Here is a 62437-nt window from a genome sequence, read left to right as displayed (position 1 = left end):
AAGTATAACGTTCATTGTTATATCATATCGTAGATTCAGAGTGTCTCTACTATTTCCTCTGAGAATGCAAAAAAAAGAAAAAAAAATTGCCAACAATATGTTTTCTGTAGATACAGCGCCTAAAGCAAACGAGAAAGCATAAACAGGAACATAAATATTGAGTATTCAATTGTTGTAAAGAACTGTGCAGAAGAAAAGTGAAAACAAAAATGTTTGCTAATTGGTTTCCCTTTAAAAAGCTCTTCTTTACAACCAAATGTGGCAAGCGAATTGTTTTCTCTGTCGCTTCACCAAACTAGTATAATGCCTAACTTACAAGATAGTGGAAGTTTATGCATGAGTTAATTCCCAGTATTCTAATAGTCCTCTCTCCGCCAGCACCGTTAGGCTCCATGTAAAAATAAAAATGCATAGTACCATAACGTTTTAATTTAGAATCAGTCCGCACGCACATTATCCACGAACGCAGAAAGGCAGCAAGAAGCTGGTGATACGTCGCGAAGATAAATTAAACAAATACTTACAAACAAATGCGAGGAATTTAAATGTTCTTAAAAATTTTTTAATAAAACGTTATTTACTTATCAATTTTGTAACGGTGGCTGCAGAAGAGAGGAAGAACTGGAAAAAACTACATGATTATGCCTACTTAGTATCAATTTACTAAAGTTGGTGAGGATCCCAAAATCACAATTCGCTCTACACTCTTGGGAGTAAAAAAAAAAGGTCCTTTAAAGGAAACCTCCATAGCCAAAACATTCTGTTTATTACTTACACTGACTTCAGCCACAGGGTGTTTAACAAAACAATTGAAAACTTACACAATATTTTGGTTCCGCTTTTCTTTCTCCGTTGCTTAGGCCTGTCAACAAGAAAACATGATAATATATAAATTTCTTTACATTTTTGTACAGTTGAGAGACTGAAAGAGAAGGCAGGAGGGAGACAATCTAAAGGGCTAACTATTTCTAATTTGTTGTATATTGATTTTCTGAGAAGGCATTAACTTCATCAAAAGCTGCTCGAGTGCTTTAGTTCTGAAACAGATCTTCTACCTGCCAAAGGAAAAATAAACAAATGCCATGTGCTGACTGATCACGAGCGAGAAGGCAAAAAACTGATCTCTGTGAACTGTGAGAAAAACTATAAAGCTGTGATACTTCATAGCTACTATACAGCTTAGATTTGGTCAATTTGCTGTGGGCAGTTGAAAGATTAGACTACATATCAGTGTTGAATTATATTCTTCCAATGCCAGCACTGAAAATGTCATCTGATAGCCACTAGCATTATACAAAATTATTTACATTATTAAGCGATTCCATGTAATAAAGATCACATAATGCAGCACTGCTTTCTCTTAAGAAAGGCCCATTAGATCAACAAATGTGGCTCGGCTTAGTCATTGCTGCTTTGTACAGGAGTAACTGCAAAAGGCAGCACACAAACAAACAAAGAGATTTCCAATATTCACTGATCTTACCACAGCTTGTAGCTGAGACAGTGCTCTGCGTCATAAAGGATTTCACACAGCAGTGTATACAGCTCTAGACACTGGACATCAGGAATCTGCTCTCATGCAAAAATGTTTCTATATGTCGCAATCCCTTTTTGGGAATAAATAAAAATCAAACTGCTTTGAAGAGAACAATGAAAAATTCACATATAAACTTTATATCAACAGTTCACAGCACAACAAAAAGTCATTTATCTGGTGGAACATTGTTGGATGGATATCTGGGAGATAGCAATGTTTTGACACACCCAAACAGTAGCGGTTTCTCTTTTACCAGCAATAGGTTATATGTCCAGCTATAACAAGGTTATTCTTTCAGGAGCACAAACATGTAATAGTGTTATGTAAATCCTTATGGTGACTGGAAGAGCAAACAATCTCTCCTCCCTGGCATACAATATGAACTGCTTATATAGTATGAATTTATTCTATATTTTCAGTGATTAGATAGATCAAAATCTAAAGTACTCAGCACTGCAGCATACTCAGGGCATCAGAAGTCACATCAGGAAGTATGATCATCAGAATTAAAATGTCACGAAGGCACCATAGAACCCTTTCCATCAGCAAGTCAATGTAAGACAGCTGTGCCAGGAGGCATATTTACTTCAGTAGATTTATTCTGCAGTAAGGCAGGTAATTTTCAATGTGGCTACAGGACCCCAACATCTATCTTTTTAATGGCAGTATAGTAAAGGTTCCTGTTTCCCATGATAATGCAGCTATGTAGGGATTTAAAACCCTGCCTGCTTGAGTGAGCATTTGCATGGCATTTGTGCCAAAGATTTAAAAGAGAACTAAAACTTAACTAAAGAAGTAGCTAGAAATGTTGTACATTATGTTTTGTGCTTCTGTACCAGCCCAAGGCAACCACAGCCCTTTATCAGGAAAATCTGTGCCACCAAAGATGCCCCAGTAGCTCCTTCATCTTCTTTTCTGCTGATTCACTGAACTTGACTGTGCTGCTGTCACTTACTAATCTTAGGGGCTGACTCACAATATGCAGTGCACATAGAATATGTGTGAATATAAATGCCACAGGATGTCATAGGATGATACGCTGAGGATGGGTACATATGAGTGAATTCCACAATATACATACAATATGCATGTATGTGCCCAGCCCCAGCCATATCCATAATAATGCAGTCTGCAAACCCCCACCTCCACCTGTAATTTAGATAAACTTGTCCACAAGCTTTCAGCAGACTTATCTACATGGACTGGCAAACTGATAATATGGCTCGGCAGTAAACTTTGTAAAGATGAATTCCTATCTAGATTACTCTATGGGGCAAATTCACTAAGCGCCGAACGCTAGCGTTAATTTTCGTACTTCGCAAATTCACTAACGAACGCTGGCGTAATTTCGCTAGTGTAACTTTCGCACCCTTACGCCTGGCGAATTTGCACAACGAACGAAACTACGCAAATTCACTAACATGCGCATTGTTCTTTACGCACCTTTTACGCTAGACTTCCTTCGCCACCTCAGACCAGGCGAAGCATAATAGAGTAGATAGGGATTGCTTCTAAAAAAGTCAACATTTTTTCTAAGCCCCAAAAATCGCTGGCGTGTTTTCTACATTATGGTGATAGGCTGAAAAAGATCGAAATTTTTTTTAGGGCTCCCCTCCTTCCCCCCCTACATTTCCTGACTCATGGCACCTTACCTATACAGTGGGCACATGTGTAGGGCAAAATAAAATTTTTATTTGATGTTTTGAAGGTTTTCTAGGCATTTGTAGTGCTGATACGTATTCCTCCATTGAAATTTGAATTTGGCGCCGTATGCAAATGAACCATCGCTAGCGCAACTTCGCTTCGCTTGGCGAATTAACGCTAGCGCAACTTCGCAAACTTACGCTACCCCTGTGCGCAACTTCGGATTTTAGTGAATTTGCGGAGCGCTGGCGAAAATACGCCTGGCGAAGTGCGGCAAAGTTGCGCCTGTCGCAACTTCGAATCTTAGTGAATTTGCCCCTATGTGTTTCAAGCTTTACCACTGCAGATCCCTTCAAACTATTTTCTCAAACTCACAACTTGAGTTATCAGGAGGTTTGTCTGGAATGACAATACACCCGTGGATTAAACTTGTGATACTGACAAGGGACAAGGACCTTGAAAAGATTATCATGCCATTCTAAACAGAATAGTAGATTGGCTCCATCACACCGATACCAAGAAATAGCACGTTATTCATATATCTGCCCTGGTCTCATACAATCCATAGACAAGTACAATTTAAGAGGATCACCCTGTTCTTACTGGTACACTGAAAATATGGGACATCTAGTTTTTCCAAGGAGATCGGTAAATCAATTTGGCAAGTAGCTACTACAAGACAACCTACTCCACCCCTCTACCCTTTTCACCCAGACAGACCATCTTGTATTCTTTCAGGTCTAGCATTTCTACAGTTTGAGAGGACTTTTTGTAACCCCCTTTGAGTCCATCTGCTCTAAAGAACAACCCCCTCATGTTCGCTCTCTGTTATATAAAAGAAACTCTACACACAAACCCAGAAATCGCTTGATTGCAATACATTCAGGCATGGAATAAAGACCTAGAATTTGAAAGTGGTGAGGTACAGGCAGGCCAATTGACCCTGAACTTAATGAAGAGTTCTTGCTACTGCAGAACAAAAGAAACAAATTTACAAACATATGATCCTTTACCCAGAAAGCTGCGAATTAAAGGAAGGTTGTCTCCTATAAACTCCATTTCTATCAAAATAATTCAAATACTTACAAATTATTTCCTTTTTCTCTGTAATAACTAAACAATACCTTGTACTTGATCTCAACTAAGATATAATTAAGCCTTATTAGATTAAAAATATTTCTATTGGGTTTATTTAATGTTTGAGAATTTTTTTAGTAGACAAAATATGGAAATTCAAATTTACGGAAAGACCCCTTATCCAGAAATCCCCAGGTCCCGAGCATCCTGGATAGCAGGTCTCATACCTGTATTACCAACGTGGTACTACACATTAAAAAGTTATGGTGAACTGCCTCAGACTTGTGCTGACACTGCAAGGAGATGGTGGTCTCATTATTCCATATTTTCTGGGATTGCCCTAAAATCAGAAGCCTCTCTGAAGAAATACTTAATATCTGTAAACCTCACAACCAGTTTACCTCTTACTTTTCCACTTGAATAAACCACTTTCCACTTTTTTCTTCCACTTTGAGCTGCACTTACTGAATGCTGCCAATCAATTAATTCCTTTACACTGGAAATCACGCCCCTGCCATAAAGGAATGAATAATCAAAATGAACAATATAAAATACTTTTCAGGAACTTTCTTTTCGTGATGTCATTTTGTTACTTTGCCGATTTACTAACGGGCGCTGGTGTGAATTCACTAGCGAAGTGGACCTACTCTAGCACTAACTTAGTACCCTTACGCCAGGCAAAGTTGCGCTATGGTGAAGGGACGAACTACGCGAATTCACTAGCTTGCGCATTTTAACTGAATGTTACCTCTTGCACCAGACTTGGCCTTCGCCACCTGAGAACCCAGGCGAAGTGCAATAGAGTAGATAGGACTTGCTTCAAAAAAAAGTTGAAATTTTTTTTCTAAGTCCAAAAAAATGCTGGCGTCTTTACTTTTTTTAAGGGTGATCAGCTGAAAAAGATCGTAAAACTTTTTTTGGGGGTACCCTCCTTCTCCCCTACATTTCCTAACATATAGCACCTAAACTTATACACTGGGCACATGTATAGGGCAAAATAACAACTCTATTTTAATTTTATGGAGCTTTCCCAGGCTTGTGTCAGTGTAATGTATTTGGTGCTACATATACGTCCATTGTACTTTAACTTGGCGCGTATGCAATTAGGCATCGCTAGTGGTAACTTTGCTTTGCTTGACGAATTAACGCTTACCTGGCTTGCAACTTCGAAGGTAAGTAACTTGCCCCTCTGGGTTTCCTCCTTTTTAATGCTCTGCCAGGACTTTACTGCAGCGGCTTTCAGTTGCTGTTGTTTATGGGTGTTTCTGTCTTAAGTTTAGTCTTCAACAAGTGAAATGCATGCTCAATTGGATTCAGATCAGGTGACTGACTTGGCCATTCAAGAATAATCCACTTCTTTGCTCTAATAAACTCCTGAGTTGCTTTGGCCTGTATGTGTTGGATCATTATGAAACACCTCCCAATCAATTTGACTGCCATTGAGCTGGATTTGAGCAGACAGTGTCTCTGAAACATCACAGAATTCATTTGGCTGCTTCTGTCCTGTGTCACATCATGGATAAACACTAGTGTCCCAGTGCCACTGGCAGCCATTGCACGCCCAAGCCATCACACTGCCTCCCATGTTTTAATAGAGATGTGGTATGCTTTTGGATCATGGGCTGTTCTACACCTTCTCCATACTATTTTCTTGTCATCATACTGGTAGAGGTTGATCTTGGTTTCATCTGTCCAAAGAATGTTATTAGCAAAGTCCAATCTATCTTTTCTATTCTTGATGCTTATGAGTTTGCTTGCACCTTGCAGTGCATCCTCTGTATTATTTTCATGCAGTCTTCTCTTTATGGTAGACTTGGATATCGACACGCTTCCTCCTGAGAGTGTTTGTTGAACTTGTTTGGCTGTTGTGAAGGGGTTCTATTCACCATGGAAATGATTCTGCAATCATCCACCACTGTTGTCTTCCGTGGACGTCCAGGTCTTTTTGCGTTGTGGCGTTCACCGGTGCTTTTCTTTCTTTTCTCCAGATGAACCAAACCGTAGATCTTGCCACTCCTAATATTGTAGCAATCGGATGGGTTTTTTCTGGTTTTTGCAGCTTAAGGATGCTTGTTTCACCTGCATGGAGAGCTCCTTTGACCACATGTTGTCTGTTTCACAGCAAAATCTTCCACATACAAGCACCCCCCTCAATCAACTCCAGGGCTTTTATCTGCTTTAAGGAATTGCCCACACCGGCCCATGAAATAGCCTTTGAGTCAATGGTCCAATAACTGTTGAGCCCCTGAAATGAAGTGATTGTTTAAAAAAAAAAAAAGGCTTTTAGTTCCTCACATTCGCAATCTTTTATCTTTTTATTCAACCACTGAACTAAAGTCTGCAGTTCAACCACATCGGAGTTGTTTCCATTTAAAATTCATTGCGGTAATGTACCGAACCAAAATTAGAAAAACAGTTGTCTGTCCAAATATTTATGGACTTAACTGTATGTATTTATGCAGTGCCCATTTAGGTGATTTGCTATCCTTTACATGGCAGTTCCTATAGGAGCCATTTTTTTCTGGGATGTGCTTGTTTTGGGTGGTCCAGGTGAAAGTCATCATTGGTAATGCTTCCTGCATACAACCACTAAGCAAGATGGGCAATTGATAAAGAGAAATATTCTGTTTAAGAGTACATAGAGGTTAGGAATAAAGCAGAGTAGTGATCAGGCAAAATTTCAGCTGAATACATTGCAGTCAAGGGCTCCTTTGTTGCCAATTTCTTACAAAGAAAGTTCTTTAAATGTTCTTATATGGACAGAGAGGAGAGGGTCAGATATGACTGGTTGATGTGGAAGGCAAGGGGTACATTAAAATTATGTCATTTTTCTTTGCATTTTGTTTTCTATCAACAGAAGACTGCATGGTGAAATTTGTAAAAAAAAAAAAACTCATGGAGAAATTGTAGCACGTACTCAACATTTTTTGGTGCTGGCAAAAAAGCAATTTCACCACAAATATGTATAAAGTTCTGGTGGTTCCTCTATTGAATCATACATACATCTATTAACCGTGCACCCACAAAAAAGTAAGGATGGGACCCTTTTCATTTTATATAAAAAAAAAAAAATTATTATATTATATATATTATATATATATATATATATATTATATTATATATATATATATATATATATATATATTTTTTTTTTTATTTTTTTCTTAAATGGACCCGCACTCCTTCATTTTGGTGAAATAAATCAATGTGCTTTATTCACAAATTCATCTCCAACGTTTCGTCCCAGAGAGGACCAAAACGTTGGAGATGAATTTGTGAATAAAGCACATTGATTTATTTCACCAAAATGAAGGAGTGCGGGTCCATTTACTGAAATGTATTACGAAGTCTTGACCAATGCATCCACCATCTATACTTTAAATCCGGAAAGAGTGCGCTCACTGTACTGACATTATATATATAATTTTTTTCAGGGCCCTAAGGTGGGCGAATGTTGATATATAATATGTACAAATAAAAGAAATGTGATTCTTTTCATGGCATTGGAGTGTGGGTTCTTGTGAATATTTTAAATGTTTGTTGACCCTGCAACCACATTAGTTTTGAAAATTCTGGACCAGGGTGCAGCTGTTCCAGCTGTTCCTGGGTTCAGTGCACCCAGGAACTTCTTCACGAAGTACATATTCAAGAGTTCCCGTCTTTGCAAAATCAAAAAAAAAATTGCAAAGAAGAGCCATGACTTTGTCACATCTGCTTGCTGAATAAGACAAATAATAGAATAAATAAAATACACTTTGGCTTTAGATAATGATCATTATTTACTTTTATTGCCTGTGAGCAAAAAAAATGCTATATACCAAGGACATCAGTCATCATAAGGCACAACAAAGATTACTCTTACCAACAGATAAACTGGTTGGCCAATATTAGGACACAGAACAAACAGCGGTTGTTATCGGAATGGCACAAAGAGTCAAACAGCACAATAGAATTAGAATAACATTTTCAGTTTTAAAAGAGTTTGATCATTTAAACAATGTTACATTATGTATTATAGGAAAAGGACAGAACATTGTTCAACAGTGGTTAGATGGATATGAAATTCCACCATCCTCTATAAAGCAACTGCTGTTGCAATACAGCTCCCACGAATCCCCAGCTAACAGAAGTACTTCTGTGTGTTGTAGTTCAGCTGTTCACTTCAGACCACTCCTATTGTACATGCCTAATTCATGCTTGTCACCTAATCATTGTAAGGTGAATGTTGAACATGTGCACTGACTGGTATGGATCAAACCCCATGCTGGCTATACGCACTTCTAATACAGTATATCAATTTAAGACTTTTGCCACTCCCACCTAAATATAAACTACAACTTCCAACTAAACCTCTTGCCATGGCTCATGATGATGAAAGGGCTGTGCTAAAAGGGGTGGTTCACCATTTCAATGTTAACTTTTAGTATGTTATTGAATGGGCAGTTCTAAGCAACTTTTTAATTGGTCTATTTTTTTAATTATTTGCCTTTTTCCAACTTTCTCTTTCCAGCTTTCAAATGGAGGTCACCGACCCCATCAGAAAAAAACAAATGCTCTGTAAGGCTACAAATGTATTGTCATTGTTACTTTTTATTACTCATCTTTCTATTTAAGCCTCTCCTATTCATTATTCAAGTCTCTTATTCCAATCAATACATGGTTGTGAAAGTAATTTGGACCATAGCAACCAGATTGCTGAAACAGCAAACTGGAGAGCTGCTGAATAAAAAAGCTAACTAACTAAAAAAACACAAATAATAAAAAATTAAAACCAATTATAACTTGTCTCAGAATGTCACTACTACATCTACATCATACTAAAAGTTAATTCAAAGGTGAACATCCCCATTAAAGATGGAGGGTCTTGTGTGACATCCCTGGCCTAGAAGACATGGATGAAGTTAACATGAAGCCCAAGCAATATTATTTCAGTGTGTGTGTGATGGTATAAAAAAAAAAAACAAAAAAAAAAACACTGCAAACATTGCTTATGGGAAGAATCCACACACCTTTTTAAAATCATACTGGCCTTCATGTGCTTATAAAAAGGGCAGAAAAATATGTGTTAAAACTGACCCCTGCAGTACCACTATTTCTACTGGAAGTATATGTCACAGATATGTATCCATCAGCATGACTTTTCATTGTTGTATGTAACATGGAGGTTTGTCAGAGATTTCACATATATGTGGGAAGGTGGACATTTTTGAAAATCAATGGGCCATTAGAGATCGCTGTTGCTTTACTAGAGGGGGCTCTGAACTAGAGGGGACCCAGTGGGTTTCCTGACTGAAATGTGAGCAACTACAGGCTGCCGGTGATTCCTACAAACTACAACAAGGAAAGGTATGTGGGAATTACAGGTATTTTGTTTGCAGCAAAGAAACGGAAACCTTGGTGTTCATCCTTTCAACAACTGCAATCAAATTTTAATATTTTAACCAAGATTGGAAATACATTTTTTTTTTTTAAAAAACTGTCTTTTTTTAAATTTTAAAGGAGAAGGAAAGCTATGGAGGCATTTTATTGCCAATAGATTAGCTGCAATAGTGCAAGCTAGAATGCTATATTTATTCTGTAGAATGTTTTACCATACCTGAGTAAAAAGCTCTAGAAACTCTCTGTTTTTGTTTAGGATAGGAGCTGCAGTATTAACATGGTGTGACATCACTTCCTGCCTGAGTCTCTCCCTGCTCTGGGCTCAGATTACAGCAGAGAAGGGTGGGGGCGGGGAAAGGAGCAAACTGAGCAGCATGCTCTGCCCGGGCAATGAGGTTTAAGCTGAAGGCAGGAAGTCTGATACAGAAGCCCATGTGTACACAATAGAAGTAAAGAAATGCAGTGTTTCTTTTGACAGGGACTCAGAGCAGCACTACTTTGGGGTTTACTGGTATATTTAGATGGACCTTTCTGATAAGGCTTACTTAGTTTTAACCTTTCCTTCTCCTTTAAATTACATTTTAAATACATTTTATAATTTGACAGCCCATAATGTTCGTCATATCCGACTACTAGAACAATGGAAATGGCAAAATTTAGATGGCAATAGGAGAGGGACAGTCTGCAACAAGCTACAACAAAAACATAGACTGCAGGCTGCCATGGCTTTGCCAGCTTGTTGTTCAGTATCACCTCTCATTCCTAGCAAAATGATGGTAGTGACCAGTCATTTAGGGTGGTCTCCAGAGATTTTTTATTTCCCAGTAGTGCCACGTGGGAAGTAGGAACTACATATTGGGTACCACCTTATACCACAGGTAGAATTTATTTGCCAATGTTTCTAGTTCTAGTAGACGTCAGAAAATTCTTGCATAAGATTTTGTCTTTTGTCTGAGAACAGTGGAGGATGAACTGCCCCTCTTCACCTGTTATCACTTTGAATAAGGGAGCAACTCCACAGTGCGTCTCAAGCCGACATGTCGCCATGCGGCGAAACGCATGCAACGTTTCTGATGTTCTGAAGATACAGGAAGTGAAAGAGAAATTGCAGGTAAGAACGACATTTATCAGACAGTCGCAAGCCGACAATTATGCGTTTCGTCGCATGCCGACGTGTCGGCTCAAAAACGTACCATGAAGTTCCTCCCTAATGGAAAGCACCCATCTGTGTCATGCAGCAATGGGGTCACCCTTAACTCGAAATGCTGAGGACCCTCCATATGCTTTCAATAATGCACTTGTGGATCGATGGCAGACACATGAAGCAGATAAGCAGATAAGTTGCCTCGTGTGCCACAGGCCTAACTACCGCCTGATGGTATTCATCCCAGGGTAATTAGCGAGCTTAGTTCTGTGATTGCCAAACCTCTTTACTTAATTTTTCAGGATTCATTGAGATCTGGCATAATGCCGAGAGACTGGCGAATTGCTAATGTGGTGCCTCTATTCAAAAAAGGATCCCGTTCTCAGCCTCAAAAACTATAGGCCAGTTAGTCTGACGTCAGTATTAGGAAAGCTTTTCGAAGGGTTAATAAAGGATAAGATACTGGACTTCATAGCAAATCATAATACTATGAGTTTGTGCCAGCATGGTTTTTTATGCGTAATAGATCTTGCCAGACTAACTTAATTTCTTTTTACGAGAATGTAAGTAGAGACCTCGATTCTGGGATGGCAGTGGATGTGATTTACTTAGACTTTGCTAAAGCATTTGATACAGTGCCACACAAAAGGTTACTGGTTAAATTAAGGAATGTTGGCCTGGAACATAGTATTTGTACCTGGATAGAGAACTGGCTAAAAGATAGACTACAAAGAGTGGTGGTAAATGGAACATTTTCTAATTGGACCAAGTGTTGTTAGTGGAGTACCGCAGGGCTCTGTACTAGGTCCCTTGCTTTTCAACTTGTTTATTAATGACCTGGAGGTGGGCATTGAAAGTACTGTTTCTATTTTTGCAGATGATACTAAATTGTGCAGAAACTATAGGTTCCATTGCAGGATGCTGCCAGCTTTGGCAAAAGTGATCTGTCTAAGACTGCAAAACTGGGCAGACAAAACTGCAAAATGAGGTTCAACATTGATAAATGCAAGGTTATGCACTTTGGCAAAAATCATATAAATTGCAAGTTATACACTAAATGGCAATGTGTTAGGGAGTTTCCCTTAAATGAAAAGGATTACTAGGGGTCCTTGTAGATAACACGTTGGTCTAATTCTGGGGCAGTGTCCATTCTTGGACTACTAAGTAAATAAAGGTTCTGTCTGCATAAAAAGGGCATTACTCAAGGCCAGGTGAAACATAATTATGCCCCTCTTTATAGGTCTCTGGTAAGGCCTCATCTGGAGTATGCCAGTTCAGTTTTGGACTCCAGTCCTTAAGAGGATATAAAATGAGCTGGAGAGAGTGCAGAGACTAAGTGCAACTAAATTGGTTAGAGGGACGGAAGACTTAAATTATGAGGTAGACTGTCAAGGTTGGGGTTGTTTTCTCTGGAAAAAAGGCGCTTGCGAGGGGACAATGATTACCTTTACAAGTACATTAGAGGACATTATAGACAAATGGCAGGGGACCTTTTTACCCATAAAGTGGATCACCGTACCAGAGGCCACCCCTTAGACTAGAAGAAAAGAACTTTGTGAAGAACCCCCTACGTTGCTTCAAATGAGTTCAGGACAGTGAGGTTGTGGAATGCACTGCCGGGTGATGTTGTGATGGCTGATTCAGTTAAATGCCTTTAAGAATGGCTTGGATGATTTTTGGACAGACATAATATCAAAGGCTATTGTGATACTAAACTCTATAGTTAGTATAGGTATGGGTATATAGAAGTTTAATTAAAAGTAGGGAGGGGTGTGTGTATGGATGCTGGGTTTTCATTTGGAGGGGTTGAACTTGATGGACTTTCTTTTTTCAACCCAATTTAACTATGTAACATATGAAACAAGAGAAAATCATCATACCACTGTCTTACTGCTACACCAGAGCTGAAAGACTAGTTTATACAAGTGCCTAGCCCCTACTAGTTACACAAGCAAGTATTATTATCTTATGTATGCCCTCACACAATGGATAGTGTTTTTCCAGATGCACAGCCTATTGGTTGCTATGCTTTTTCCGCCACCATATCTGAATAAGACAGGTTACATTGAAATATGCCTGTGCACAGAAAATGCAGCACCCATCTTTTCTGCCCAAAAAATTTCCACCGTGGTGGATGCAGGTGACAGGCAGCATTGCTTCACCTGTTGATGCACACATTGCATTGGTTTCAGCCATATCTGCCTTTTGTCTGCCAGCATTTTTCTAGTGTAGAGGAAAAACAACAGCATAGCTTGCCACAGCTCTTAAGTGAAGATGTGATTGTTTAAAAGATGAACCGTGATAAGACTCCATTGCCCATGTAAAAAAAGGCACTATGTTTGCCCAGGAGCAGTAACCCATGCACCAATAAGATGATTGCTTTTAAACAGTGACCAGTAAATGCTACCTGCTGATTGGTTGCTATGGTTACTGCTACTGGCAAACTTAGTGCCTTTATTACATAACCCCCATAGTTTAGGAACGAGAACAATAGCGCATCCTTGGAGATGAGATTGTTTATAAGGAAAAGGAATCAATCGGCTAACGACTAGCGAATGTACAAATGCCAATCAGGAATTTTATCATCTGCCACAGTTGTTCTATCTCAGTTTTGACTATTTATGACCATGAGTTTTTAAAGGGCCAGAGTATGATAAATCTAGAAATTTTAATTAAAAACAATGAATCGAGTTTGGAAAATTCACCATTCCAATTTGAGAGATTTGACCATAAAAAAATATATAATTATAATTTTCAATTCAACCCTTAATACATCTGCCCTAAGTGTTTCCCAAGTACAATTTCTGTACATGGAAGGCCAACACAACTGCCTCAGGAAATCTGTCGATCTATCACTTAGGGAGGGAAATAAATTTCTCTTTCACAACAACTTCTTCAATTCAAGTAGGTTTTTGTTTCCATAAAAACTGCAAACTTTTCCTATAAGGACTTAAATCATAGAAACTATACACAGAACTGAGGGTGATTTTCTTGTATGTTTTTGAGGTTTCAAATAATATCCTCAAACCCAGCAATAACCATTGGAATAATTGTAGTATGTTATGTTTTTTGTCAAGCGTCTGCATAAATAATCTTATTTACAGCAATGAATATACAGTCTTACTAACAAATAGTGCAAATAAATACATTCTTTGGGTCAAACCTCCAGCTCAAAACATAAATTTTTCGATGTTGCCAAAATATAATATTCTAGTATATTATTATATTATAGGTTTTTGTTTTTAATTTAGAGTACTAAGGTATATAATCTCTAGGACAATGCTTCCAAACTCACTTCTAGAAAACTTACTTTAAAGATAAGGGGAAAAATAAATCTATTATAAACTTAAAATGGCCGATATTCTCTGCGTTCTTATAGTGCCGCCGATAAAACAGTTGAGTATTGCATTATATGCTATAGCTGCTTACTTGGCAAACCAAAATAAAGCACAGATCTAGCCAGAAATGCCAATTTCGTAGCACGTAAGATGTACTCAGCCTGATGAAATAACCAGAATGGCACTCTCTTGCTATCTCTTATTTGCGGACGTATTCACACGTTTACTTGTAGTTAGTGGGACAGGATTTCCACCTGTGCTATTGGTGCTATTATTGGATGATCCGTTCACTACAAAGTAGTCCAATTTGGTTCTCTAGCTTTCCAAGCCGCTGTAGAATATCATCCAAAAGGACAGCAATTGTTCTCTTCAAGTCAGCTATGAAGAAAAAGAAGCGAAATAAGGCATTAGAAGAACAGACAAGTACGATATATATTATTCTTTACAATATTCAGTATTTTTTTTTTTCAAAACGCATCAGTTAATAGTGCTGCTCCAGCAGAATTCTGCACTGAAATCCGTTTCTCAAAAGAGCAAACAGATTTCAAAATTAAATATAAAAAATCTGACACCGGGCTAGACATATTGGCAGTTTCCCAGCTGCCCAGTCATGTGACTTGTGGTCTGATAAACTTCCAGTGACTTGTTACTGCTGTAATGCAAGTTGGAGTGATATTACCCCCCTCCCTTTCCCCCAGCAGCCGAACAAGAGAACATGGGGAAGGTAACCAGATAGCAGCTCCCTAACACAAGATAACACCTGCCTGGTAGATCTAAGAACAGCACTCAATAGTAAAATCCAGGTCCCACTGCGACATATTCAGTTACATTGAGTAGGTAAAATAACAGCCTGCCAGAAAGCAGTTCCATCCTAAAGTGACCAGGCTAAAAAACCTGAGATGGCTGCTTAAACAACGATATTACAACTAAAAAAAGAAAAAATACACTTGCTGGTTCAGTAATCAACTTTTATATTGTAGAGTTAATTATTTGAAGTGTACAATATTTGTATAATGCTTTATCAGTTGGGCAGGTCGTCTGCATACTTTACTTTAACCTGGCACTCAAGTTGTGTGTGAGGGTGAGTTTCTGCAAACACTTCACTGCATGCAAGCCAGACCGTAGTTAAGAGCGCAGATTAAATAAAAGATGTGTTCTAACAGCTTAGTTATGAGAACACTTTCTTTTAATCCTAAGAGGATAAAAACAGAAATAGCAAAGGCACTGTGGGCTCCAGCAAACATACTTTGGCTATGATGCAAGACTTATTTAAAGAAAGAACTAGTATCTAATCACATTTATATCCTTGTAAAGAAGCAATAGCCTCAGGGTACTAAGAATATGTTATACTAGGCCTCGAGCAAATAGTGAATATATTACAGTTGTAAAGTAGCCCTATAAATGTATGAAAAGGAAACAAGCCGTCAAAATCATCACTGCATAATGTTAAATAAGAAAATATACGCTGACCTACAGCAGTGGTACCCAAACTGCGTGGTTGGCACTCCTTGGAGGTCCCAGCTTGAAGGTCAGGTAAAATTCGGGTACGGTAGTATTCCTAGATACTGCCAGATACTTAGCTTGGCTGAATTTAGGGATGTAGGCTTGTGTGCTGATCTAGTCATTCTTGTTAACTATGGATGAATGGCTCACAGAATGTTTTCTTATATCTGTATTTTGTCATGGGAAAATAAATGGGAATGCACCAAATCCACTATTATAAGATTCAGTCGAATCCTGAACCCCTTGTGAAAGATTCTGCCGAATCCTGAATTGAATCCTAACCCTAATTTGCATATGTAAATTAGGGGGGAAAGAGAAACCACATGTGCAGTGAGTGGGTGAAGAATTTTTGAAAAGTCACAATTTTTTGGGTTCAGATTTGGTTTGGCCAGGCACTTGGATTCAGCCAAATTCTGCTGAAAAGGGCCAAATCTTGGCCGAATCCCAAACTGAAACCTGGATAAGAAGGGTCCAGACCAACTGTTGAACCGCAAAGGGGGGTTTACACCAAAACAGACTGAAAACCGAAGACTTAAAGGGCAAAATACCAATTTTTTTTTAGCATTTAGCGATTAGCGTTTAAACATAATTAAACAATAAAACAAAAAGTAAGTACCAGACAGTGAAAAGTAAAGTACTTTAGTTTCCACTTTCCTGGTTCTTTGGAGAAACTGTGGGATGAAGAGAGTTAAAAGACTAGTAACCAATTTTTTTTTTTTTTTTTTTAAAAAATTCATTAGTATGGAACGAAAAATGAAACCACATGGACAAATTAAATTGCTACAGGTAGGACTACACGAACGATTTTGGCACGATCCGACGCGCTGCGACAAAACTCGTGACAAAAATAAGGTAAGAGATAGAATTGTTGCATGGTGTCGCAACGCTGATACGAAGCGACACGACTGTTGGATCTCTTAATGACCTCTACCCTATCCAGTAGTTGTGTGACACATATAACAGCTGTGATTACACAGAGCTCATTATCTCTTAATTAAACAAACTCGCCTGATTACAGAGGCAACAATGGAAGGTAGAACGGGTAACACATCAATGACCTTTTGCGCGTTAAAATAGAAAATATGAATTATTTAACTAAATCCACCCATGTTTTTGTTTGCATAATGATACAAAATGTAATTAAAAGCATTTTGTCAATATACAATAATTGATTTTAAGGCTATTTGTAATTGCATTAGAAAGAAATATGTTTATCCTTTTCTCTTCTTTAGTTCTATCTCTTGAAACAATATAGCAGAGGTAAGTTCTCCTCCAGGTCTTATAACAGATACTACTTCCAAGAACCATTACGTTTGCAAACAGCTGGAAAAGAGATGAAATGTTTTCAATAAATATACAAGTATATTGGAACTTTGCTTAGATTTGCAGTTTCTAAACACTAACAATTTAATAACTATAATAATTACATCACTGTATACATGAGAAATACGAATAGGTTTGCTTTATAGCTTACCATATCCTGCCATGGAGCCTCCATTTCCACCATTCATTAGATCTTTGTTCTCCTCAGCCAAAGCTTTGACATATCTTCTGCTCAAGTCTAATATTTCATCTCTGAGCTCCTCGCTGCTCTGGTGTCTCGGATACTGGAACGTGTAGCGCAGCAACATCAGTCCCCAGACGAATCCAAAAGCAAGGAGTAAAATACTCAGTTTCTGTGAGACAGACTTTCTTGAAAACGTTAAAAATCATGATTTCAGCAGATGTCAGGAATCAGGTGTGTCCCCAGGATTCACAAAAAGCGGTGACAGTCAAATCTGTCTGTGCAGATCATCCTGGAAATGACTCTCGTGGTGCCTGATGCTTATCTGTAGATACCTAACAATAACAGGTAGGCAATGCATTAAAGTATAATATAGCATTATAGTGTATATTACATTAAAAGTGTTTCTCATACTGTCAGTGTGTAAAAAGCCTACGCATTCCATTGATTCCCGGTCGTGACAAAGTGCAAATCCACCTGTATTCAAACAACTTATCAGGTTCTCTGCAGGTAATATGATACCTCCCAACTGTCCTGCTTTTCATGGGAGAATTCTCAGTCCTATCTGTAAAGGGGTGGAACCTACCAGATATGAGAAAACATTTTGTCAGACTGGAAAATGATCTGGATACTATTAAAGGGGGAACCATTGAAAATGAAAATTTAATATAAGCTTCCTCATACTGATGTTTGATACTTTCTAAATACATTGCTTCTGAAATAATCAAGTTTATCTTCACTATTCCTCTCTCAGCATCTGTTTCTCTTCATTCTGTCTTCATGCAGCAGTTAGGTGTCAGATGAATGATCCAATATATCTTATAGGGGGCTCCCTTTCCTAGCAGATGAATTAGAGCTCACTCAAATAACGGATTGCAGTACAAACAAAATAACTGTCTTTTTGCACAAATTCTGCATGTAGCGAGCCCCCCCCCATTAAGATATATAAGATCATTCATCTGACACCCAACTCCTGCATGAAGACAGAATTTAGAGAAAGCTTATACTATCGCGGCTACTTATCTCCCTGTGTGTTTTGCAATCTTAGATTTTAATACTTCTGAATGGGCTTGCAATTTCTAATAAATTGGTCAAAAAAAGGTCTCTGTGCGTTTTGGGATGACAGGCGTTTCAAGTAGCATTGTGTATGAAGTAGCTGGCAATTTACATTGTTCTCAATGAGAAGACATAAAGATCGACTGAAACTTGTTGGACTTCCCCATCTCCCGACCTGCCACTAACCATTCCGATCACATAAAGTAGTAAAAGATCAGCCGACGTTCTGCCCCTGAAAGCAATCGTACGAAAGTTATGTCCGACAAAGCTGGTGACAGTCTCCCACTGAAAATCGTCCGATCGGCAATACATGCAGAGATATTATCGGCAGCCGAAAGAAATATTTTAACCTGTCCAATCACCAAACGACCGATCTCCGTGGTACCAAAAATGATGGGACTCTCCACACATGCTCCAACAATCGTACGAACCGAGGATTCGTACGTTCGGATCTTTGCATCTATGGCCAGCTTAAATGTTATGAGGGTACAGACAGATCCAAATGCTTTAGTTCTGATGCATATATAGTCCAACCTATGGTCTTTTAGTTGGTAGGTAAAAACTACAGCTTCTAAACACCCAACAGTCTTGTCCTAATGTTGCCATACAATACCTGATACTGCTCAATAATTCTATTGATACAGCGGAACGTTCTCATGCTGCATATTTATTAATACAAATAGCGGTTCTCAACAGAAATGTTGCAAATTCTCTTCTAAGGAAAGACACACGTGGAGATTCGGGGGGAGATTAGTTGCCCGGCAACATATCCCCTTTTATTCGGACGACTAATCTCCCTGAACTGCCTTCCCATCGTCTAGAATCTAAATCGCCGGCGGGATGGCACTCTGAGCGCTTCGTTTTCCGGAGTCACCTGAAGTTGTCTCACAAGGAAAACGAAGTCGCCCTAAACGAAATCTCTGCCCCAACTGTATGGGGCCTTGGACAAATTACCTTCCTGTACCCAGGCACCGAATGTTTACTCTACGTGCAGATACTTGTTCTGACTCATATGTTTAGTGCTGTATAAAAAAAATAATAGCCCTAATAAAATAATAATAATGGAGTAAAATTAAAATATGTATACCAGGCATGTCCAAAAGTCGATTGCGGCCCATTTTCAAATTTACACCGGCTCTCAGCCTCCATCATGAAATTAATAATAATGCGGTCAGCCAGCACAGTGCGATCAGGAATCGCGTAGCAGTAATATTTTGGCACATCAGTGAAATGATCTGCCACTTGGTCTATACTGCTGTCTGTGTGCTGAAGGTGTTAGCAATAGACACGTACTGGCACGTAGTGATGCGCCGCTCTTGCGGCTCTTCTAGGCAGATCATTTCACTAATGTGCACAAATATTACTGTTACGGCTACACGATCCCTTGTTTAAATGATGTTAATAGCTCAAAGAATGTCAGGCTGAATGATCTGGCCCCCACACATTTTCACCCAGTAACGTAACTAGAGGGGAGCGGACCCTGGCACGGGACGTGCAACCACTGTTTTCACCTCACTAAATCTGGCCCTCGTTGCGAAAAGTTTGGACACCCTGATGTATACCCACAAGCAAGACCGCCATCAGAAATCGCAGGGCCCCATACGACTAAATTTCCTGGGCCCCTGGGCTGCCCCCAACGCAAGCCCATCTACAGGTCCGACCTCCCCACCCCACAGTAAAAAAAATTATTGGTGGCTACGGTTCCCACATGTTAATAAAAAATAAAAAGATATTGGTGGTCAGGGCCCCCCATAAAAAAAAACATTTGTGGCCAGGGGCCCCCCCATTATAAAATATTGGTGGCTAGAACCCCACATGTGGGAAAAAAAATTGGTGCCCCCCCCCACATTATAAGAAAATTGGTGGCCAGGGTCCCTTAAACGTCCATGCCTTCCCAAAGTTAGCAGCTCTCAGAAAGATGGGGGCACAGCTAATCAAGTAAGTGTGGCGTGGCCGGGCCCCACTTACCCTCGGGGCCCCCTACAACTCTCCCCCATCCCCCCCTGATGGCGACCCTGCCCACAAGTCAGTGCCAGTCAAGTTCCTTAGAATGGCTACAAAGATGGCGAGCAGAATGGCTGAATCTGGAGGGGGGGCAACCTGTTTGTTGTGTTGCAGCCAGAAACAAAATGACTGCAGCTATCAGCAGATGTGAGAGGCTCTGTGACTGGGTAATGCCCAATAGTAGGGTTAGCGGATCCTCATAGGAAACATATCGTATTGGTCACAGTGGCTAGTTTAATAGCTAGCCAAGCTTGTCGCGTGATCACAGTATGTTCACTGAGCAGCACAGGAGACTGATAGATGTAATGGAGTGCATGTAGCCAGCCCTCGTTATTGATATGGTGTAGGTACCACTAGGCTCCGTCTCCAAGTACAAGAGCAACATGGTTTAGCTCCCAGTGGGTGGCTTACCCGGTCCCGCCAGTGCAGAGTCCGCTTCATCAGTTTGGGTGTTGCCCTCAGACAGCGCCGTCCTGACATCTCTGTGCGACACTTCCAAACCCCTCGTACATTATAGCAGCTCACTGACTACAGGCTGAACAATGAAAAGTGCACACAAGCGACGGCCGACATTCTGGGGTAAAAATAAGAGCTTATCAGCGATTGGGTCCGCTGAACTACTAGCTACAGTTACTTTGCAAGGGAAGCTTTGATTGGCCAACGCATGCCCACCCCCTACTCTCCACAGAGCGCGACTCTTCCTGCAGCCAACTGAGAGGGAGGGGGGAGTTTTATTTGCGCAGGGCAGCGATTCACTATGGGTAGCGGCTAGATAGGAACTAGTCGCTACCATTCCCTATGTCCCTTCCTATATTAGCTAATCAGGAAATCAAAAAGGGCAAGTTTGCAGTATGATGTAAACTACTTAAAACTAAATCTGTTATTTTTACGAACCCTCTCCAATTTACACAGCTCAGTCAAACCACTGTGGTTGCTAGGGCCACAGAGACCCTAGTAACCAGAAAACAGTTTAAATTCTAAACTGGAAAGGAATTTGACAAAAGCTGAAACTAATTCTAAAAAAACAAACAAATGGATAATTGTCTATTGTAATACAGAGTGCCAGGGGGTTTCGGGATAAAGGATCTTTCCGTAATTTTGATCTTATTACCTCAAGTTTAATAGAAAATCATGTAAACCCAATAGGCTGGTTTTGCTTCCAATAAAGATTAATTAAACCTTAGTTGGGATCACGTACAGGGTACTGTTTTATTATTACTGAGAAAAAGGAAAACATTTTTTAAAAATTGGATTATTTGGATAAAATGGAGTCTATGGGAGACGGCCTTTCCGGCTTTCTGGATAACGGGTTACTGGATAATGGATTCCATAACTGTATCACAAAATAAAAAAAATGTAATAGGACCACTGTAGAATGCAAATATCTCACTTTTTTAGAATAAGTTGATTTGAATCATGTGATTGTAGCTATAACATTTCTAACTGAAGGAGTTGGCTACAAACTTGGAAATGGAGTACACTAAGTGTATAATCAATTAAAAATGGATCCAATTTAAAAATTACATTTAATTAATTAAACCAATCTTTCAGACGTCATCTAGGTCCCATGAGAAAAAGAATGCTGAGAAACATATCTATTGCAAAAGGTAAAATCAACTTGCTGGTTTTTTTTCTCTTGAAGTTGTTTCGCTAGTCATCCAACTGGCTTTCTCAATTTTTGGGAATTTTTGTTATTCCACTGTTGAAAGGTTCATGTAGGAGATGCTCATATAATTCAGATCCAAATATAAACAACTGATGTTACAATAAGTAGTTCTTATTAATATTCTAATAATAATGAACTCATAAGTCAGTTGACTAGGGTCAGTATATGTAGCCCTAGGTTTAACTTCTACTCATCTGCCCATCCTGCTACATTGCTATGCCTCATCATTGCTTGATATCAAATTTACATAAGTTTATACAAGAGTAACTTAAGTTTTTCCATAAATTATGCAAATTTGTGGATATTTAGGGGGCCCAATAACTAGTTATTCCGCTGCTGAAAACTTTGTGTAGGAGATAACTCTCAGTTCATTAAACAGATCCCAATATGCAATTTATGTAACTTTCTTTACACGGTGGGACCCCCCTTACAATCAAGATTTTACCAGGTCTGGGACAATATACACACCTTTCCGCCTCTGAAGGTGACCCAGTCTTATAAAAAGGAAGTATATTGTTATCACTAAACCAGTTTTTGGTAGTGTAGATGACAGATTGATCTGTGCCACCCAGGTCCGGATTAGGCCCGGGCCTAGGGCGGCAAAAAATAGGGTCGGCATTCCGCCCAGCCGCATTATGGGGACGTGTGCGTTTTTTCGCCGGCGCGCTGGGAAGGGGAGGTGTAGGCGGGCGCTAGGACCGCATGGCCGTCTGGTCGGCCCCTTAAGAAATACGGTTAGATAAGTGGTTGTTAAAATCTTGGACCTGCTCGAAAGGCACCCAGCTCATTGCAGCCACAGGTGTTTTATATAGTGGTTGCTCACATTTATAATGGCTGCCAAGGGCTTGTTAACACATTGCAGCATGGAGGATCACTGGCTAGACTGGTGAGTCCTACACAAATACATTTTACCAGTACTGTTACCGATACTGGCCAGTAAATATGAAATAGCCAGCTCAACTATGTCCCTGCTATGTGACATCATCAACCCACTCCCAAGTGATGTCAGCACCCACCGAAAGGCCAGTATGATGCCACAAAAAAAAGGTGTCAACCCTAGTGTGAGAATAAGTTAGGAAACATATTCTTTCATTTAAATTGGCAAACTTGAACTAACTAAAATTGTTTAAACATGATCCTAAAAATAGTTCTTGTAAAATCGAGAAAATGAAAGTGATTACAATCGATCACCTAATAAATATCCAGAATGTGAGCACTTCCTGCTTGCTCCCGTCAGGAATTGATAACTCCTGGTGGCCATATGTATGCACTTGTTTTTTTAAGTAAAGCTGGCCACACATTTAATTATCTATTTGTTGTGGTGAGGTCAACAAACGGCATGTAATACACAAAGCCAAATTGGCCTTGGACCGAACAATCAGATCATTCTGTAAGCATATGTGGACCTATGGGCGAGGACTATACCAACTCTCTGATGAGAAACTCGTCTGATGTTATGTAAACCTGCACAGCCTATTTTAGACCAGATGTCAGAAGGCAATCGTGTGCACACCATACACAGGCAACAAGACTGATGCTTTTTTAATAGATGTTTGCAAACAATACTAGCTCTTACATTATATTTTTATTTTTAAAGCAAGGCCCTTATACGCAGGCCAAAATGCTACTGACTCAATCTGGAAGGGCAGTCTTATATCAGCCAATGTATGGCCACTATTGCTCAGGACATAATGCACTTAATCCACTATTTTGGGATTTGGCAGAATCACAGATCTTTCATAAAAGATCATCCGGATCTTTTATGAAAGAAGGTAACCAGATAGTAGCTCCCTAACACAAGATAAAAGCTCCCTGGTAGATCTAAGAACAGCACTCAATAGTAAAATCCAGGTCCCACTGCAACACATTCAGTTACATTGAGTAGGAGGAAGTTTTTGCTCTTTCTGAAAGCACATGACCAGGCAAATTGACCTGAGATGTCTGCCTACAGTCCACACCATATTACAACTAAAGAAATACACTTGCTGGTTCAGAAATTAAATTTTACATGGTAGAGTGAATTATTTGCAGTGTAAGCAGTGTTATTTAGAAATAAAATCTACACCATAAAAATCATGACAGATTCCCTTTGAGGGTTTCTATTTGGTTCGGCCAGACACACTTGGATTTGTCCAAATCCTCTGAAATTTGGCCTAATCCCGAGCTGAATCCAGGGTTCAGTGCATCCCTAATAAAAATATTTAATAAATAGCAAATATATGTAGCATATGCAGATAGACTTAAATGTAAGAATAGGTAACACTCTGAAAATCCTTCCCCCTCAAATTTTATTACAGGCTGGTTTTACTTAATCTGCAATACAATACTAAACAAAGAATTCCCTATCTGTTTATTTATAACCTTTCTCTCAACCCCTAATGTTTCTTTATTTATCCACTCACAGCTCTTGCACTTCCCGCCCTTCAGCCAGCTTATTTATCTACATGTTCCCCAATTCTCCTTCCAGACTCTCCTTTGTATATGTGTAATGGAACCGCCTAGCAACAAGCACTGTGCTACAATTGCTATAGCTCACTGCATGCATTTCTATTCAGCGACCCCCCCCCACACACACACTTTCATAAGTAAATGCAGAATGGCCCCAAACTTTGGCTCAACTAAACAGCCCCTTTTTTCTCTTTCTGTAACATGTTGCCAAAATGTCACCCCGCAGCCTATAGCACTACATACTGTTGACTAGTGAAAGCACCAGCCAACTTCACGGGGGATGGTGGGAGGGACGTGGGAGTTGTAGGTCTGCAGCGTCATGCTGGTAGCCAAGCAGAAATGTATAAACAAATACTGCTTAATAAAAACTGAATTTCTTGAAAGGAATTTGATAAATAGTTTGATACCAAAATTGTACAAACTGTAAAAGCAGAAACTGCTCCAGCTCTAGAATTGAAACTGTCTGTTCCAACACAATGAAAACATACTATGTAACGTGTGTTAGAAGGGCCATATTTATATATAAACCCTCCGCCACAGATTTCCATAGTAAATACGGTGACGGAGCTGAGGGGGTGAGGGTTCAAGGAACAATGCGGTAGTGACGTAACACGCAAGGCGCACTGACGTCACTTCCTCTGGATACGTCGTGTGACCCAAATACAGCCCTGTGTGTTAGCTGTAACACCAAAAAATTAAAGTGTTTTAAAATAATGAAAATATCATGTAGTGTTTCCCTGCACTGGTAAAACTGATGTGTTTGCTTCAGAAACACTACTATAGTTCATATAAACAAGCTGCTGTGTAGCAATGGCAGAAATTGAAAAATGGCTTCATGGCACAGGTTAAATAGCGGATAACGCATAACACTATGTTCTACAGAGCCTATCTTATGTGTAACCTGAGTTTTTTTTCCTTTGAATGGCTACCCCCACTGCTACACCAGGGGTGCTTCGCCAATGAGGCGAGTTGAGGCCCACTAGGTACCAGGGGCGGCAAAAATGCTGCTCCTGGTACTTTAAGAGCGAATTGCCGGGGGAGGGGGCAGCAGCACAGGCGGCGGAGGGGCCAGGATCGCCCCTGTGCTACTCAGCAGCTTATTTATATAAACAATTGTAGCTTTTCTGAAGCAAACACAGCAGTTTTAACAGTGCAGGACAACCCTGCATTATATTCCTATTACTTTAAAGCACTTTCATTTTTTGATGGTACTGTTTCTTTAATGAAGCCAACTAGCGCTTTGTGCTGTATAACGCCGTCCTCTCCAGTCTTTTTGTCTTAATTCTTTTGTGAGGAGACGCAATCTTCGGCTCCAGTTACATCACGCTCCTCCCCTTTGCTCTGCCTTATGAGCCGCGAGAAAGTGCAGCGGCCGCCATTTTGAGTGGTCGCTTAGAGCAGAGAGTTGTCTGGAGCTTTGCGGAGCCGAAGGGCGACTTAAGCGCTCGCTGGGAAGTGGACGCATCGGGCGCTGCACCTACACCAGTCTATTCCGTATCGACGTTTGCTCTTGAAGTCAATCACCATGAGCGAAGTGGAGGGACGAGTAAGTATTTTGTCTCTAGGGCTCACGAGTTAAGTATTTTAAGGATGGGTTTCCTCCCGTCCACCTACTTGCTCCGGTTTTGTGTAATCCGCATGCATCTTCTAATACTTTTGGTGGGGTAATCGTGGAGTTGTTGAACAGTGAGGTTATTGGGCTTATTATCATGTGTTTAATGGAGGCTGTGTGTGAGCCAAACCAAACGCTACAATCGGCAGGTCTGTCTGGCACAAAATGGCTGCCGTGACTGCGAGACAGGCGGGGAAGGAGCGAGTGTCTGGCGCATAGACAAGTGTCTTATACCCTCCCTTAACACTTTAATTACCACATATGACGTTTTAGCACGTAAGGTGAACGAACATTTCTCTACACCCATCTATAGGCTTAATCAGTGCACATGTCCTTGTGCTGCAGCCGCTTCTGCTGTGTCTGGGAACACTTTATAGCCTCCCTCTCTCTCAGGACTCCATGCATGTGCTACTGGCTGCTAATGTTTAAGGGTCAGGGCACACAGGCAGATTCAGGGAGATTAGTCGCCGGCGACAAATCTCCCTTTCTTCGAGGTGACTAATGTCCCCGAACTGCCTTCCTGACGGCTTAAATGTAAATCGCTGGCGGGATGGCACCCGGACTGATATGTTTCCCCGAAGTTGCCTGACTAGGAAACTTCGGACAACTTTGGAAAATGAATCTGAGTCCCATCCTGCAGGGGATTTACATTTTAGCAGGCAGGGAAGGCAGTTCGGGGACATTAGTTGCCCCGAAGAAGTGGAGATTTGTCACTGGGCGACTTATATGCCTGAATCTGCCTGTGTGCCCTAACTCTAAAATTACATTTAATAAAACATGGCCTTACAACTCCCTTAATTTTGGGTTTTATAGCAATTGATTAGTGTTAAAAATAAAAACTGTGCAAAATAAAAATATAATAGTTAGCCAAAAATGTAATGTATAAGACTGGAGTGACTGGATGTGTAACATAATAGCCAGAACACTACTTCCTGCTTTTGAGTTTTCTTGGTTTCCACTGATTGGTTGCCAGGCAGTAACTAACCAGAGACTTGGGGGGGGGCACATGGGTCATAATTGTTTTTGACTCTGAGCTGAATGCTGAGAATCAATTGCAAACTCATTGAACGGTTATGTACCATGTGGCCCCCCTTATTGTCACTGGCTAATTCCGTTAGAGAGCTGAAAAGCAGGTTCTGTTAAATAGTGTTCTGTTATGTTAGACATCCAGTCACTCCAGTCTTTATGCATTACATTTTTGCCTAACTAACATTTAGAAACATTTTATTTTGCACATGCTATTCTATCTATTTAGCCAATTTGTATTTTTACACTCAACTCTTCCTTTAAAGCCTGCATAGGCATATTTGCTGAGGAAACAGACAGAGCAGTTACCTGGCCATATAAATTGTGTAAGAAGCCAGAGATGTGGTGCTATATTGTTCCTAGCAACCCAAGCCCTGGGTCAGAAATGTTTTCCCTACTGGAGGCACAGGCGAATACAGCCAACATTCTGGTTGGGGGAAGCAATACTACTTTTGCTACAAAATTCTGTTGGGGAGTAGTGCGGTGCCTGAACTGGACAGCCACCTTTGATTGCACTTGTTCCTAATGATCAGCAGTGGGTGGCATGGCACACTATAAACCCTTTTGTCCAAAATATTAGTTGGTACCAATTGTCTCGTGTGATGCTTAGAGTAGTGACAAGGCTGTTAGTGCTAGTCAATTCTGTCTGTAAGATACTTATCTTTTTACTACTTGTCATGTTTCTTGTTAAAGGTTCATTTGTGTGCTTAAATATTGCAGGATGAATCCACGGTTTCAATGTCTCAAAGGAACAGTAGCACCAAAAGTGTTTTGGAGTAATGAAAATATAATCTACTACTGCACTGGTACAACTGGTGTTTGCTTCTGAAACTAGTTACTGTAGTTTATATAAACAAGCTGCTGTGAAGCTATGAGGGCAGACATTCAAAGCTGAAAAAGCACAAGGCTCAGGATACACCACAGATTACATGTGAGCTCTGTAGTATACAATGGGATTCTTAAGAATTTATCTGCCATCTACTGTGAATCCTGTGCTTGAATGGCTGCCCTCATGGCTACACAGCTACTAGTTTATATAGTGTATATTTGTTTGTATAGCAAACACACCTGTTTTACCTGTGGATGGCAACTATATATTTTATTTTAATTCCTTTAAAACACTTTCACTTTTATGTGATACGGTTTCTTTAAACTCTCTCTACATTGACACTAGTTTGGAACATGCTCAGTGCATTCAGTGTTTCTGAACTCATAAGGCAGCGTTGCCTGGTATTGCAGTATAACCTATAAGTGAGCGCAGTACCAGGCTTTTGTATTATATAAGCTTGTCTCCTTTCTTTTCATGCCCCCATTGTAAAACGGCTCTGCTGAATCGCACTATTTAAATATCCATGGTTTCCATTTTTCTGTTTAGCTTTTTTTTTTTTTTTGGCAGCTCTCCAGTTTGCAGCTTCGGTAGTCTGGTTGCTAGGGTCCAAATTACCCTGGCAATAATTTGAGTTAAGAGACTGGAATATGAATGTAAGAGAACCTGAACAGAAAGAGTAATAAAAAAAGTAGCAGTAATACATTTGTAGCCTTACAGAGCATTTGTTTTTAAGATGGGGGGGGGGGAAGTGACCCTCTTTGAAAGCTGGTGAGTCAGGGAAAAAAAGTACATATTGCCCAAACTAGTTAAAGCTGGCCATCACTACCTACATCACTTATCTGGCACTTTGCCCTGGCCGGGGTGTGACAAGAGTTTACCATAGTGGGTACCTATAGTTAGGAATTAACGCATCAGGGTTTGACGCATCAAATGTTGCAGTGATGTTTAGTGTTGCAAAATCATGAGGATAGGCGTCTTCTGGTATAGAGTTGGGGTTTGACCTGGCACTAAAGCTGGCCATAGTCGCAAAGATGCGATTTTCAGATTGTGTGTGGAGTGTCCCAACATCTTGTGCCATGCCGATCGGTCGTTAAGTCGATCGGACAGGTTACAAGATTTCTGTCGGCTGCTGTAATATCTCTGTGTATTGCTGTATCTATGATTTTAACTGGGAGACTGTCACCAGCTTTTGTCGGACATAACTATCGTATGATTACTCGGCTGATCTGTTCTTTTACTACTTTATTTGATCTGAAAGGTTAGTGGCAGGTCGGGAGATGGGATAAGTCAGATCGTTTGAGGATTGGAACGATCGGATCTTTGCATCTATGGCCAGCTTTAGATTTGTATGAATCTTGACAAAAAGGCTTTGATTTGGTGCCTCCCTACTGCCATGGGAAATTGCTTCGCACTACGCTGAGAAAACTGACCATTTTGTATTTTACTAAACAATCGATTAGTTTAAAAATCTGAATGGGATGTACACAGAAGGGTGAATCATTGGAGTTGTATTAGGGTATTGCTGGCCTCCTGGGACCTGATGGGTCACTTGTTAAAATTCTGAAGTGAACTAGACCTTGTGGGCCACCTTAGTCTGGACAGGGCATTGGCTTATTATTAAATGTGCAGCTTATACCCGTTGTCATCTTCAAAGTGTAATGCTAGTATTTTGGCACAGTCCTTAATGGGCGCTTGTGCAAGTTTTTTGACTAAAGCACTGCGTATCTTGACAGCGCTATATAAATAAATGATGATGATGATGATGACTGCAGAAATGTCAACCTCCAGTAGAGCATGACTTGTTTTGTACTTTCCATGATACATTTTAGTGAGGAGGGGATGTTTAACTGCAGCTTATACACATTTTTTATACACTTGTCTCCTGAGTTAAAATCTTGAATCGAGCTGCTGTTGCCTAAACGTATGGTTTCTTCTGTTCAGTGAAGCTGTAACCTTGGGTAAATACTATCTAGGTCAGTGATTGGTAAAATTCAGGGGCGTGCAAAGAGTTGCATATAGTTCAGTTGCAAAGCATAGGTTACCAAGACCCCAAAGCATAGGTTACCAAGACCCATGTTTTCTTTTCCATAGCTTTTGAAACGTTCAGCCCAGTTTACTGTCCCAGCAACTTTCAAATGAAGTATCATGTGGAAGCATGGCTCCTGGTGAGTAGGGATGTAGCGAACTGCTGATTTGGTGTTCGCGAACGCCGGCAAAAAATGCGAACGTTCGCGAACTTCGAACACCCTCTAAAATCGTTCAATTCGAACGTTCGAAGGATTTTTCATTCGAATCGAACGTTCGAAGGATTTTAATCGTTCGATCGAAGGATTTTCATTCGAAGGATTTTCATTCGAAGGATTTTCGTTCGAAGGATTTTAATCGTTCGAAGGATTTTAATCGTTCGAACGAATGGAAATCTTTCGAACGAATGGAAATCGTTCGATTTTAGCGGTCGAATGGTCGAACGATTTGTATTCGAATCGAACGCGAACTCAAAATGCGAACATTAGGCGGACGCGAACAAGTTCGCCAGCGAACAGTTCGCTACATCCCTACTGGTGAGCCCTGTAGCATGACAGCTCAGTGTAGCATATGACAGCTCAGTTTAGCATCTCCATCTTGTACTTGTCTGGATCACAACAGATTTTTTTTTTTGGGGGGGGGGGAATCTTTTCCCAAATTGTAGGAATTCTTAAAGAAACTTAAATGATTAACATTGCAAAGCACTTCTCTATTTTTTTATGTACTGTTTTAGCTTCAATTGGAAATAAAGAGCACGTTGCATTTGTGAATCAAGTAGGCTCCAACGGTTTCCAACCCTGCTGCAGTCGCTAGAGCAGGGGTCCCCAACCTTTTTTACTCGTGAGCCACATTTAAATGTAAAAAATGTTGGAGAGCAACACAAGCATAAGAAGGTCCACGGGGATGTCAAATAAGGCCTTTGATTGGCTGTTTGGTAGCCCCTATATGGACTGGCAGCCTACAGGAGTCTGTTTGGCAATACACCTGGTTTTTATACAACCAAAACTTGCCTCCAAGCCTTGAATTCAAAAATAAGCTCCTGCTTTGAGGCCACTGGGAGCAACATCCAAGGGGTTGAAGAGCAACATGTTGCTCTCGAGCTACTGGTTGGGGACCACTGCACCTTCTCTCTTGAACAGTACAAATGATGGCGTATAGCTTAACTACCTTCTATAACAATCCTTAGAGAGTCTTCATATAAACAATATGTTCTGTTACCCCACACTTGTGTAAAACAGTTTGCTTCTGAAGTAGTACTGTATTAAACTTCTGTGTAGCTATGGTGGATACATTCATTGATTGTATTTAGCCAAGTTGTTTATTGGTTCTACAGAAGTAGCTTTGTCATCTGCTTTTCAGTGCTTAAGTACAGCCCTGTTGCTAATGAGATTTGCTACTGCCTTAGATATTTCCCTCTAACTGGGCTTTCATATGAAAGGCTATTTAGTAAGAGAGCAATCCAAAAGGCACTGTAACTTAACATTTTGCAGACAATTTGACAATCCTGATCTTTATTTGCCAAGCACTGGATATTTTCATTGTGGTGAAGGTGTTTCCTACTTCCTAAAGTAGAACAAGTTCAAACTGTATGCGGTGGTGGTGTAGATGGTTTTTTTTTTTTTTATTGGTACTAAAGTAAATGACCCAAGTGCATAACTTGCATGTGACTTATATCCACAACATATCTATAAATAAGATTGCTAAGTTGGCAGCAGAATCCTAATAGAATGGATGGCTGTTTTTTCAAATAACACTTAAGCAAATCGTTCTTCTCCTCATAGTGTTCATTTCATTTTGATTTGCTTGTAGTGAGGATATGAAGTTTCTGTTGATCGAAACAGGCATTCTTACATGATGTGGGCTTTCTATACTGGCAGATGTCTGTCTGTACAGGCAGTCAGATTGAATGAAACCAAGCCAAATCATTTTAAAAGTAATTGGCTCTAAAATGGCTTGTTTATACTGCTAGATATTTGTAGCTCTTAAAATTCCATACTCCAGCAGAGTTAGTCCCAGTATGCTTCTATATACTAAATGTTCTTTTTCCATTAAGGTTAATGTTCGGGAAGAAATGGAAGAGTTCTTTCCAAGAATATTGAAGATAAAGCAAGATAAACGAAGGCTTTTGAAAAATTTTAAAGATCAGAAAAAATCAATTGAATGGGGAATTTTTTTGAACAGAAGATTGGTCAGATAGAAGCATTTGCATATTTATAATGCTTAATGAATTATTTGAATTGGGGAAGAATGCACGAAGGTGAAAAATGAAAAATAATGAAGATTGAAGAAAAGTATAAAGCAAGAGTGAAGTAGAATTAAAAGAATCTGGAAGAATGAATGGGTCCTAGGTTAAGTAAATGTATGGTTTATGTTCCAGTGTCTGTATGATAAAGTTAATACCTTGCATGATCTAATACTAGAACATTGGTCATCTAGTTTATCTAGGATACTTTTGTAGGGAAAAATACGTTAATGGGTTTTGTGCAGGCATTTGAGATTTAAATGAGCAAACCATAACCTAACCTTGTTTTCCAGGTTTATATGTTTTTGTATAAAGAACTAGGCATTTCAGAAACTGCTGAAGTTTTAATATAATGTGTTCTACTAGGAATCACGTTCCAAGTCACCAGCTGAAAGTGCACCACGTGTGAAATCTGAGAGCAGATCCAGATCCCGTAGTGCATCAAGGGCTTCCAAACGTTCTAAATCCCGTTCCCGATCCAGGTCCAAGTCAAGGTGAGTCTTCTGCTGAAATTATTTAAGGTGCTTTGAATATAAAGAATATCAAGCACTTATTAGCCTTTTTGTAAGTGGACATCTGGTTCATGACATGGATAAGATGTTGTGATTGGTAACCTGTGCTTTGCAATTTCGGAGACCAATCAAAACACACTTTCCTGTGTGCATCTTTTTTTTTTCTATGTAGAATTAATTGGCTCTGTAAAGTGACTTCAGGTTTGCTCCAAATAAGTGATATCTTCATGGTCTATGGCTGACAATGCCATTCTTATTGTCTGCGCATCCCACTCGCATGAAATTAAAGCAATTGTGTACTCTAAAGGTGGCCATAGATGCAAAGATCTGCTCGTTTGGCAACATCGCCAAACGAGCAGATCTTTCCCCGATATGCCATTCACAAACATGGCTATATCTGATTGTTCGGCCGCATGGCCGAACGATCAGATTATGATGTGCCCTGGGTTCCGGCGGGATCGGTCGGGTCAAAATCAAACCTGACCGATCGACCAAACGACCGATCTCCGCCGGACGAAAGATGTCGGCACACGTCATACACGATCCGAAAGTCGTACGAATCCTCTATTCGTACGATAGGATCTGTGTGTCTATGGCCACCTTAAGGGTCTGGCCACATGGGGAGATTAGTCTCCAGACGACAAATCTCCTCCTCTTCACGGCGACTAATCTCCCCTATCTACCTTCCGCCGGCTAAAATGTAAATTGTCTGGGGGCAGGCACACGGAGCACTAAATTTTTCCAAGTCGACCCGAAGTTTCCTCGTGAGGCAATTATGGGCGACTTCGGAAAACGAAGCTATCCGTGTGCCTGCCCCCAGACGATTTAATTTTACTTGGCGGAAGGCGGATTGGGGAGATTAGTCCCTGCGAAGAGATTTGTCACCTGGTGACTAATCTCCCCTTGTGGCCAGACCCTTAAGGATCTTTTGATTGCCACCGTTCTGAGCACTTTAAACCAAAATGTTGCGTTTCTAAAATTGTATCTGAACTGCTAATGTGCTTGTGTTAATTAAAACAAATGAGTTAATTATATACCTCGTAACATTTGATGTTGTTGAATGATTTTGTTTTGCCATACTAGTAGCACTTAATTTTTTTTTTTTGTGCTCCATAAAATTAATTATGACAGAAATAACAGCACAATGAAAAGTTTTCAAAATAGATGGGTTGATGGTGTGAGTAAACATTAGTTATGTTTTTGTTCTAATTAAGATCCAGATCTAGAAGGCATTCCCACAGACGATATTCCCGCTCACGCTCCCGTTCCCACTCTCGCAAAAGGAGGTCAAAGAGTAGGTCCTACACACCAGAATACAGGCGACGAAGGAGCCGCAGTCACTCTCCTATGTCCAACCGAAGGAGACATAATGGCAGCAGGGTAAGTGAACACTTCTGCATGGCATTCTATGTAGAAAAGAGCTTCATTTTTTTTTTTTTTTTACTTGAAAATGACCGTTACATATGTACAGTTTTCATACAATGTAAATTGCATCTTTCTGTTTTCTTTCAGGCAAACCCAGATCCCAATCTATGTATTGGCGTGTTTGGCCTAAGTTTATATACAACAGAAAGAGATATAAGAGAAGTCTTTTCTCGTTATGGTCCCCTTGCTGGTGTCAATGTAGTTTATGATCAGCGTACTGGAAGATCAAGGGGCTTTGCCTTTGTCTACTTTGAACGAATTGAAGATTCCAGAGAGGTAATCTTTGTTAGAAGCAAGCATCTTAGTCTTATAAAGTTGTTTGGGAATTTTGGCTGTTGCATTTTGCCACCGCTGTAAAACATAAAACAAATATAGGAAGATGTGCACAGTTAGTGCTACCCTCTTAAAAGAACATATAGGCATGCAAAAAATTCAGAGCGAATTCTAAGGCCTAACCATTTACATTTGTGTTTACTAAGGTTAGAATTACATGGGCCATTTAGGTCTGATCTGGCGCCACGCAGCAAAACGCTGGCGTCAAGTCGGATGTGACGAAGATGAGGTTAGTTGAAGGAAATTTGATGTAGTCGCAGCATCCGACACGACTGGTGCAGCGTCTGCATCTGACAGTCGGATGCACGATGCGACTTCATTACAACATTTCTATTTCCTTATTTCCGGCACATCCGACTTGATGCCAGCGTTTCGTTGCATGGCGTCTGTTGGCACCGAAATCGCCCATGTAGTTTTACCCTATCACAGAGACCATTCAGCTTAATTTACGTATGACTGGTCACATTCTTAGTTCTGTGAATTGCTCTATGGAGCAACTTATTTGGTGTGTGTGCCTGTATATGTCGGCACACTGCTAATGCATGGGGTCTGCAGTGGGAGAACTGAAGCATTCAAGAACATACAACAGTTGTGTAGGTGTAGTTTGATAAAACATCATATTTCCTTGCACCGTTAAAACATACTCCATTTCAGGAGTGATGACAAATTGTTGCCTGAGGTCACTGAATCTTGTCTGTGAGGAGCTGAATACATTGGTATCTTTAAAGGGATCCTGTCATCAGAAAACATGTTTTTTTCAAAATGAATCGGTTAATAGTGCTACTCCAGCAGAATTCTGCACTGAAATCCATTTCTCAAAAGAGCAAATGGATTTTTTTTATATTCAATTTTGAAATCGACATGGGGCTAGACATTTTGTCAATTTCCCAGCTGCCCCTGGTCACGTGACTTGTGCCTGCACTTTAGGAGAGAAATGCTTTCTGGCAGGCTGCTATTTTTCCTTCTCAATGTAACTGAATGTGTCTCAGTGAGACATGGGTTTTTACTATTGAGTGTTGTTCTTAGATCTACCAGGCAGCTGTTATCTTGTGTGAGGGAGCTGTTATCTGGTTACCTTCCCATTGTTCTTTTTGTTTGGCTGCTGGGGGGGAAAAGGGAGGGGGTGATATCACTCCAACTTGCAGTACAGCAGTAAAGAGTGTGAAGTTTATCAGAGCACAAGTCACATGACTTGGGGCAGCTGGGAAATTTACAAAATGTCTAGCTCCATGTCAGATTTTGAAATTGAATATAAAAAAATCTGTGTGCTCTTTTGAGAAATGGATTTCAGTGCAGCATTCTGCGGGAGCAGCACTATTAACTGATTTATTTTGAAAAAATAGCTTTTCCCATGACAGTATCCCTTTATAGCAGTGATCCCCAACCAGTGGCTCGTGAGCAACATGTTGCTCTCCAACCTCTTGGATGTTGCTCCCAGTAGCCTCAAAGCAGGCACTTATTTTTGAAATCCAGGCTTGGAGGCAAGTTTTAGTGGCACAAAACCCAAATATACTGCGAAACAGAGCCTCATGTACACTGCAAGTCCACATAAGGGCTACCAAATGCCAATAATATTTCATATTTTGCACCTGTAGGAACATCTTGCATGATTATGTTGCTCTCCCAACTTATTTTACATTTAAATGTGGCTCACGGGTAGAAAAGGTTGGGGACCCCTGCTTTATAGAGTTGATTATAATGGAAATAACATCTTGCTACTTAGCTGTCCTAAACGGCCCTAACTTCTAACCCTCAAGCTGGAAGCTCACGTTGTGGGATTAGACGCATTAAAATGTGGTTTTCCAACTGCTAACTATTGCTGGCCTAAGTGTCACCAATGTAGATTGTGTAGCTGAAAATTTAAGGAATAATACTTGATAAATGTTATAAAAGTAAATTTTAACTTGCTCAGTAAGTGGGAGCGCTTTGAATTGGGTTGCAGGTGGAGCTATTTGCTGTATGGTTGTTGACATTTATTCTTGTGCTATCTGCTACCAGCACTTTTATCCAATGATTCAAATGTTTTATGTAAAGTTCCACATATGGCTGACTTGTCCTTTTTAGCACTGCCTGTTTTGCTGCACTCTTGCAGCTAGATGGCGACATAACTTCATGTTTGAGTAGCTTGCACGTGGTTTTATTGTGAGTGTTAAACACCAGCATGTGTACTTTTCGGTCTTTGATTTTTTTTTTACAGTTCATCAAACGTTTACTACAACTTATTTTTAAACTACACTGACCCTTTTCAAATATTCCCCAAATATGCAAGGATAATACAGCTTGGGAGACCCTCAATTTGCATTGGCCATGTCTTAAGAGTATAATTAGATTTTTGCCAGTACGGGTGTTAGAGCAGCAATAAAGGGGATTCTTTACTTCCCCATTAACCTCCTCCACAATGGACTGCCTCTGCATGTCTCATTTCCAGAAGATAGACTTACTTACCCTTGTTCAACCAACTTATCTGGATTACTTGAGCAATTTTGGCTAACTGGTTTTTGCTGCTAGTTAAAGATTCCTGTATAGAGAACATCATATGACCTGTCCCTGTTTAATAATGTTTGTAGGCTATGGAACATGCAGATGGAATGGAACTGGATGGCAGGAGAATCCGGGTTGACTACTCCATCACAAAAAGAGCACACACCCCAACGCCAGGCATATATATGGGAAGACCCACCCAGTAAGTTGCTTTCTGAGTTGACTTGTGCCATTGACTAGTGCAAATCACTTCTAGCAAACTGCAGTAGATCAACTTTAGGACAGACAGATTTTTCTAAATGTTTGCACAAGTCCCATTTATTTAACTCATGTTGAGTTAAATACCTTCCAACACACCTGTTTAATTGTGTACTCATTGGAAAATGCCAATTTGTTTTGTATTGTTTGGAATAATGTCCTGTTCTTATAGGGCCAGTGGAACTGGGAAAGCATTCCCTTATTGGATTATGCATAACATATTTAAATTGTACTTCATATATTAACATCATTTGGTATTGCTGAACTTTTCAGCCATAACCCTGGTGCATGGCTAACTTGACACGCTTGTTTTTAGCAGCGGTGGAGGAGGTGGTGGAGGAGGAGGAGGCAGCAGCAGCAGCAGCAGCAGCCGCCGTCGTGACTCCTATTCCGATAGGGGATATGACCGGGGCTATGACAGATATGATGAATACGACTACAGGTACAGGTAAATACTTCACATGGCTTGCCAATATTAGTACTTTCACCTGTGCATCGTTAACATAAGCAATTATACGGCAAGTTTATTTAGTTTAGTGAAGGTAAGAATTTGGCCAAATGCTCTCCAACATTGAATAACCTAAAAGGGTTAATTTACCAAACTGCAGTGTTGCAGTTGCCCAAAACAAGCCATGGGAGCACAGGCTGCATTATTTGGAAGCTTTGCCTCATTTAGCCAGCAAACTTAACAGTCCACAGTAGCAGCATGAAGTCCCATAGTTTGTTGTTTAAGGTGACTTCTCTTTTGGTCTTTGGCCCACATAATGAACAATCTAATTTAATCTCTGCTTTATTTGTAGGAGGCGATCCCCATCACCTTATTACAGCCGATACAGGTCCAGGTCACGATCACGTTCTTACAGCCCAAGTGAGTATTCAGAAGAGCATGAAAGTTTTATTTTACTGTTGGTGCAGTTTGCTTATTTTTATCACTTGCTAGAACGCGTGTAGTCTGCTTTGCTTCTCAAATTTTTGAGGTTTTTAGCTTAACGTTAAGCTTTAGCTTTGATTACTTTACAATCACTGCAGGGTTAGGTTTCCTCCTATATTTTCATGGATCAGCATCTGATTCAGCCACTTGGTCACCCTCAGACAGTGGTTAGATTTTGGACCAGGAAGACTGCACCTTTGGTCTTACAACTAGCGTAGGTTATTTAAATAGAAAATGTCCTGCAAGGCAATCTGTTGAAAGGGTTTAGGTTTATGTAGCTGCCCTTCACTATAATGGGGATGCTATGCTAATCACAGGACAGTAACTGCAAACTGATATAATGCTTAAAAGTTGAATGCAGTCACCTAATGGTTTTTTTTTTTTCTCATTGCAGGGCGCTATTAGGACTTTCAGGATGTGCTTTTTAACCTTATTGGATTTAGCCCTTTTTTTAGTTTTTGCATTTTTGTTAAATGTACTGTTCTGTGAATATTAGTTGTATTGCTGTAGTTTTTGTTTAGCAAACCTAAGCAAATACAAACTATGCATTCACTTGAAAATTTGGTGTCTGTATAACCATGATTTGGTCTGATCGCCAGGGGTTTTCCCCTCCAACCACTATGGTCTTCAAAAGGACACTGGGAGGGGGGCTGTGAAACTATTTTTGTGCATATAGAAAAGCAGTGTACAATAAACATATTTTTTTTCTGATTTTGTGTTGGCTTAGTCTCTTCAAATTGCTTAATTGAAAAGTGCTTTTCTACATGTCATACGCTCTTGTATTTACACAATACAAGATTAGGCTGTGATACATTTATTAAACCATTATTCAAAACTCTCCCCTCCTACTGCTGTCCTTCATTGTAGCGCTCATTTTAGAGGTAACTGAAGAACAGACTCCCTCCCCCCCTACTGAAAAATATCAAACCTAAAAACTTTATTTAGACACTTGTGGTTACATCTTCATATGAGTGGATATGAAAAATGGCTTTTGGGATTGAGTAACTTTTGTTAGTTTAAAATCATCCCATTGCCCACATTTTCTAAGCATTCAGTTGTTAGAATGGTAAGCATTAAGGAGTTTCTTATGAAGCCGTTTGAATTACTTTGTACCCAAAGAAATATAATTTTTTGCCCGTTTTTACATATTGGCTGCTGTCCTTGGTTATGAACATGTACAAAACGTATTGTGCTTACAATTCTAACCCCAACTTTAATTGTACAGTTTATCCCACCTTTGATTTTACCTCTTGTCATATAGAAAATTCAGATGTAAAAAGCAGAATATCAATGCCTCATGTTAATGCTCTTTACCTGTATATAAGGCTAATTCTATATACAGCTTTACTGCAATAGTTTGGCTGTATTCAAACACTGCTCTTACACAGCTTTAAATGTGTGCCCCTTACACTGTTCTGTTAAAGTGCAACAATTTTGTTTAACTTATCAGTTATTTTGGATTGCAAATCCTGGGTTTTGTATTTTTCGTTCAACTTAATTTTTCCGTTTTTCTTCTGAAACTTTGTTGCTTGCCTGTGTTTATTATAGTTTGTTAAATGAGATCATTATTTGATGTCTCTGTTCCAATAAACATTGGGTATTACAACTTCATGTCTTCACTCCTGAATTACTGACACAGAAGTCTGGGTTTTGAACTACAATCTGCAGTACAGCGCAACTATTATCCAGAACAGTGTTCCAGATGAATCATTCCATGTGATAAAACTGCCACAGTTTGTGTGGTCCATTTCTCACACTAAGGCTTACTGCCTTGAGCATTTAAAAAGGTAAACTTTAATAGTTCTAGTGGTGGGTTATAAATGAATAGTCTAATGCTTTTTAGGTTTTGTTTCTTACACCTGTGCCCCCCAGATGCTGCTGAATAAAAACTCTTGACAGTCTAGTTTTAGGTGAGCAGATGGGCACCCAAGGTTTAAAAAAAAAAAAAAAAATCTGGTAAATGGCTGAACCATCACACCACAAGTTTCTCATCTGGCAAAATCCTCAGTCCGTTCAGGTGTCAGTGCTAAGTGAGTCGGCCTGTGCAGCAGATTCTGTAGGAGAAACATAAGTGTATTTCATTTTTTTTATTTTTTTTGCACAAATGTGATCTGTATGTACACAAGATGATGCAGCTCCTGTTTAAACACATAAATCTTCTATGTAACAAACACTGTCGGATAGGGGGAGATTATTCGCCGTAAATATTCAAAGCTCTACGGCAGATTATGGCACACTTTACATTCCAAATTATAATTGTATTAGAATACAAATTGTTCTGCAAGTCACTTCAGCTACTGAATAATCATCACCTTTACTGCTGGGTAAAAACACAAAGATATGTTGACTCCCCACCTCAAAACCATATATTTTTGGAAAGTACATATTCAGGCAAATCCAAAGTGTATATCCATATCGGTCTATTTCAAGCTTTTGCAAAATATGAAATACCTGAATCTCAAAGCTGACATTTCTATCCTCATCTCCCACATAGAATTAGGTACCAAGAAATATGAATGCCAGCGGTCTAACAAAATAGACAAAAGTATCAATTAATTGATCAATGCATAAATAAAATAATATAATTATACGAAGTCACAAAATTCCATTCGCATTGAATTCATCTAGAAATTAATTATGAGATTCATCAGTTGTGTAAGAGTCCCATGTAAATTCATTGGCAAGTTTAAAATTCATTTCTGTTAAACCACACAGAGGTGGATATTGGCCCAGTCTAAATCCACTGCTAGAAAAGCCAATATGTTGATCATTGTCAGTATTGTATGGCTCACGTTCTGGCATCCATTTAATTTTGGAAGTTAATAGCGGTTTTCTGAGGGCAAACAAGTGATGCGGTTCCATTAAGGGGTCTGGTTATGTTGTAGGAAAATAGAAATGGGGTGTTAATATATGAGGCAAAAATACATTTTTGAGTAGTCTTTCCAGGCTTTGTACTCAGGCTTATTATGCACACATTTCCTGCATCTTCCTCTGCTAGAATGTTCCCCACATATTTTACCGCTCTCCTTAATGAGGTCACTGCGTCCTGACTAAGCCAACCTGGTGAAACGCGCGTTGGCATAGTATAGGCATTGTATTCGGACCTCTCCATCCGTGTGTACGAGTGGCAAAGTGTATGGCCAGCTGTTGGGAGACAGTGAGTCCTGGCACATTATACACAATGAGAGACAGTGGGTCCTGGCACATTATACTCAGTGGGTCCTGGCACATTATACTCAGTGGGTCCTGGCACATTATACTCAGTGGTATATTAAATGCTAATTTACTACCTATAAGAGCCTCAGGAAAAATGGTAGGTATAAGAGAGGACTGTTTCCATGAAAAAAAGTCAGAAAAACTAGTATAAAGCAAGAAGAAACAGCTTAAAAAGAACCTTAAAAAAAGCCTTAATACTTATTGAAGCTGCTGTATATAGTACCTGTGAGTGGAATTTAAGTTGCAAACATGCCCAGCTGGATATTCCAACTGCTTCATATCAGTCTCCCTTCTGCCATGCATAAAGTTTCCCAGCCACGCCTACTCTGTACCTGGTTGGTACATTTCACTGTCTGTAAAGTCAGCTGTGCTCTGATTGGACAAGCTACAAACCACATCTATCCAGAGTGCAATTGATCTCTTCAGCATCATAGTTTGGAGGCGGACCTTAGCTACCAATCCGTGATTAAAGGAACAGTGCAGTCCGCAACTGAGCATGTTTTATTTTGTTTTATTTATTTTTATTTTAGGGGCCAGACAGGTTTGGGTAGGTTTAGCCTCCAATAGCCTTATTGAAAATCTGCCTATGGTGCTTTGTGTTACACCCCACAGAGTAGAATGGCGTTCGACTGTTCAATGCAGTCAAACATGTGACTCATGCAGGGACAATTCCTGCCCATCCCACCTAACACATGTCCCTGTCGATGCCTACCAATAGATGCCATGACCAGGGGGGCAGGGCCATTATGTATGGGGGCGGCCCCGTACCCCCAAGGGCATGTCACTGCATCAGGGAGTGGGGCTATGATGTGGTGATTGGCGATTGGTCGATCAATACGTCAATCTTAGGAAATCCTGCCCAGTTTTCCTTATTTGGAAAACTGGGCAGGCAGTTTTGACCCGGGCTGTCCAGGTCAAAACCAGACAGGTGGCAACCCTATGTGTAATTCCCCTTGAGTGACAAATCCTCATTGCTTTACTAGAACAATCAAATTCCCTGCAAGCAAACATCTTCCATTTTTTGGTACTTTTATTTTGTCTCCTCCTAAAAAAAGTCCAAGGAATTTCAGACCAGTGACACATTTTCAAGTGAGGCAAGGCTAAAATCACACAAAATTAAAAATAAAATGACTTCCAGGAAATGTAAATTAATTTTGCAGCATTCACAAAATCCTGTATATGATAGAGTTTATTTAATAGGGCCTATTTTCCCTATAGCTCGCTAAATGGAGGAAAGACAGGTTTTGAAAAGAGGAAATCTAGCCTATACATGATATTCTTCAACTGCATTAGAATAAAATACATAAACTCAATGCAAATTAGATAAATAAATATACAATGAACAGGATATGGGGGATAAGGCTTATGGATTCTTTATTTTCCAGGGCTTTTAACTAAACAAGATATGAAACCTCAGTAGATCCATGAGGAATTTATCATTCCATGGGCACAACCAACATTTACGGAATTATTTATGAAGCCTCGTTTTTTTTTTCTGGTCAAATATTTTAGGGGGAAAATTTTTAGAGGAAAAAAACATCTAGTTTTTAAATATTTATTTTACCCCAAAGCTGCTAAAAACCCGAAAATACTCCAGCTAAACGTGTCAAGATCACAAAGAAGTCAATGGCAGATGTCCCCTTTACAGTTTTTTTTTTGACATTGTGATCTGTGCTGGATAATCTGAAAGACTGAGTTTTCGGGTGACAGCTCGAAAAAAATCATATGATTTGTGTGTCAAATTCAAAAAAGTTGTAAAATGCAAATTTTTGTACGATTTGGTTGAGACGTTTCCTATATTGATTTTTTCAAGCTCATTATTTGATAAATGAATTAAATTTGTGGATGGGAATTAGGTCGACTGTTTTTATAAAACATTTAGTTACATTTAGTAAATACCCCCTTACTGAATAAACTAATCCACTGTACAAATACATACTAAGTATTTGCATAATATAGGGGGCAATAAAAAGCACAATCTATGTCCAATACAAAAAATAAAAGAGTTTTAAATGTTTACACTGAGGGGCAGATTTATCAGTTTGAGGTGACTTTTCGAATGAAGAAAATTTGAATTGAATCTGCAAAAAATTCAAAGATTTGAATATAGAAATTTATCATGTACTGTCTCTTTAAAAATGTGACTTCGACCATTCACCATCTAAAACCTGCCGAATTGCTGTTTTAGCCTATGGGGGACCTCCTAGAACCTATTTGGAGTCAATTGGTGGACTTTGAAGAATCAAAGTTTTTTTTTGGGAAAAACCTTGAATCGAATCCGATGGAATGCGCCATTCCTTTGATTTGAACATTTCGAATTCGCCCGAATACAGACCTATTCGATCGAAAACGGACCTATTCGACCCAAAAAAAAACACGACTTAATATCGGTTGGTCTTTTTGAATCGAAGTTTTTTCAATTCAAAATTCGACCCTTGACAAATTTGCCCCTGAATATACATGAGGAGACAGCTGGGTGGGTAATGGAGAGTAGTGAAGTGACTCGATATTTGATCAAAGGTGCCCATATTTTCTAATATCTAAGAATATTGTCACATAATGTATCAGTTTGCTATTCCTTTTATCTTGTCTTTTCTATCTGGTTCATCCACACCGCATATGTAGGTGGTTAAATGTTTTTCCATTTTTTTGGAATGTACGTGGAGCATACAAATTAAGGGGTTATCTGATGTTACTTTGAAAGACTTGGGGTTATAGTGCAAATATGAAGACAAATAATTCAAAAACTATAAAAAAAAATTAATAATCAATAAGTTGGTGAGAACTGGCCATTCTATGACATACTAAAAATGAACTTGAACCACCCATTTAAGTGAAAGGAGATGCAGGTAATTGTAACGGATAAGGTCATTAAGTGCGATATTTTTGTCCATGTTAGGATTCATTTCTTTGCGCTCAATTTTTCTAATTTTTTTTTTTTTTAAAATCTCAGCAAGTTTTAGGTGACAAGATTGTCTTAATGTAGAGTAATAGTTTAATTGGCAGACACTAGGACATGTCTGGTTTTCAGGAGGGTGAGATGTAATAGGGTAGAATGTTAATTGTTTAATATAAATGCTTAAGTAATGGTTAATACAGATGTTTAGGTTGGCCACTAGGCAGTGTGCAGTTACTGAAAATGTCATATGTGGAAAACTGGGAGAATAAACCCTGTGAAAGTGCTGCTACTTAACTGAAGGCTGTCAAAATAAAGAGAATGTGTTTGAACTACAACTCTCTGCCTGGTGTGTTTCCCTCAAGGATTCACCCACATAAAAGGTTGATGGTACATCAAGGGTTAACAATGGCAAGGCACAGCTAGTGACATCACAATGTCAAGATGCTGCCCACTCAGATTACAGTCACATGACATATGTTTGTGACATCACAATGTAATGACATCACCCACTCAGATCAGTCACATGATGTTTGTCTGTGACATCACAATGACAAGAATCAAGGTGTTGACAAACAGAATCACATCTGACATAGTGCGGCGAATGATAGCTTTGACTTCACTTCTCCGTCACTGTTTTTATTTCTATTTACTTCTATTTACTTCTATTTATCATTTATTCATCTATTTTATCTTTTTAATATGATTATGAAGAAAAACTGCTTAACAGGATTAGCCTTAATACCAATAATTTTAGTGGTTTGGACTGCCATTGGCCTGCTAGTGGCTTATACTGCAGCTCTGACTCAGGGACACATACACTTGCTGCCATTTATAAGGTAATTCTATGTTCTTTACCTATATGGAATATACTTGGGCTGGATAGCAGCCAGGAAACCAACTAATAACATGATTTCTATTTATCTTATAGTGACTTAGCAACGAAACTACCAGAGATGGCTGTTAGTAGGATAACAGGAACAATTTCCAGCATTCTAGGTAAGTGACACTAACAGCATTTCATATATTATTAGGCAATGTGTAGTATTTTTGCGTTCAATAAAAAAAGTCAAATAGTTTGTTAATTAACCCATAAGCTAATAAAATGTATTTTTATTTTCAGATGTTGCTGTAAAGCTCCTGAACTATAAATTCATCAAGCTGTACCGACCCAAAGTCACAGGTGTCTACAATAGACTCATATTATGCCTTGGACTCCTATCCTGTGCCGGCTTTCTCCTGGCTGGTTATGTTAGGGTAAATAAAACCTCTTCCTATTTACTAAATTTCATATTGAAACTCAAAATTAGGGAACTGATTTCTGTGTCTCTATTGTAGGGGAAGGATTCAGAAACTGGTCACCTTACAGGAGCATTTGTAGGATTTGGCACGGGATGCGTATACAACATCGTACAATGTATACTGTACGCCATACTCCAGCCCAGCGGAAAAAGCCGAAGGATGGTTTACTACCGGCTCTTTGCTTGTGTGATCACTGTTATCCCAATGATAGCACGTAAGTATGAACACCCCTGCCATATAATTAGTATTACATTCTAGTATTCCAACTTGATGCACAGTTATTTTGGAATTTATACCAACATTTAGGGGCATATTTATCAAGGGTCGAATTTCGAATTGAAAACACTTCGAAATTCTAATTCAAAGACCAACCAATATTAAATCAACGTTTTTTTTGGTCGAATAGGTCCATTTTCAATTGAATAGGTCCATATTCGGCCAAATTCGAATCAAAGTTTTTTCCAAAAAAACCTTCAATTTTTCAAAGTCCACAATTGACTCCAAATGGGTTCTAGGAGGTCCCCCATCGGCTAAAACAGCAGCTCTGCAGGTTTTAGATGGAGAATGGTCGAAGTCAAATTTTTAAAGAGACAGTACATGATACATTTCGATATTCAAATTTTCAAATTTTTTTCAAATTGAAATCTAATTTAGACTATTCCCTAGTCGAAGTACACAAAATATAGCTTGAATTTCAAATTTTTTTCATTCGAAAATTCACCTCGACCTTTGATAAATCTGCCCCGTAATAAGAATTTCTTACATTTATGCATTCCATCCTAGTATTGTCTTGCTCCCTGTCTGTGTGTTAACAATGTACTTTTCCATCTTTTAGTTACAACATCACTGACGACTTGTAGCATACTGACGAGCTGCAATCCACACTATTTGGTATGTCATTTAAAATTTACATTTTATGTAAAACTTGTGTATTATAACAAATAATGTCTCCCTATTGTACTGAGGTTGATAAGGAGCCACCTTGGGTTCCATGATATGTATAAAGCACTTGGCAGCAGCCTGATCCCTTATATGGTTATAGAACTCCTACTGTCCTAGGAAAAGAAAAAAATGTCCCATCACAGACCTGTTATTGCTCGATCTTGTATGGCTGAACGCCACTTGTGCCATAAATAAAAACCCATATAGGCCCCAACCCTTAATAATTATTCTAATAAAACAAGTTTTTGTTTTTTTCCTTTTTTAATAGAGAACGGCACTTGCAACATTGGAGTGGGCAGGAATGTTTGGGCTTCTCCTCTATATGCCAACTTATTCCATGGAATTTCAGGTCAGTAAAAGAACTCAGATATTTCTGTGCTATATATATATATATATATAAATAAATACATGTTTAGGGCTCATCATTACTTTTTACTTCTATTCAGAACCTGACTCTAAAATGGCCCAAAAGCCTAAAAGGCGACTGGATATGCAAGAGGGAAGGATCCACTGATGTAGAGTCCCCTGAGGAACCAACAACTGTCACCTGCAGGCACATGATAACACTGTTACCCTCTGATCAGCTATTAGGCTCAGTGATACCAATTAATATACAGGGAGCTTACAGGGATTGGATGTTCAAATGAGAAGCCCAGTCCCCCGAGGATCCACAAAAACACCTGAAAGAGTGAAGACCGAAAAACAAAAATCTCCACATTCAAGAAAATATTGATTTAAAAAATGAAGAATTAATGTGTTTATTTAATCCTTTTAAGAATTTGAATCCGTTATTTCATTAGAAAAATTTTTCCTCCATTCTCTAGAATTGTACAATTAATTTTAAAACATGAGAAAATATATTTTAAATCAATTTAAATAAAAAGAAAGAGTCCGGTGAGTTTTTTTAAAGTTGGTTGTCAGAAAAATAGTGGTATTAAAACGAGGAGCTATTAAAGGAGAACACCCCACCCCAGGCTAACTGCCCCCCCCCCAGAGCAATGCCCCATACTTTATACTTACCCTTGACGCAGATTCTGCCAGTAGAGTTCCACGCATCCATCTTCCGGGTCCTCGGTAAGTTGACTGGGAGATCGGCAATGTCCTGCATGCACAGTTGTTGCAAATTGGCAAACTGCTCCAACTGCACATGCGCAGAAATACCGATCTCCCAGTCAGCTCACAGAGGACCCGGAAGATGGATGCGCAGAATCTACGCCGAGGGGTAAGTATAAAGTATGGGGCATTTCCCCGGGGGGGGGCAGTTAGCCTGGGGGGAGGAGGGAGGGCTACCTGGGGTTGGGTTAATTACAAATAGGTTGAATTCTCCTTTAAGAGCAGTAGCTACAGGTCACGTGTGTATTACGTTTATGAGTGGTCCTTACTGTGCTTTCTGTGCTTGTGCTGCTCTAATGGATATATGTCACATGCCGGCATTTCAACAGAAAACACAAACAACACAGTAATGTTTATACAAGAAATACAAGTGATAAAACTATCATGTCAAAAGAATATTTAGGGGTCATATTCATTATCACAAAATCATTTTTGTGGTAGTTCCAGGTCTGTAAAATATCTTTATACCAATTAACAATTAAAAATGTATCAATTGATTAATTTATTTTCTGCGGTGGAAGGATTCATTGCAATGCAAAAAATATCAGACTACATCTGCCCTCCCCGCAAGCGTCTGTGAAATGTGGATTCAGATCTACTGCACATCAGTTCTTTGCATAGGCGAAGGGGAACTTTTTTGTTTGGAGACGCTAAATTTGACCATATACTGGCTAACTTAAAGGGAACCAGTCACCCCGTCTTTCTTGTACCCCACCAGAGGGGTTGGCTAATAGAGCTTGCACGCCGGTTGGGTTAAACAGTAGGGGTTCTTTTTCAAAATATATTAAGTGTATTGGAGACAGTGGCTACTGGCACATTATACTCAGTGGGAGAAAGTGGTTCCTGGCACATTATACTCAGTAGGAGACAGTGGCTACTGGTGCACTATACACAGTGGGAGACAGTGGCTACTGGCACATTATACTCAGTGAGAGACAGTGGGTTCTGGCACATTATTCTCAGTGGGAGACAGTGGGTCCTGGCACAATATACTCAGTGGGAGACAGTGGCTCCTGGCACATTATACTCAGTGGGAGACCGTGAGTCCTGGCACATTATACTCAGTGGCTACTGGTACATTATACACAGTGGGAGAAAGTGGCTCCTGGCACATTATACTCAGTAGGAGACAGTGGCTACCGGTACATTATACTCAGTGAGATACAGTGGGTTCTGGCACATTATTCTCAGTGGGAGACAGTGGCTACTGGTACATTATACTCAGTGGGAGACAGTGGGTTCTGGCACATTATTCTCAGTGGGAGACAGTGGCTACTGGCACATTATACTCAGTGAGATACAGTGGGTTCTGGCACATTATTCTCAGTGGGAGACAGTGGCTACTGGTACATTATACTCAGTGGGAGACAGTGGCTACTGGTACATTATACTCAGTGAGATACAGTGGGTTCTGGCACATTATTCTCAGTGGGAGACAGTGGCTACTGGTACATTATACTCAGTGGGAGACAGTGGCTACTGGCACATTATACTCAGTGGGAGACAGTGGCTACTGGCACATTATACTCAGTGAGATACAGTGGGTTCTGGCACATTATTCTCAGTGGGAGACAGTGGCTCCTGGCACATTATTCTCAGTGGGAGACAGTGGGTCCTGGCACATTATACTCAGTAGGAGACAGTGGCTACTGGCACATTATACTCAGTGGGAGACAGTGGCTACTGGCACATTATACTCAGTGGGAGACAGGGCCGGACTGGGAGTTAAAAGCAGCCCTGGCAAAAACATCTAAGCAGCCCACGTCCGAGCAGAATATACAGGTTTTAAATGTCAACAAATGCTATACACAAAATGCACGAGGTTTTCTCAGGAAAAGTAACCCATGGCATCCAAGCTCAAGTTAGGATGCAGTTATTGGACCCTGCAAAACTTTATGGCAGACACGATTTTTTCTATATGTGAAATTTCTCTGAATATAACAAGGTCAACATAAAGGATTCACCAAAAACCTAGAGAGTTTAAAATCGCAGACATTATTGTAAACATTCTTTGAAAAGTGGCCTATTGAGTGCAGAAAATAGGTTAGCTATACAGCATCAGGCCCTCAGATGCCGCTACAAAATGAGGACTATTTCACATATACAGTATAAATACCATAGAACTTATAGTAGGATGGCACAGAGATTATTTCAGAACTCATAGTAGGATGGTATACCTTATTTGGTAGCAGGGCCGGAACTAGGGGTAGGCAGAATAAGTGGCTGCCTAGGGCGCCATCATTGAGGGGCGCACTTTAAAGATGATTTTTTTTCTTTAGTTTTTCTTTTTGCGCTTATTCAATAATTTATTTCTATAAACATGGTACTCGGGCTGCCGGGCAGAACAGAATCCACCTCCCGCCTTACCTTCTCCCTCTTGCCAGCAAGTACTACAGCTTAAGAACTGCTTCTGTGTGGTGGGCTTCTTTGCCAGGTACAGGGGCAGTATGATGGTTGGCTGCATATACATATTTATACAAATGAAAATTTCCATTCATTAATGTATTGTACACTTTCTTGCTTTCTTTATTTAAATATCGTCATGGTAAGGTGGGAAATGGTAATGCCTGAAGGGGGGGGCTAATTGAAGCTCTTGCATAGGGTGCCAAAAACTACCTTGGCCCAGTCTTGTTTGGTAGAACTACAACTCTCTAATTATGGGTAGCCAACATTAACTGATATTGCAGTTCCTCCAAATTTTACAGATAATTCATTGGGTTTGGAAGCAGAATGATTAAATAATGAATTATAGGTTGGCATACCAGCTAAATCTGAGAGCCTTGCTGCCAATTACAGTCAGGTACAAGTTCTTACTGTTTTGTCTTTAGCTTGGGCCTGCTATGCTCAGCCGCTCCCTCTCTGTTCAGGTCCAGGCTGAGAGGGTTAATTGATTCGTGCATGGTCGCACAGCCCTTAGGGTTACCACCTGACCGGTATTTTACCGGCCTGGCTGGTAAAAATTAAGCTTGATCCCAATGTAATTAATAGGAAAAATGCCTTAAAATATAGGAAGGCCGGTATTTTTTTCAAAAAAAGGTGGAAACCATACCTGACCTATAGAAAGCATTGGCTGGGCTGGCTGCTGAGCGATTATGTAAATGTACAGCAGTTCAGGACCCAGGAAGATGGAGGAAATTATTTCAACTCCTGCGCGCACACTGCAAAGCTCGTCAGTACGGATGTTCCGATTCTATATTTCTAATTACTTCTATTTGTATAATGGAAAGGCCCCAGCGGCCCATTTACATAAGGAAGAGGGCAGCCCATCGGGCAATTGCCCGATCTCACAGACGATCAGTCCGGGCCTGGTGTGAGACAGTGGCTACTGGCACATTATACTCAGTGGGAGACAGTGGCTAGTGGCACATAATACTCAGTGGGAGACAGTGGGTCCTGTCACATTATTCTCAGTGGGAGACAGTGGGTCCTGGCACATTATACACAGTGGGAGACAGTGGGTCCTGGCACATTATACTCAGTGGGAGAGTATTAGAGAGCTAAACCTATATAGTGACATTTTTATTCTATGTGTTCTGTATATTGTGAGTGGGTCCCTAAGCTCAGTAAGTGACAGCAGCACAGAGCATGTGCAGTGAATCAGCAGAAAAGAAGATGGGGAGCTACTGGGGCATCTTTGGATCTTTGGATTTGGAAACAGATCTTTACTGCTAAAGGTCTGTGGTTGCCTTGGGCTGGTACAGAAGCACAAACATAATGTACAACATTTCTACCTACTTCTTTAGTTAGGCTTTAGTTCTCCTTTAAGGTTGCCTAAGTGCTGTGAATGAGAAAGTAATGGAGTGACTTTAAAATCCACTCCCCCGAAAGCAGCTCCCTGCTCACTCGGAAGAACTGCTGATTGAAGATTCTCCAATCTGTGGCACATATTGCACCTGTGCATTAAAAATATAAATGCACTTAGTCTGCACCTCATACAGTCATGCACAAATCACCTATTGTTTTAGGATGTGCATGTGACTGGCAGAGAGGTCTTACATGTGCCCCCCAGTATAACATTAATGCTGCAATACTTAAACAGGACCACCATCAGAAATCACAGGGCCCCATACAACAACATTTCCTGGGCCCCCTGGGCTGCGCCCACCGCAAGCCCCACCTACAAGTCAGCCCTCCCCACCACACAGTAAAAAAAACAAAAAAAATATTGGTGGCTATGGTTCCCACATGTTAATAAAAAATAAAAAGATATTGGTGGACAAGGCCCCCCATAAAAAAAACATTTGTGGCCAAGGCCCCCCCATTAAAAAATATTGGTGGCTAGGACCCCACATGAGAAAAAAAAAATTCATGACTAAGGCCCCCCCTCCCACATTATAAGAAAATTGGTGGCAAGGGCCCCTTAAACGTCCATGCCTCCCCGAAGTCAGCAGCTCTCAGAAAGATGGGGGGCCCGGCTAATCAAGTAAGTGTGGCGTGGCCCGGGGCCCCCTACAACTCTCCCCACTGTCCCCCCCCTGATGGCTGACTTGTACATATTGTGTAAAAAACAATAATGTGCCAGCGCATTATACTCTAAAAAACATAGAAGGAACGTGTTTTAAAAAGTGGGGTTTCTGGTTACTTTATTGAAAATTTAAGCAAAAAACTACTAGCCCCACCTATCTATTCCACTTCCTGCTACCTCGTTTTCCTGTGCAGTGGAGCCGGTGGCAGTTAGCACATTTGTTATTTGTCTGCCAGGGTCAGTGAGCCCCCATTTTGAAAATAAAACTGGGAACAGAAAGATATCCCAATAACTGAAAAACTATTTAAAAAAGAAAACCAACTGAAATGTTGCTAATAGGCTATTATATAACATGATAACGTTAACTTGAAGGTGAACCCCCCCTTGTGGGGTGGTTAATTTTTAAGTTAACTTTTAGTAGATTATAGAAAAGCAAATTCTAAGCAACTTTTCAATTGCCCTTAACTTTTTTACAGTTGTTGAATTATTTGCCATCTTCTTCTGGCTCTTTCCAGCTTTCAAGTGGGGGTCACTGACCCCTCTAAAAAAACAAATGCTCTGTAAGGCTACAAATGTATTGTTATTGCTACTTTTTATTACTCATCTTTCTATTCAGACTTCTATTCATATTCCACTCTCTTATTAAAATTCATACATGGTTGCTAGGGTCCTTTGGGCTACTAAATAATAAATAAATAAATGTGGGCTTCGTGCCAGAGCTTCTGTTTAGCAGGTTGGAAGCTCCAGCAGTGCACGTATGTTTTGGTGACAGATTTGCTCAATTACATGAAGCTACAAGAAAGGTGCCAAATACATTTTAACCATCATTACAACTGAAGTGGGGAATTGGTGCCAAAAAATAGAATTTATTACCTACAAGATTTTACAATATTAATAATATTATTACATAATAATTTATCACAAAATAGAATTTACCGGTATGGGACCTATTATCCAGAATGCTTGAGACCTGATGTTTTCCGAATAAGGAATCTTTCCATAATTTGGATCTTCATACCTTGGGGCAAATTCACTAACTTCTGGAACTTTGCCATTGACGGCTTCGCTCACACAGCCACACTTTGCCAGGTGAAAAATTGCCAGGACAACGCTAATTCAAATGCGAAGTTGCATCCAGGGCACCAAACGATAGCGAAGTTTCTCTAGTGTTAATTCGGCAAGCAAATAGAAGTTGCGCTAGCGTTGGCTAATTTGCATATGGCGGGAAGTTAAATTTCAACGTACGGATATGTTGCAGCAAATACATTACACTACACAAGCCCAGGGAACCTTAATAAAATAAAGTTGTTATATTGCCCTACACATGTGCCCAGTATATAGTTTATGTGCCATATGTTAGGAAATGAGGGGGGGAAGCCGGGTACCCTAAAAAAAATGTATGATCTTTTGCAGCCTTTTTGCAGCGAAAAGTCGCCAGCGTTTTTTGGGACTTAGAAAAATGTCACATTTTTTTCTGAGGAAGTCCTATGTACTCTATTGCACTTTGCCTGGTCTGATGTGGCGAAGGCAAGTCTGGCACAAGAGGTAGCGTTCCTTAAAATCCGCATCTTAGTGATGTCTGAAGTATAGCAAGTCCCGGATTGAAGTAACCGGGTTCCCGCAAGAGCAGCGGTCAACCAGGAGATGCCGAGCTACATGAGGATGAGCTCCGCTTTATTTATTATACATCCTCAGTCTGTGAAGTTCAAGAATTCTTTTAACCTGCTCTTTACTTTCCAAGGGCCTTGGGGTTAGTGATTTTTTAGGCTAAGTAGCCTCTCCACAAGGAGCCATTGGGAAGGTAACGGTTGATACTTCAACCCCTTTGTTCCTGCCTTCTCCTACTTTGTGTAATCCTTGTAGACTACTAGACAGTGTCACGTCCTTTATCCCAAAACTCAGAACAAACGGCAAGGTTCCAGTCAGGATCCAGAGGAATAGTCAGTAACAGGCAAAGTTCCAACACTTCGCTTCGAAGAATGCACGCTCAAAAATAAATTAATTTTATTCCATCAAAAGAAAATAGTTACAAACAAAATGGTCCCAGAAGCATAGGCCCTATGCTTTTCGAACGTTAAGGTCTTCATCAGGGGCAAATAATGAATTTACTTTATTTTTGCATTCTTCTTGTTGGAACGATCCGGAAACCTTGGTGACTCTCGTAAGTATTGCACCTCACATTTATGTGGTGGGTGTGCACCTTCTAATCCCCTTTTTGCTAGTAACAGGCAAAGATCTGTACAGGTAGTGATTCAGCAGAGGTCTGGAACAGGCACGTTTCAAGAACAGGGAACCAAACAATAAGCACACTCAGAAGCTATCTAACAATAAACCTATGTTCAGCACTGAAAAAACAGACAAGCAGAATTTAAATATTTGAACTTTCGCACCGAGTGTGATGACATCAGATGTGGTGTGCCGAATAAAAGGATGCGTGCCAAAACACGAGCGAGACTAAATGCAAGAATGCGGGTGTCCCTGTGGGGAGGGAGGCAGGCGCCCCCGAGCCCCACTACACCACCAAGTATTGTTACAGACAGCATTTTTCTTTGGGATATCTCCACCCTACTATCAATTTTCATTTTACAAATATATTAGTTCTTAATCATGGGCTGTTCACCATATTTTCATTGTTCTGACACAATAAAATGATATGCAGTAGCACTCTATGTAGCACCTGTCAATAAAAATCAGACTTTAATTCTTCATCTATTAATGATTTTTTTTACACTGACAGCAGAGGCACTTTAGGTATTGTGAATTCATTGGACTCATTCATGGAATTCATTGGAGAAAGGATGTCTTTATCTAACTGGTTTGTCTGTTCCAGGCTTTTTACTTCCTATCACAATTTCCTTGTTACTTCCTGCTTTCATGCCAGCATCCCAACTTTGTTTACTCCATCCTGTTATTTATATATATATAGTGTGCTATTTGCCACCTATCCAGGGATAATCTTTGTTACACTTATCTTACAAAGATCTCCAACTGTCTGTAGCAGACAAAAGATTTTGGCCTTTATCACCACAGTCATTGGAAACATTTCAAATCAATGCAATTCTACCAAGTTTACATAATAATTATCTGTATATAGGATCCATTATCCGGAAACCTATTATCCAGAAAGCTCCGAATTACAGGAAGGTTTTAAAAGATGATTTCCTTTTTCTTGGTAATAATGAAATAGTAGCATGTACTTGATCCTAACTAAGATATAATTAATACTTATTGGAGGCAAAACCGTCCGATTGGGTTTATTTAGGGGCAGATTTATCAAGGGTCAAAATTTGAATTTGAAAATCTTCGAAGTTCAAAAAGACCAAATTAAATCAAACTTTTTTTTTCCGAATAGGTCAGTTTTCGATTGAATAAGTCGGTGTTCAATCGAATTTGAATCTTTCGATTGAAACTAATTGTGCATTCGAGCGAATTAGATTCAAATTCAATTGGACTATTCCCTACACTGGTTTCTGTATAAGCATTTATTTGAGCAGTTTTCTACTGCAACACCTCAATGGACTTCAACAACCAAAAATTTAACATTTTGGTGTAGATTCTGGTATAACTCTGGTATACACAATTTTACAAATAGCACACGCAAAGCATCTACATGAAGAATTTACACATAAGGGGAAGCTTAGATCCAGCTTACATAAATACAGAAGTTTAGTAAAGTGGTTGTTAATTTTTAGACAAATGTTATCCAGGTATGGGACCTGTTATCCAGAATGCTCGGGACCTGGGGTCTACTAGAAAAAGTCTACTAGAAGATCATGAAAGTATTAGGATTGTTTTGCCTCCAATAAGGACTAATTATATTTTATTTAGGATCAAGTACAAGGTACTGTTTTATTATTACAGAGAATAAGGAAATATATTTTAAAAATTCTGCTTATTTGGATAAAGTGGAGTCTATGGGAGATGACCTTTCTGGATAACAGGTTTCCAGATAGATCCCACACCTGTACTATTGTGCTGTAAAATGAATTACAATGTTTTGTATTTTTTGAATTTGTGCTTTTGTAGCTATAGAGAATGTCATTAGAAGCAATAGGTTATGCAGTGGTGTAACAAGAAGAAACTTGGCCCTATAGCAAAATTATTTTAGAGCCTCCTAGACATAAAGGAGTGGTTCATCTTTAAGTTAACTTTTAGTAGGTTATAGAATCACCAATTCTATGCAGCTTTTCAATTGGTCTTTATTATATTTTTGTAGTTTTTTAATTATTTGTCTTCTTCTGACTCTTTCCAGCTTTCAAAAGAGGGTCACTGACCCCATCTAAAAACGAATGCTTTGTAATGCTACACACGTATTGTTATTGCTACTTTGTATTACTCATCTTTCTATGGAGGCCTCTCATATTCATATCCCAGTCTCTTATTCAAATCAGGGTAATTTGTACCCTAGCAACCACATTGCTGCTGAATAAAAAGCCAAATTACGTAAAAAAACCATAAATAATATAAAATGAAAACCACATGTAAATTGACTCATATATCATTCTGTACTAAAAGTTAACTCAAAGGCAAACAACCCCTTTAAGAAATCACTTATCAGTTACTGAGGCCCCTATAATTCTGATAAGGAATCTTTCTGTAATTTGGATCTCCATTCCTTAAGACTGCTAAAAAATCATTTAAATATTTTAATAAACCCAATAGGATTGTTTTTCCTCCAATTCAGATTATTTATACATTATTTGGGATCAAGTACAAGGTACTGTTTTATTATTACAGAGGAAAAAATATATATTTTTTAAAAATGTGAATTATTTGATTAAAATTTATGGGAGATGGCCTTCCTGTAATTTGGAGATTTCTGTATAACGGATTTTCAAAGGATCCAAAACCTGTAGGTTCTCCTTGTGCTTACTTACGTTTCCTCCCACACTAAAATCATACAGGTTTTTGGGTACCACAGTTTGTGTGAATGTGATCATGGATTGTAAGCTCCACTAAAGCTAATTAGAAAATGTCAGCAATAACTAGAGTGTAATCATATCAGAATACTTTATGAACCACAATACCGAACATTTAAATAAATATTTTAACAATTATGCTCCATGCAGTCAGTAACAAAGTCTAAAGAGTTAAATGGGGGCACCATAGCTCACAGTTCATACCCTTACATAGAGGAAAACACAACGCTGAACTAGTGTGTGAGTGGTGTATCACAGTTTTAGCTTTTATATGAATGCTACGTACATTTAAACATACAGCCAAGCTACACTATCTCTCTGCAGGTATAGTGAATAAGGCAATGGAAAACTGTGGCATGCACCCCTATGTATTTGTATGGGCAGTCCGAGTCCTCTGGAAGCGTCTGACTGCAGCATTCAAGTCAACCTCCCAGTCTTACATCCTTGTCCCTCTACTCCACCTATTGTTATGGCACAGTAGAGACTGCTTTAGCTAATATGGGCAGTGTCATTTATGTGGGGGGTTAGATGGATTTGTTTGTGTCCACCCTAGGGTTGCCACCTGTCTAGTTTTGACCCGGACAGCCCGGTATTTTTTCCAAATAAGGAAAACCGGGCAGGATTCCCCATAATTGACACTGTGATCGGCCAATCGCCACATCATAGCCCCGTCCTGACATCATGGGTCCACCCCCAACGTCACACCCCTGCCCGGTCTCCACTGGTTGGAAAGGTGGCAACCCTAGTCCACCCTAATGGCAATAAATATCCTACAATACCTGATACTGTCAAAACCATGACCAAGTGATCTTATTTATAGTATGTTATAGAATGGCTAATTCTAAGACATGTTTCAATTTACATTAACACAGTTAATGTAACTCTAGCACTGATTTGCACTTGCTGAGATTTTCTCATACTTACAGCAGATATAAAGCACTATGTAGGGCTCATTCACCATTCAAGCAGAAAGCTGGGAGCAACACTCTTGCTGTTTTTGCAGTTTGCACATTGTCCAGCAGGTTGTGTCTTAAGCGGCAGCTCTTTCTGTCCTATTCTGAAATGCAAAGAGCTGCATATAGTGCTAAATGGGTCTTTGGCAACTTTCCACGGGAACCAAGGAGCAGGTGTGCCCTGTATTTAATGGATGTCTCTGGCATATTTAATGGCTGCCATATATTAACTGCAATGCAAATGCAAGAGTGCAAGGAGGGTGGATTACACAGATTATTGCCCTGGGCCCAAGTGATCTGTGAATCACTTTATACTCTTGCACATAGGTGGTTTTTCAATACGGCTAACGGAGGCTAGCCTCCAAAACCTTCCTGGCACCTTAAGAAAAAAAGTATTTGCTCATTTTTAGATAGTAAAGGTGGCTGGGAAACAAACCAATATTATGTTTCAGAGGCAATGTTCTAGTGTGAGGGCATGTCTGAATATCTGGCATCAGTACCCACTGCATTACACTGCATATAATGTTAGTTTTGCAAATATAGACTGCATCTCATAGCATATAGGGTTGCTGCAGTGTTGGACTGGGACACCAGGGGCCCACCCAAAAACATTAGACCAGGGGCCCACTCTGAGTACTATTATTCTTCCTCTCCTCACTCAACCTCTAGTTTCCTAGTCTCTTTTCTTTACATACTATAATATATTATTCCATCTATTTAGCCTCTTTGTTCTCAAAGGAAAGACCATGAAATAGGCCAAATATTTAGCAGCATGAGGGGCCCACTGAAACCTGGGCCCACCGGGAGTTTTCCTGGTATCCCTGTGGGCAAGTCCAACACTGGGTTGCTGCCTTTTCTGGAACAAAATATTTAACCTTTTCCCCTATTAATAATATTAGTATCAGAGATCATTTTTACCCTGGCAACCCAAACTGAATATAATGTGCCTGTGGAGAATGGCTCCCACTGCCTTCCTCTCTATAAAATGAACTAAAACACATTTGAGCTAACTTATCTAGGTCACCATGATTCAATGTTCCATCAATGCATACCTTTTTAGCCCTCAGGGTTGATTAGAACAGCGGTTGCTTTACATTTAGAAATTTTGGAGGAAAAAAAAGCTACCACTTTTTTACACTCCACAAAATTATCACCCCTTTGTTAAAATGAAGGGAACATCTGTGAACACAAATGGATGTAGAACCCTTATCATGTCACCCCAGTTGGAGCCCATTGAGTACATGTGTAAATACTTTTACATCCTGAGCATTTTAGTGTAAAAAAGCACTCCCGCTTTTGCACAGTTTCCTGGAACTCAGTGGCAGGGCCGGCCTTAGGCCTATTGGACCAATTGGGCCCAATAGGGCTCCGCACCTCTGGGGGGCCCCGCACCACAGGGCAGCACAGATAATATTTCCCTCAGCACATGATGCTGCCTGGCCTGCCCCCAACTTTGAGAGTCCAGCCCATCCCCAAATCCATAGGTCTAGCCTGCCCCCAACTCTCATAGGCCCAGCTTTCCTCCAACCTTGATAGGTCTTGCCTGCCCCCAATCCAACCAAACCTGCTCCCAAGCTGAATCAGCCCAGCCCCAAACTAATTGGCCCACTCCACTCTCCTATTTCCTCCCTCTCTCTCTTACCCTGTGTGCCCCTATTATGTGCCCCTATTTCATCCCTCTCACTCTCTTACCTTGTCTGCCCCTTTCCTTTCTATTTTGTGCCTATATGCCCTTATTTTCCTAAATACTTGGTGTGTCAGTAGCCAGCAACACTTTGTCTAGGGGCCCCGCCAACATGGTCCCAATTGGGCCCCACATTTGATAGGACCAGCCCTGCTCAGTGGGAACTGCTAGAGGTAGTTTGGGTGGGTTAATCTGCTAAAACTGGCCATACACTATAAGATCCGCCAAATGAGGGGATGTTTCCCTGATATGCCCAGCAAAGGCAGGGCGATATTGGACTAGTCAAAGGATCAGATTACAACGATGGGAATAGGCATCTATGGGATTAGAACCGCATCAACTAGCTGATCCAGTTCTCAAGCGCAATGGAAAATCAAACCTGCCCTATCGATATTGGGACGATTTTTGGGAGGCCCCGTTGAAACGCCCCATAACATATAAGATACAGAATTAGTCTAAAGGACCCAAATCAGAAGATTAAATCTGCACATGTATGGCCACCTTAAAGGAATTGTTCAGGGTAAAAGTAAAAACTGGGTAAATAGATTGTATGTGCAAAATAAAAAATGTTTCTAATATAGTTAGTTAGGCAAAAAGACTATTTCAAGCGATATTGTCTAGTTGAAGCCAGGAAACTGAGGGTAGCTGGCCCTGCAAACATAGATAGATTTCACTAGATTTTATAATTTGACGGATTGGTTGGATTGCACTAAAATCGCTCGTTCACCAAAGAAAAGTCTTTGCGTCTTAACTATATTAGAAACATGTTTAATTTTGCACAGCTTATTTACCCAGTGTTTATTTTTACATTGAACAATTCCTTTAAAAAAATACAATATTTTTGCTAAAATATCTTTGCTAAATGTAGTACTTTTCAGTTCACTGGCTTTTCTCTGCATATTTCCCCGTACTTTCCAACCATTATAATTCTGTCAAACATGATTTCACATGGTTTCCGTTATCTGGAAACCTGTTTTCCAAAAAGCTCTGAATTATGGGAAGGCCAGCTCCCATAGACTCTGTTTTAATCAAATTTTAAATAAAAAATTCTATATTTCTCTATAATAACACAATAATACCTTGTAGTTGATTCAACCTAAAATATAATTAATCCTTATTGGAGGAAAAATATCCAGCTGGGTTTATTTATTGTTTAAATTATTTAAAGTCGGTATGAAATTACAGAAAGATCCCTTATCCGGAAAACCGCATGTCCCGAGCATTCTGGATAACAGGTCCCATACGTGTATTAATTTTGTCTATATTTGGAGTGTCTTGTAACATGTAAAACAAAATCATTAGCTAAACATTACACCCCTACTAAGTAAATGCTTCTATAATAATATTAACTTTGCACGAATAAAGGGGAGGGGACAACAATGGGCCTAGGGGCACTCGGTATGTAAATCTGGCCCTGGCGCTCCAAGTGCCATCCAGCTGGTGATTTACATTCTAGCCGGCAGGGAGGCAGTTCGGGGAGATTAGTCGCCAGAAGAAGAAGCGATTTGATGCTGGGCAACTAATCTCCCCAAATAGCAGCGTGTGTCTCTGCCCTTAATGTTATTTTTGTGGCATCATTAATAGGATTGTGTTTACCCTACTAAAACAATGTGGTTGTTTTTGTCTTTGCTTTTCTTTATTGGGAGGAGATTTCTTAAATCTCTGTTGCTGCCAAATCCTTAGTAGGAGTTATTTGAAAAACATCACATGAAGCTTCTTGCGAAATATGCAATCTCTGCAAAACTGATGATTTTATTTACATCTCCATTCATCCCAGTGGGATTCAGTCTAAAGCATAAGGGAAGACATGTAAATGGATTAAGTTTCTCGATGTATTGCAGCAATTTGTTTGCATGGTCTCAGATATGATAAATTCATAATTAAAGACTAAATTTAGTCCATCCCTAGAAATGTTTCTGAACTTTCACTTATATCAGTTGCTGGCTTTATGCCACAATAACTGAATGGCACAATAACTGAATGGCACAGGTATGACCAGAACATGTATAAATTCAGAGGCAGTCGGTATGAACGGAAGATTGAAGATGTGAGAAAGAGATGAGCTCTACCAATGGACATAGGGTGATATGTGGCTTAGAGAAGTGAAATATTTGGAAAAAGGAAGAGAGATAATCAAAGCCACCAACTGTGTAACAGATATTGCCTAGTACAGATATGGGACCTATTATGCAGAAAGATCAGGACCTTGTGTTTTACAGATAAAGGGTCTTTCCATAATTTGGATCTCTATACCTCAAATCTGCTAAAAAAAACATTTAAACATTAATTAAAGCCAATAGGTTTGTTTTATCTCTAATACAGAATTAATTATAACTTAGTTTGGATCACGTACAAGGTGCTGTTTCATTATTACAGAGAAAAAGGAAATCATTTTTAAAAATTAGAATTAATTGTTTAAAATGGAGTCTATGGGAGGTGACCTTCCAGTAATTTAGAGCTTTCTGGATAACGGGTTTCCAGATAACTGATCCTATAACTGTATATGAAACATGGTGTATGATGTTACATGGTGTCTAATTTATACAGTGAGATCTTGGTTTGTGAATCAGCCAGCCTAAGCAATGTAGCAGCAGGTAAAACTTCACAACACACACCCTCACTTAAGAGATGGACTTATTAAAAGGGAACTATCACGAAAATGAAAATTTAATATAAGCTTCATCGCACTGAAATGAGAAAATATAATCAATTAAATATACTGCATTGTTTCTGAAATAATCAAGTTTATGTTCACTATCCCTCTCTCAGCATCTGTTTCTCTTTATTCTGTCTCCATGCAGCAGTTGGGTGTCAGATATTAATTGACAGTTACATCCAATATATCTTATAGGGAGGCTCCTTTTGCCTAGAAGTTGTATTAGATCTCACTCTATTAAAATCACCAGACCTCATATCTCTCTACATGCAGAATTTGTGCTAAAGTCATTACTTTGTTAGATTTGGTTTGTACTG

The 62437-nt window shown here is 39.7% G+C and overlaps 2 protein-coding genes and 1 pseudogene across 5 annotated transcripts; 2 read left to right on the top strand and 1 right to left on the bottom strand.

The window, feature by feature from the left end:
• Nucleotides 1-14123: 14123 nt before the first annotated feature.
• LOC121394453 lies at nt 14124-17328 on the bottom strand (annotated as a pseudogene).
• Nucleotides 17329-25656: 8328 nt separating this feature from the next.
• tra2a.L (transformer 2 alpha homolog L homeolog) lies at nt 25657-38685 on the top strand. 4 transcript variants are annotated; one of them, XM_041565274.1, is made up of 8 exons: nt 25657-25846; nt 32401-32528; nt 33761-33926; nt 34059-34247; nt 36872-36987; nt 37363-37485; nt 37844-37911; nt 38369-38685. In XM_041565274.1, exons 1-8 carry the CDS (start codon nt 25826-25828, stop codon nt 38377-38379), a joined length of 822 nt encoding a protein of 273 aa, XP_041421208.1. In that variant the 5' UTR covers nt 25657-25825; the 3' UTR covers nt 38380-38685.
• A 4204-nt stretch (nt 38686-42889) lies between these two features.
• LOC108718636 (DNA damage-regulated autophagy modulator protein 2-like) lies at nt 42890-47310 on the top strand. The gene is made up of 6 exons (XM_041565969.1): nt 42890-45085; nt 45210-45343; nt 45425-45602; nt 46224-46279; nt 46599-46679; nt 46777-47310. The coding sequence occupies exons 1-6, from the start codon at nt 45043-45045 to the stop codon at nt 46975-46977; spliced, it is 693 nt and encodes a 230-aa protein (XP_041421903.1). The 5' UTR covers nt 42890-45042; the 3' UTR covers nt 46978-47310.
• Nucleotides 47311-62437: the final 15127 nt, after the last annotated feature.

This window comes from Xenopus laevis, chromosome 6L, assembly GCF_017654675.1.
Source record: "Xenopus laevis strain J_2021 chromosome 6L, Xenopus_laevis_v10.1, whole genome shotgun sequence".
Classification (NCBI taxonomy): domain Eukaryota; kingdom Metazoa; phylum Chordata; class Amphibia; order Anura; family Pipidae; genus Xenopus; species Xenopus laevis.
The sequence above is the reverse complement of the archived record's forward strand: the minus strand, read 5'-3'. Positions and strand labels throughout refer to the sequence as shown.

Coding starts and splice junctions, on each gene's coding strand:
- LOC108718636 (XM_041565969.1), top strand. CDS start 45,043: ATGGCTGTTAGTAGGATAACAGGAACAATTTCCAGCATTCTAG. Junction 45,344..45,424: donor TCCTGGCTGGTTATGTTAGG/GTAAATAAAACC, acceptor TCTCTATTGTAG/GGGAAGGATTCAGAAACTGG. Junction 46,280..46,598: donor GCTGCAATCCACACTATTTG/GTATGTCATTTA, acceptor CTTTTTTAATAG/AGAACGGCACTTGCAACATT.
- tra2a.L (XM_018266259.2), top strand. CDS start 25,826: ATGAGCGAAGTGGAGGGACGA. Junction 34,248..36,871: donor GAATTGAAGATTCCAGAGAG/GTAATCTTTGTT, acceptor TAATGTTTGTAG/GCTATGGAACATGCAGATGG. Junction 36,988..37,362: donor TATATGGGAAGACCCACCCA/GTAAGTTGCTTT, acceptor TGTTTTTAGCAG/CGGTGGAGGAGGTGGTGGAG.